General features: G+C 43.4%; 5 protein-coding genes across 9 annotated transcripts; 3 read left to right on the top strand and 2 right to left on the bottom strand.

Moving 5' to 3' along the window:
- The first annotated feature begins 14,220 nt into the window (after positions 1–14,220).
- Positions 14,221–18,808, top strand: fkbp3 (FKBP prolyl isomerase 3). The gene is made up of 7 exons (XM_080536197.1): positions 14,221–14,341; positions 14,749–14,850; positions 14,959–15,054; positions 15,246–15,381; positions 15,572–15,639; positions 18,061–18,158; positions 18,281–18,808. The coding sequence occupies exons 1-7, from the start codon at positions 14,237–14,239 to the stop codon at positions 18,333–18,335; spliced, it is 660 nt and encodes a 219-aa protein (XP_080392323.1). The 5' UTR covers positions 14,221–14,236; the 3' UTR covers positions 18,336–18,808.
- A 708-nt stretch (positions 18,809–19,516) lies between these two features.
- faua (FAU ubiquitin like and ribosomal protein S30 fusion a) lies at positions 19,517–21,453 on the bottom strand. The gene is made up of 5 exons (XM_080545693.1): positions 21,378–21,453; positions 20,663–20,744; positions 20,297–20,441; positions 20,070–20,125; positions 19,517–19,769 (listed from the first exon to the last, which is right to left on the bottom strand). The coding sequence occupies exons 2-5, from the start codon at positions 20,735–20,737 to the stop codon at positions 19,644–19,646; spliced, it is 402 nt and encodes a 133-aa protein (XP_080401819.1). The 5' UTR covers positions 20,738–20,744; positions 21,378–21,453; the 3' UTR covers positions 19,517–19,643.
- Positions 21,454–21,990: 537 nt separating this feature from the next.
- prpf39 (PRP39 pre-mRNA processing factor 39 homolog (yeast)) lies at positions 21,991–37,552 on the bottom strand. The gene is made up of 14 exons (XM_080537950.1): positions 37,434–37,552; positions 35,607–36,262; positions 35,224–35,349; positions 34,772–34,890; positions 34,308–34,475; positions 33,669–33,888; positions 33,117–33,224; positions 32,762–32,926; positions 32,139–32,265; positions 23,646–23,914; positions 23,192–23,376; positions 23,018–23,092; positions 22,748–22,862; positions 21,991–22,542 (listed from the first exon to the last, which is right to left on the bottom strand). Exons 1-14 carry the CDS (start codon positions 37,444–37,446, stop codon positions 22,450–22,452), a joined length of 2,439 nt encoding a protein of 812 aa, XP_080394076.1. The 5' UTR covers positions 37,447–37,552; the 3' UTR covers positions 21,991–22,449.
- Positions 37,553–39,495: 1,943 nt separating this feature from the next.
- arf6a (ADP-ribosylation factor 6a) lies at positions 39,496–42,424 on the top strand. 3 transcript variants are annotated; one of them, XM_080548726.1, is made up of 3 exons: positions 39,496–39,619; positions 39,783–40,068; positions 40,554–42,424. In XM_080548726.1, exon 3 carries the CDS (start codon positions 40,583–40,585, stop codon positions 41,108–41,110), a length of 528 nt encoding a protein of 175 aa, XP_080404852.1. In that variant the 5' UTR covers positions 39,496–39,619; positions 39,783–40,068; positions 40,554–40,582; the 3' UTR covers positions 41,111–42,424. The 3 variants fall into 3 exon arrangements, with proteins under 3 accessions (XP_080404852.1, XP_080404853.1, XP_080404851.1); XM_080548727.1 differs by having other exon boundaries at positions 40,494–42,424; XM_080548725.1 differs by having other exon boundaries at positions 39,783–42,424.
- A 13,435-nt stretch (positions 42,425–55,859) lies between these two features.
- Positions 55,860–71,033, top strand: LOC308164781 (E3 ubiquitin-protein ligase pellino homolog 2; the record flags this gene model as incomplete). 3 transcript variants are annotated; one of them, XM_080538808.1, is made up of 7 exons in its annotated part: positions 55,860–55,936; positions 59,872–60,001; positions 60,093–60,194; positions 60,613–60,810; positions 61,314–61,499; positions 69,411–69,616; positions 69,943–71,033. In XM_080538808.1, the coding sequence occupies 7 exons, from the start codon at positions 55,860–55,862 to the stop codon at positions 70,331–70,333; spliced, it is 1,290 nt and encodes a 429-aa protein (XP_080394934.1). In that variant the 3' UTR covers positions 70,334–71,033. The 3 variants fall into 3 exon arrangements, with proteins under 3 accessions (XP_080394934.1, XP_080394935.1, XP_080394933.1); XM_080538809.1 differs by having other exon boundaries at positions 59,872–60,007; XM_080538807.1 differs by having other exon boundaries at positions 59,872–60,015; positions 60,065–60,194.
- Positions 71,034–71,193: the final 160 nt, after the last annotated feature.

Raw genomic sequence — 71,193 nt, 5'->3', positions numbered from 1 at the left:
CGCCGGCCCGCTCATTGGGAGCAATTTGGCGTTCAGTGTCTTGCCCAAGGTCAAGGACATCTCGTCATGTGGCGAGCCGAGGTTCAAACCGCCGATCTGCAGACTTTGCGATCATTAGACGCCGGCACTACCTCCTGCGCAACAGCCGCCCCCTGCCAAACATGACAGTCACTGTGTGCACATTTGATGAGAAAAGAGGTTGAATATACCTTGATTGGCCAGAACAAGCCTGGGTAATTATACAGTTGGTTGAATTAGAAATCATAGTTAGCTGACACACAAAACATCTAATACTGCTATAAGCAGGGAAAGGCTCTTGCTCATCTTATGATGGTTTTATAGACCTAAATGAACTGTAGCAGGTTTTGAAAATGTCTTAATGAGAATCGGAATAGTGCCTCTCTAAGAAACGTTACATTTGTTATTCTTCTTCAGAGACTTCAAGGCCCTTAGACAGAAGTGCTACGTTGAATAGAAGTTGGTATTACAGTTTTTCTCTATCGCTTTAACACATTTTCTGAAAGCATGACTAATTTTCTCTTAAGTCTTAACACAAATCCAAAAACTCACACACAAAACCCTAAACTCTCGCAAAAGCAAACACTGCATTCAAAATAATGTTATGTCTTCTCAAAATGACATTTTGTCATCAAATAACACACACACACACACCATTAAATGAATAGACACTTCTAAGAACCAATTACAGTTTTTTCTCTATCGCTTTAACACTAACATCTGAACCTCTAACACAATCGCCAAAACCTGAAACTGGTGTATTTTATCTCACACCAATTCTTCACAACAACAAACACATTTCTTGCTTATTACTCATTTTGCAGCTTTAAACCACACATTTAACAAAACACTAAATACAATTCTCTACATTTGGCACAATCTTCCTTGATAAAATCTCTTGTGTTCACATGGAAAACACTACCATTCAGAATGCTTAACTCAAACCACCAATCACACAATCACACTCCTCATATGGGCAAACACGTATAGCTTTTCAATTAGCAATCATAGCTTTAGCAATAAAAGGGCCAAAGGTGAGCTCTCATGAAATATATCAGAAGTATATCAGGGTTGGATTCGTCATGCCATGCGATACTTTCCCCTCTGCTTGGCCAGGGAGAACATTGTCTGTGATGTCGGCGAGATGTTGTGGCCTTTGTGTGTAGGGTATATGCAGAAGGCTTATTTTCTTTTTTCTATTGTTTGTTCTATGAGAAAAACTGTAACACGTTTTCTCAAAGCGGAGCTCATTTTCTCTTAACTCTTAACACAAATCCAAAAACTCACATACAAAACCCTAAACTCCACAAATCTCTTGCAAACACTGCATTCAAAATAATGTTATGTCTTCTTCTGAAATGTTGTCGTCAAATGACAGACACACCATCAAATGAATAGACACTTGTGGAACACAGTACTATTATACAATCATCAGTAGACCTTTTGTATTTTCAGTGTTACACTACATGCGTACAGTAGCCTGTTATAAACTGTTATGTTTTCATACTCAAATATAAAACACACAAATACAAGAATAGGACGGGGTTTTTTATTCTGAAATACTGCACACATCTGAGCAATGACAGTTGGATTTGTAAAGTGTTCTTCATACAGAACAAACAATAGAAAAAAGAAAATAAGCTTTCTGCATATACTCTACAAAGACCACAAGACCTCGTCGACATCACAGGCAATGTTCTCCTTGGACAAGCAGAGGGGAAAGTATCACCTGGCATGACAAATCCAGCCTTGATATACTTCAGATATATTTCAACACATCAGAGCTCACCTTTGCCCCTTTTATTGCTAAAGCTATGATTGCTAATTTACAGGGAACTATGTGTGAAAGGGACTTTGGTTGTCCTCTTGCTCTTGCTCGTCGTCCTCCTCCTCTTCTGACTCTCACACCTCGCTCTACCTTTCTCTGCAAAGTTGGCATCCATTGTTCTCCAAAGCAGGAGAGCTCACCTTTTATTGCTAAAGCTATGATTTCTAAATCAAAAGCAATAGGTGTTGGTCCATATGAGGAGTGTGCCTGTGTGATTGGATTGGTGGTTTGAGTTTAACATTCTGAATGGTAGTGTTTTTCATGTGAACACAAGATTTTATCAAGGAAGATTGTGCCAAATGTACAATGTTAACTGTGTGTTTTAGAATTGGAAAATGAGTGAAAAGCAAGAAATGTGTTTGTCATTGTGAAGAATTGGTGTGAGATAAGATACACAAGTTTCAGGTTTTGGTCATTGTGTCTCAAGTTCCGATGTTAGAGTATAAGCGATTGAGAAAAACTGTAACGGGCCCAAAGTGTGCAAAAAAAACATTCCCCACACCATTACACCACCTGAATGAATGAGAAGGTTTACAGGTGTTCCTAATAAAGTGTTCGGTGAGTGTATGACCGTATATATATCGAAACATGGTTAGCCCTTGTACTGATTCCTAATTGCTGTATTGAGGAATACACCGGAATCTTGACATCATCGAATACACTGATGAAAGGATTCTTAGTCCTTGGTGCACCTACACTCGAGTGAATGATGTTTTGTTTGAAGAACAAGAGATTGAAAGAAAGTGCGAATTGTGAACTGATTATTGAGCAACACACACATATCTAATTGATATCATTGACTGTACACCTGTGAAAGCATGACCAGTTCTTGAACTGCCTATACACGATTGTCTGGCTTTGAAAGATGTCTAACATCAGATCAGTATCAGATCACCAGCGGAGGGCGGCAAGCATCATCAAGGATACCTCGCACCCCAACCACAGTCTGTTTGTCCCCCTACCCCCTAGACTCAGGAAGTACAGGATCCTCAGGACCCGTACAAGGAGGCTACAGAACAGCTTAATTCACAGAGCTATCACTCTGATAAACAATCCCCCCCTCCACATACATGCTGACATGCGTACTTTGACAATGACTCTCAGTATCCCCCCACCCCCCCTGTGGCACTGTGAACAACGACTGCTGGTTGCACATCCCTGCTCAATGTGATCACTCTTTAACCTTTGCACTACTGATGTTTACAATACTACCTTTGCATATACTGTATATTGCACATTGCACATACCTCTTTGAAATACGTAGTCTCTTTTTTTACATCTGCACATTACATAATGTACATAAGCTACCTTAACTGTACATGGGTACAGTATAACTGTATATAACTGTATATACCTCTAAACTACTCTACATGCCTACTGTATCTATCACTATCATTGGCATGTTTTCTATGTCATGTTCTTATATCACTATTTGCTCTTCTGGTTACTTAGATGCTGAACTGCATTTCGTTGTCCAGTACTCTGCAATGACAATAAAGTTTAATCTAATCTAGTCACTCAAAAGAGAGATTGCTCATCAAGGCTTGTACACAGGTTCAGCATTCTAATGCTGAGAATGTGCTTTAACCTCAGATTCTCATAGATTCTCATTATCCTGTACAATAATGTACTGTACAGCCTACCCTCTCAAGATCCAGTGGACCAGGGAACTTTATGATATCATTTGTCTTCTCAAAGGTAAATATGGTCATTTTGGCCAAGCACCACTGAAGCACCCCAGTCAACCTCGTTTAGTAAGAACATCCATCTGGAGTGTGATTTATTATATCTTCATAGTTACATGAAGCCGAGCCCTGATCAGCAATGTGTGCATATTGCCCTCATGTGGCTGTATTTAGTAACTGCATCTTACTGACAAATCATTACTGACCACGGATGGAATAATGGAGAATCAGATCAGATTCAGAATCAGGTAGCGTAATTAAGTAAACATAAGTAACCCTACATTGATAAAGTAATAAAGTGATGTTTTACAGTGGCTTTAATAGTGCAAAAATGCTATGCAAAGTACGACATACAGTACACTATAAATACACTACAGTACGGTAGTAAATTAGTCCAATAGTATACAGTAATCTAGTAGTGTTTTTGTAACGGATTGTTTTCTACGGGATGGGGTTGTTGGCCCCACGCCCAACCCCCAACCTGGAGGACCAGGTTAGAGTTAGAGTGGACTAACATGGAAACAGCTGGAAAGCAAAGCACAGGACAGAGGACCCTGGCGAACTGTTGTCGACGGCCTATGCTCCTCCAAAAGGAGCGATAGGCGTAAGTAAGTAAGTAATCTAGTAGTGTGCAGTAGTTATAATACTGTATATGTTCATTTTGTAGTGTGTGTGGGGTTGGTTAGGGGGTGGCGGTCTTTTGTTTTCTTCCAGTGTATTTCTCCAGGTTCCCCCTGATTGCTTGGGGGAAATAGCTGTTTGACAGCCTCTGGGTTTTAGCCTCTGGGTTTTAGTGTCATGGATGGATGGAAGCTCACATCCTCTGATCTTCTCAGCTGTTCGCACTACCCTTTGTAGCATTTTGCGGTTTGGGGCAGTACCCGTACCAGGCAGTGATGCATCCCGTCAGGATGCTCTTGGTTAGGCCTCTGAAGAAGGCCCCTAGGACCTTACAGTGTGAATGTATGGTTTAATAGACCCTGTTGCTTACCAGGACCAGGGTTGGTGACCACTGCTAAAATAACCCCTGTATGTCTCTAGGTCAGGAGCATAGCTGATGAACACTAACCAGAGCTTGGTATTACCTAAAAGTATTTAGATTACTTTCTAGGCTCACTAAAGGTTTGTCATTTCATAATGTGTGTAGTTGATATGTGTTTAGAAATTCTTAGTTACCATTGTAACTACTACCAACTACCATGTAGTTACCATTTATAAGACAGTATTTCAAATGCATAATGTAGGATTAGGGATAGTGGTGGTCTAGTGGATAGTGAGTTCGACTTGTGATCGGAAGGTTGTGAGTTCAAATCCCGCCTGAAACCACACCACTACTAGTGTGCCCTTGAGTAAGGCACTTAGCCCTCAGTTACTCCGGGAGGAATGTCCCTGTAATTCGTAATTGTAAGTCGCTTTGGATTAAAAGCGTCTGCTAAATTGCAAAATTAATTAATTAATTAAGGATTAACTTGACGCATTTAGGAGTAGTTTTCCATTCACTCAGTCGACAGACACAACATTCATTTAGCATTTGAAATAACCTCAGCGGTCAAGTATGAGGTACATGCCGATGGTCTGAATTGTCTATTACCCCTGTATCTCTCCAGGAGGGCACCCCTGCTGTTTCCTCATATACGCTTGAAGGCATGTGAGCAGTCTTGTTTCCTGTGGCTCTGGGGGGGACTCCCTGTGCTGTAGGAACTGCTATGGTTCATTACCTCTCACACACTGCAAAGTAAAAGCCTCTGTACTACCTCTCTCCCACTCAGGCTGTGCACTGTGTGTAACTGAGAGCCTGCTTCCTCTGGGGGGGGTTGTGGAGGGCATGAGTGTGTTGAGAGTGCGCTTTTCACTCATGACTCAGAAGAAGTGTTCCTCACCCTTGGTCCTGGAGAGCTGTGGTGTGACCAGACTTTTTTCCCCCCAGCTGAGCTCTAACCATAGCTCCATTCCTCTAACTCCAGCCTTAATGTGAACAGAAGTTTAGACTGACTTTGTGTAACTGTTGATAGGTTCTTTAATTTAAAAAATTATGCTCACTATGCCCATTCCAAATGGAGAGAGGTCAATAAATGATGTCTCAATCTGTAAACTCCCTAGGGCCAAGTTGTCTTTGGTTCTTAAACTCAATGAGATCTCTGTTCCCGAAGAAAAAGGATCATGACCACAACCACATGACAGTTTAACGTCAAGAGCCAAACTGAGTACTAAATGCCTATTTATTAAGGACACAATGGAATAAGAAAAAAAGAAAACATATTTTCATTTGACGGTATTGATTTCATTATGGAGCCTCTCTGAGTCTCCTGGGACAACCTGCCTCTGTTCCTCCCTGACTCGTATATGAGCTTCTAGGCCACAGCTGTTTGGTCCACATCAAGCTCCACATGTTTACACAATACTTCTTAAGAGAAACATTGCATAACAACAAGACAACCTGCCTCTCTCTCTCTCTCTCTCTCTCTCTCTCTCTCTCTCTCTCTCTCTCTCTCTCTCTCTCTCTCTCTCTCTCTCTCTCTCTCTCTCTCTCTCTCTCTCTCTGAGTAGAGTAGTCCCACTACATTCTGGTTAATGATATTGGGGATTTTCAAAATGTTTGGTGTCTGGGACAGCTGTACGCCTAATGAGGTGGGGTTGAATGCTTGTACTTTAAACATGTCAGTGGGGTTGAGGTTAATAGCGCACTGGTCTTGGTGTGTGTATTGAGATGGTCTGTTGTTTAGGGGAGTTCTTTTGTGTTGTGTTTTTGTGCTGCTCTTGTGCATTCAGTGATGATGCCAAACCTATACAGTGGCCTTGGAGATAAGAGAACCAGTCTGGTACCCAGGCCCTGGTACACTGTGTGTCCCTCTACCCCTCCAGAGCTGAATTAGAAATATTACGAGACCTTGGAGATTTATACTAAAGAGGTAATTAGACCTCTCTTCTCCCCCTGGGAGCTTCTCACCAAGTGCCATCCTGGTTGCCTGGCAACCGAGGGTTGTAAGGACAAATTCTCCTGACCCATTTTACACTGTGAGGTAGTCACTAAGTGCTGATCAAGGTTATTTCCTCATTACCAGAAGAAGAGGGGCCCAGTTAACAGTTGAGGCACAGGTGCAAGTTCTCCGTAGCCTGGTTGCTAGATCAGTTTTTGCTGTTGCCAACCATATTGTTAATGGTATGAATGAGTGCCTGATATCAAGAGGGCTGCTTTCATCTAACAGAGCACAATGCCTTCAAGAAGAGGGTCCATAGTGTGGGTGACGGACATATCCCCTTTGGTCCAGCTGTGAATGATGGTAGAGGTGGGGAGAAACAAATCTGTGAGTTCAGTGACTTTACCGAACAGAGAACAAACCTTCACGAAAGCCTGATCATTTCTATTTTTTATTTGCTCTTTTGCACATTTCTCTTCACAATTGGGGTCTTAATCCAACACTGAAACTCCAGCAACTTGAACTTTCGTTGGTGGATATCGATGGCAGATAGTGCCATGGTGTTAGTTACTCTACCTCCGGGTACCTCAAGTTAGGATTTTGTCTAAATGCACAAGGGACACGTGCGCTGCTAATTTGGGATGAGTTGCAGTCGATGTAATCCAGTTTTAATGAACCACTGAGATGTCTACTCAGGGTAATAAACCATATCTAACCAAATGGATTTGTTACCTTGACAACTTGTAAATGACACCTTATCGCTTCCACTAAATTGCCTGTAGGTGCTGATCTATGAAGCTTAGTGTTTCTCCCCTAATCTTATGGTTAATCGGGATGTGAGGAAGGTGAACTGACCTTTACATGTACATATGGGGCAGCTGTGGTGCAGGAGGTAGAGCCGGTGTCTAATGATCGCAAGGTCGGCAAATTGGTGGTTCGAACCCCGACTGGCCACATGTCGAGGTGTCCTTGGGCAAGACACTGAACCCCAAATTATTCCCAATGAGCGGACCAGTGCCTTGCATGGTAGCTTGCTGCCATTGGTGTGTGAATGGGTGAATGAGAGCCCAATGAAAGCGCTTTGGAATAAGGCGCTATATAAATCAGTCCATTTACCATTTATATGGGCAACCTTTTCCAGGAGCCATCTCCACATTTCATGCTTTTAAAGCTGTTGAAGTTGCAGGCCTACATAAGAGGTTTTTTAATGGAGTCAAGGAGGCCCTCAAGGCCCTCAATACATGCAAATACATTCAGGAATAAGGTGAAATGGATCATCATAATCGTTAAATAATAATCTTGCTATGGGTAAACATATTCCTGCAACCCAAATATGATGGCAGTATTTGAATTTATATTGGGGAGTGATATTTTCCACTGGCATTTTCTAAATCATTTATCAGCAATTATGCCTATCACAACAGCACTATTACTCTTGCTATTTGTTGTTTATTGTTTTCAATGTGCATAGCTATGTACATTTTTGTGGTGACACATTTAATGTATTTACACAACTGTTTAAAGACACATATTTCAATTCAATTGAATAGGAAAGTGTGTCCAAACGTTTGACTGGTACTGTACAATCAGATGACTTCTGGGCTTTGGACACGCCCACAATTGTATCTGTCCTTCAATGTGACTGCACTATAGTAAATACCATAGAGGCAAAGCGATCTATGGAGGAAGAGGAACAAGACTGACTCTTGAATTATTGGCAGGATGTTGGCAGAGGACATCAATCATCAATTGAAGTGCTCCGAGGCCAATGGCCAATGTCAATAAGCCCCTTTGTATTGGCTGATTTTACAAGCAACATACTGGCTACAGTAAATCAGTAAAAGTGTGTGTGTGTGTGTGTGTGTGTGTGTGTGTGTGTGTGTGTGTGTGTGTGTGTGTGTGTGTGTGTGTGTGTGTGTGTGTGTGTGTGCGTGTGTGTGTGTGTGTGTGTGTGTGTGTGTGTGTGCGCATGTGTGCGTGCGTGCGTGTGTGTGTAAGAGAGAGAGAGAGAGAGAGAGAGAGAGAGAGAGAGAGAAAGAGAGAGGAGGGGGGGGGGTGAGAAAGGGTGAGAGAGAAAGGTCTAGAAAAGCGAAACACTGTCAAAAAGGTTTATTACATCCCTGAACTTTGTTTACAAAAGTAAGGAATCATGACAAATCCTTTGTGGGACCGAACATGATCACAATTCTAGGTTGACCGTGGGAACTGGTAAACCACAGCAACAAACCTTTTCTAACCCATCTAGATAGATAGACTTTATTTGTCATTGTTACAGTACAGGTACCAAACAACGAAATTTAGGAGGGGAGGCTCCCCTGGTGTTTAAGAAAGGAAAAAGAAACACATTTTGGAAAAAGCATAGATGCATAAAATCACAAGAAGATAAAGAGCTGGTTTACATCAATAGAGGCTATGTACACAATCCACTGTACTATACTGCACAGATAGTCAACTAGGGTTGTCATATTGCACAAGAAAGTATTTTTTTCACATTTTTTTTAAAGTGTCACAGTTTGCAGGCTTGAAAATGTACATGTTTGTGCCTCAGCACTAGCTGCCATTACAATCCGTCCGGACTTGTCCTGGGCCCAGAACTTAGGCCTTTTCTGTGTTCAGGGCCTTGACGGCCCTGTGGTAGAAGCAGTTCTTCAGTCTGTTTGTCTTAGCGGCCGGGGTCCTGTACCTCCTGTTCGAGGGCAGCTTGACAAAGTGTTCGTGCCCAGGGTGGGTCGGGTCCTTGGAGATCTTGGAGGCCCTCCTGAGACAGCGTGTTTCGTACAGCTTCTCCAGAGAGGGGAGGGTGGCGCCGGTGATCCCCTGTGCTGTTCTCACGACTCTCTGTAGATCGTTTCTCTCCGCTGCCGTGCAGCTGTGGTACCAGTTGGAGATGCCGAAGGTGAGGATGCTCTCCACTGCGCCGTGGTAGAAGGCCACCAGCATCTCCTGCTTGCTGTGTTGTTTCTTGAGGCATCTCAGGGTGTATAGCCGCTGTTGTGCCCTCTTGATGGTGCCTTTAGTGTTGTCCTTCCAGGCCAGGTCATCCCGTATGATGTGTCCCAGGAAACGGAGGTTTGAGACCATCTCTACGCTCTCTCCGTCGATGAGCAGGGGCAGGATCTCGGACTTTTTCCTCCTGTAGTCTACGATGAGTTCCTGGGTCTTTGACTTGTTTAGCAGCAGGTTGTTTACCTTGCACAGCTTGCTCAATTGCTCTACCTCATCCCTGTACGCCGCCTCGTCCCCCCCCGAGATACATCCCACCACGGTGGTGTCGTCTGCAAACTTTACGATGTAGTTGCTGGGGTGGATGGGGGTGAAGTCGTGGGTGTAGAGGTTGTAGAGGATGGGGCTTAGCACGCAGCCCTGGGGTGACCCAGTGCTGAGGCTGAGGGCTGTGGAGGTGTGGGGGCCCACCCGCACCCTCTGGGGGCGGTTGGTCAGGAAGTCCTTGATCCACGCACATATAGAGTGTGATAGACCCAGGTCTAGTAGTTTGGTCACTAGCCTGTCTGGAAGGATGGTGTTAAAGGCGGAGCTGAAGTCCACGAAGAGCAGTCTCGCGTATCTGCCCTCTCTACAGACATGGCTCAGCCCACCCAACAGCTCATGTGGCGGCTGTGGCTCAGGAGGTAGAGCTGGCGTCTAATGATCACAAGGTCGGCGGATCGATCCCTGGCTCCTCCTGTCCATGTGTCTAGGTGTCCTCGGGCAAGACACTGAACCCCAAATTTCTCCCAACGAGTGGGTGTGAATGTGTGTTTGAATGGGTCAATGAGAGGCCATTGTAAAGCGCTTTGGAATAAGGCGCTATATAAGTGCATCCATTCATAACAGATGCTGAGAGCACACCTGATCGAAAAAAAGCCCCCTTGATTTACCCTTGTCACGCGCAAAGAGAAGGTAGGCTTTCTCCCACTGTGCTCCCTGTCTCCCATCATCTATTAAAAGCATGTCATTAGGCAGCCAATGAGTTCAGTTTTAGTTTTAGAATTGGCTAGGGACAATCATCAGTCAATAGTATTGCAAGCATTGCACTTCATCTCTCTCTCTCTCTCTCTCTCTCTCTCTCTCTCTCTCTCTCTCTCTCTCTCTCTCTCTCTCTCTCTCTCTCTCTCTCTCTCTCTCCTCCTTCTGTCACTGTAAAAGATGGCAACCTAATCCAGTCACACAGATTTCAACAGGCAGTGTTCATTATGTATCCTTTGAAATGTGCATATTGACGTTAGAGATACTGATACTGATATTTTCAGTATCCAGTCTTTTTTCAGGAACACGACTCCTCGCATACTCTCCCCCCTCCTCCACTCATCTCCTACTGAAAACGCATTGGAGGAGAAGATCTAATTCCTCTCCCTACATTGGAGGAGAAGATCTAGTTACATCCCTGGAGAGAGAAATTATCTGCACACTTGAAAACACTAGCTCTTAACACTAAGTGTCAGGCCAGGAATCTTAGTGTCATAATTGACCCAGATCTAAATTTTGAAACTCATATTAATAACACTATTAAAACATCCTTCTACCATCTAAGAAACATCACTAAGGTACAATCATTTCTCTCCCAGGCAGACACTGAAAAATTAATGCATGCGTTTGTTACTAGTAGGCTAGATTACTGTAATGCTCTCCTGACAGGTCTCCCCCAAAAAATGATAAATAGACTACAAATGGTTCAAAATGCTGCTGCTCGTGTCCTTACTAGGACCAAACGGAGAGCGCACATCACACCTGTCTTGAGATCACTACACTGGCTCCCTGTCAGTCATAGAATAGACATTAAGATCCTTTTACTAGTTTATAAATCACTTCACTGTGATGCACCCAATTACATGGTGGACATGCTCATAAGATACACACCAGCTAGACCCCTACGGTCTAGTGGCACGGAACTTTTAATAGTGCCAGAGGCTAGGACAAAGAGATTTGGAGGATCAGCTTTTAGCATATATGCTCCTAGATTGTGGAACACCCTACCTGAGGGCCTGAGGTTGTCTAAAACTCAGGACATTTTTAAGCGTGACCTCAAAACCTACTTATTCAATGTCGCCTTTTGATACTAAGGGAGACATTGGACATTATAGAACTAGGATCACTAGGCCATTACACCATACTCGTGTTTTGAGATTTGTGTTGACAGGAAAATGGACCCGGGTGCTGATGAGGCACTGTCAGCTCCAAATAGCACCTAGAGCAGTACTGGAACCGGTACAAGGGTGTACCAGGACCACCATCAGGTTGTATTGCTGTCATCTTTATTGTCTCTATTGTGTTGTTGCATCATAACTGTGCTTAAGTTTCTCTTTTGGCAGGACCTGTGACCATACTGGATGCAGAACGATGCAAATACAACACTAAATTTATGGACAGTGTGTACGCCGATAATATGCAAGGAATTTTTCCTGGATACATGGTGTACAGGTTTTTGCCCTTGCTTGCTTGCTTGCTTTGTGCCGGTGGTCCTTGGCCTCCCCTGGGGGACCGCTGGGTACTGGTAAGCAAACTGGCTAGTAGTCGCTCTATTGGTAGAGGGCTGCAAGGGAATTTTTCCTGGCTACATAGTATACAGGTTTTTTACTTTTGCCTGCTCGCGGCTCTGTCAGTATTGATTGATTGATTGACTGATTGACTGAACATTTTCATTGTGTGAAGCGCATTGAGTTGCATCTTGTAAGAAATGCGCTATATTTAGCTATTGATTTAGTTCCTGTCCCTACATATTTTCCGCCAATGCTTTTTGAGGACAAAGTGAGTTCCTAACTAGTAAGTTAGTTCCTATGTATGTTCCTAACTATTGAGAAAAGGCTTCTATCTCTCTCTCTCTCTCTCTCTGTGTCCACTTATCCACTGATCTGCCTATATGCATTTCCTCAGTGTGGCAGTGTATCTCCAGACCTGTTTGTGAGCAACTCCTTCATTGTAGCAGGATACACCAGCCCTGGTATCGCCCACACAACAAGCTCTGGTTCCCTTAATGGATGTGTGAAATATTCTGTTATCTTTGTAGCACTACATTTTGAACATGCACACACACACACACACACACACACACACACACACACACACACGCACACACACGCACACATGCACACACACACACACACACACACACACACACACACACACACACACACACACACACACACTCACACACACACATACCTACAAACATGCTGCTGCTTTAAGAATCTCATCAATCAGAGCAAACCAACATTTAAAAAGCCAAATACATGCTGCAGTATTCCATGATATTTGATCAGGGCCATGTTCTCAAGCCAACACAATTTTACCTTTCAATTTAAAAAAAAAAAAAGTTATATCAAAAGAGCTCTGTGTTTTAGCCCAACTTTGTTGGCAAGGCAACAATGTAGCATTGTTGAATTCAGAAAGTAGGGCAGCCCACAGTCAGTCAATGTTTTTGAGGGATCCTGTCAAGGGTTACAATCATCTATTGAGTGAGTCATATTCACTTGTGCCCTTTTGTGTTTGTGGAGAAATTATATTAAATATATATTATCAAACAATATGATTATAAATGTTGAATTTCCAGGTTTCTTTTTTTGTAAATTCACTCAGTAGAACTCAGTGTTGTCACTGGAGAACAGCAAAGGCTGGATTTTAGAACCCAACATTGGTTGAGTGAGGAGATTCGCTTTCTTTACTGAGGCTTCAGAAACATATCCGGTCAAAACACAAAAACGTAATAGCTCTATTTATTTTGAGTGTTTTTCACAAAATGGTTGAACATGGTGTTTAGTGTAGGAGGCTTAATCTCCATCTGGGAAACTTGGCCTTTATGTCTGAGAGCATTTAAATACAGCCACATGAACTGACGTAATGACTGCTTTGTGCCATCTCCATTGTGTATACTACTGATAGTAATGTCTGTTTGTTTTCACTCCTGTTTTCATTGGATTTCATCTGTGTTTTATTTATTATAGTGCTAAACCGTGAAGTGTTTGTAAAGCTCATGTCTTGTGCTCTGTTAAATGTTTTGTCTGCTATTATTTCATTCAGTGACTGAGATATGGACTAGCTCAAAAGTTATCAATTAAAAATGTATATTTTCTTTATTGATAACTATGAATAAAACAAGCTATATCCTGTTTGTATGCTATGCTGCTCCGTGTGTGCATGCACAGAGAATATGTCCAAGAGGTATGTCCAATCCAGCAGCTGTTGCCTCTCCAAATAGGTACTTTAGACATCTGAGCTCCGGCAGAAAAAGATACACAGCACTGTAGGCTACATATATTTACCACATCAACATGGGTAATTCCTGCAACAATATAACATGCAGACAAGAGCATAGTAATGAGTAGTAACTATGAATGTGTGTGATACATTCATAGTTTTTCTCCACATTCGACCACTAGATGGTAGCAGAAGCAGAGATGTGATTGTTGAGCTATGCTGCATCAGATTGTGGTACAGTGTTGTAAACAAAAAAAACAAATCATTAGACTACAAATTGTTATTTAAATAGACACATAAACTGGTTTAGACACATGCCTACATCACTGGCTTGTTCCCGAATTTAGATCTGAATGAATTTATCTCTAGTAAACACAATATCCTTCCTTTATTTATTATAATTCGTTATTCTATAATACAGTAATAGTGTCTTTATTTTATTATGTTCATTTAAAAAATGATGATGATGATGATAATAATAATTATTATTATTATTATAATTAAAAAGCAGTGTCTGAAGAATGTTGCTGTTACCCGAGAAAACCTCTGCCTCTCTGGTAGCACAAAGGTGAAAGTTCAGCCGAACGTCTGGTAAAATGGCGGATGAACCAACCAGAGAGTGGAGCGATGAACAGCTCAAAAGTGATGAGATACCCAAAAAAGACGTTATTAAGTTCATCCAGGACAACGGAGCCCATTCGGTATGTTTAATTCTTAATCTGTGCATGCATTGGCGTGTCGACGCTCATTGAAACGCCATTGCACACTTAGTTACGTACAGGACGCATGGTGTCAATTTGCACCGCATTGGCGGAGCATCGCCAATTTAGCTAGCAAGCTAGGATGTGTCCATTCAGCAGGCATCTGCATCACTATGCCTAAATAAAGCCGCTTGTGCTTTCAGTCTTGAAAGACTGTGAGATGCATTGTTTCAAGATATTTATTGTCGTAAACTAGATGGGCATTTGGTTGCCAGATTTTGGAAACATGTACACTATATAATCACTTATTATTTGTTCTACTATGATGTGCAGCGCACTAAATAACGCATAGGTGCTGTAGTGAATGATGTCATCGTCGTCTGTCGTCTGATCTTTCTCTCTTCCAGTTCCTTGCCGAGCACAAGCTGATGGGAAATATCAAGAATGTTGCTAAAACAGCAAAGAAAGAACAATTGATAATCGCCTACAACGACCTGTTTGAGAGCAAGGTTATGAACTTCTTTGAATAATGCTACTTGTATGGCATGACTGATTATGATTGAATGTCTTCTTTTTTCCCCATAAGATAACGAAGTGTATTTTGTTGTGATGAACAGAGGTTTAAAGGCACAGAACCCATTGAAGAAGTAACAGAGCAGATTAAAACTGTGAAGATCGAGGAGAAGAAAGAACTTGTGGAAATCGTGGATGAGGTAGGCATACAATCCTAACTTTTATCAGCTGCACACAGAAATGGGATCCATATCATTGCAGATGCTACTTCAATGGGACAGGGCTATGAAATGTTGAATTTGCATGCATTACTGTTACATCCAGTGTAATTTACTGGTTGTCGGATTAATCATCCTGAGAAATTACACTTATCGCACCATCCAATTCCCAGGGTCCTCCCAAATTCTTCAAGGCTGTGCTGAAGAAAGGAGACAAGACTAACTTCCCAAAGAAGGGCGACAATGTGAGCTGTTGGTACACTGGATCACTGGCAGATGGCACTGTCTTCGACACCAACATTCCAACAAGTATGCCTTCCTTCCCGTTCATCTCTCTCACTTCCATGTGTCAGATAGCTGAAACTGGGAGAGTAATTTAAGTAATTCAAAACATCAAATCATGGGATTTTAGTTCAAGGTTTACAGAAAACACATCAATGTGTGCAATGACTGTTATTAAATAAAAAACAACCCTTTTCCTCTGTCTTCTCCGGTTCAGCGGCCAGGAAGAAGAAGCAGACCAAACCACTGATCTTCAAGGTTGGCCTGGGCCGAGTCATCAGAGGAGTAAGTGTTCTCTCCACCTCAGTACTTCCTGTCTGCCGTTGCTGTGTAGTGCAAGCTTATTACTGTAGTTCTATACAGTGGGGAAATTTAGACCAGACATTGGTATTAACTCAATAAAATTACGCAGCTAAATAAATTGTAACACTCCAATCCATAAAAAGAATATGTGCAATAAAGGGGAATGACACAGGGAAGAAGTATTGAACACGCTAACTGAAATGTATTTAATACTTGGTAGAGAAGCCTTTGTTTCTGACAGCTTCAAGATGCGTCCTGTACGAAAAAACTAATCTCTCAGTGTTCAGGTGGGTGATGTTCCTTCCACCTGCAGATAATGGCCCCAATGGTGCTTATAGGAACATTTAGGAGTTGAGAAATCTGTCAGTAACCAGTGCCATTGCTATGCTGCTCAACAATTATGTTGCGAAGGTCTTGGAAGAGCTTTCTGCCTATATCCATCATGAGATGTTTCTTGCAGGAAAGCTTAGTGACAAATTATTTGTTAACTTGCATTCAGAGGTGGGAAACCCTTTTTCAAAGAGTGGAAGTGCTTACCACTAACATGCACTAACCAAGCAGATTTTAATTATCACAGGTAGGATAACTCATTAAAGCCATTTCAGATCAAAGATCCGTGACGGGTCGGTTTTAGAACGTTGCAGACAAAAACTAGGCAACCACTTGCAACCGACGTTCTAAAACTGGGTAATTCAAACCAAAGATCCGCGATGAGACGCGCACAGACGACCGTTTCCATAACAACGACGCAAGTTGTGTTTACCCGGACGAGACATTCCAATGCACTAATGGTGATGGTAATTAGCTTCAGACTACACACTGAATCATAGGCACAGTGAATGTGTGTAGAGGCTACAGTACTAACAGTTAATGAGCTTCGTAGCCATCTGTTCACAACAAGCAGGAGAAAACACACACACAGACATGACCCTCGTATATCAATGTAAATCACATATTACATTATACCAATCTGACTAGCTATAATTCCAGATTAAGCTTGACGCCAATGAATAGGCTTTTGGGTGAGCTATTAGCTAGTTAGCTAGCTAGCTAAACTGATTACTGATAACACATATCAATGAACAGTGAAGACGCCAAGCTAGGAAGCAGAGGATATGGAGCTTTCTTATGGAGCTGTCTTTGGCTACTGCAGCAGCAGAGACAGGGTGCCTACGCCAATTTGTGTGAGGAATTGGAAACCTGGAATATACCGGCGTTTACCAATTTCGCTCACCTATTTCCTGAGCAATTTCATCGTCTGGAGGAGTTGGTGATCCAAAAACAAAACACCAACTGCATTTTAGGTGGAGAAAATGCTCCACTCATCTGTGCCGTTTCCTGATTGGCTCAAGAGAAATAGCAACATTCACTTAACAACATATTCTTAAATGATGCAGTAGGAGAGGGAAGAGGCACCTGGTTGCAGCAGTGAATCACTGGGCTCTTTAAAGCAGACAAATAAACATGTTTTATGCCACTTTTAACTAAATAATAAAGTGAAACCTTACTTTAAACATGGTATGAAAAAATTAGCTACATTATCAGAAGTTGTCAAGCTGCCTTTTTCGTGCCTCCCGTCAACACACCAGGGTGATGTCGCGGCAAATGTGTGGCCATGCTCGTACGACTTTCTCGTTGCACAACGCTTAAACACCTTAACTTTTTTATTGACCACACTTCCAATGACACTGTCCGTCATTGTTATAATTGACAGAGAAGCCAAAGTGCTCCCATACATGAGATTTAAATGACGAGGGAGGCATTTCAAGTTCTTCTCTGTCGCCAACATTAGCAGCACTCGCCATGATACACTTGGGCTGCGTTCGTAAATTTGCTCTGAGAGCGCCGGAGAGCACACTGGGTCCGACGTCATAAAGGGACCAAGTAATTTGATTGGACAATAGGCGTTCCATGAATGCTGATCAGATTCCAGAGCGAATTTACGAACGCAGCCTTGTTGTTCAGCTTTTTTTTTTTTCATTATCAACCTATCATTGCGCTTTAGAGTAAAACAAAGCACGCAACTGTCGCGTCTATCTTTTCATGGCAACTCTACATTGTGATTTACAAGGGATATTAACTAATATTAAGTAATATTATTACTTGGTTACATTGATCCGCGGTACACATGCGTGCCGAACCGTGGGGGGCGATCCGTACGGATCATCCGTTACACCCCTAGTTAACACTAAATATATGAATAACTGTCTGGTCTAAATTTCATGTGAATAGCTGCAATGGAAATATGTTGAAATAAAAAAATTGTGGTTGTGTTGAATAATTACTTCCCCCACCTGTAAATGTACCTGTATGTTAATTAACAGCCCCATGGATTGAGGGATTTTCACTTGGAAAAGTGTGTGTGTGTCCACAGCTTCATTAAGCATGCGTGTGTTTCCACAGTGGGATGAGGGCATCCTAACGATGAGCAAAGGCGAGACCGCAAGACTGGAGATCGAACCAGAATGGGCATATGGAAAGAAGGGGCTTCCTGACTCCAAGTATCCTTTATTGAACTTGAACTGTGAAAATCGTTTCAGTATGCGTTTGTCATGAAAAAGGGGAACTAACAGTTGTTCATACAATTTCCTCTCTGTTCTTCCCTTAACCAACCCACTTCCAGAATCCCCCCGAATGCGAAGCTGTTCTTTGAGGTTGAGCTGGTGGCCGTTGATTAATGGCAGAAAACCCCCTCAGCATGCACTAACCCCAGAGGATGGGAAAACACAGAAGTCACAAGATGGCCATGCTTGAAAAGATACTCAAAGTGGCTGTTTCATTCAAGTTCATGAGCAAGTACATTAGCCACAGTATTTGGTCTTAATTTAGTGTTATTGTTTGCCAGTCTGTTTCTTCTTTAGCCATCACCTTTGTCATTGTCTTGTAATTTTTGGCCTGTTGGCTAAACCAGAAACATATTGACAAACCAGGCTAGGACAAAGTCATATTTGTGTGTAGGAAGGTGCTGTCTTTCTGTCATTTCCAGCATGGCCAGATGACAGTGACAATATGGCAACAGTGTACAGACGAGGCGCCTTGACAAGTTACTAGCACCACAGAGCGCCTCTTTCAGGATGTTTTATTCCTGCATTTTGTTTTGTTCTTTTGCATGTATATTGTAAAGATAAATAAACCAACTTTGGAAACTAAAGTGAAATGTGGGACTGAGAATTGTTCATGTTGTGAAACTGACATCTACAAGTGAAGGTGTAGGACACTGAATGACAGTGTATGACTGAGCAAATGACACTGGTGTGGGTACAAAACATGAGAACACAGGGATATTCCTCAAAATATATTCTGATATTACTTTCTACTTAGTTGATTCACCAAGATAGTATCTTAAGTACATATTCTGCTCAGTTAGATATTTAGTATAATATTTTATTTGGACAATATTTAGGGCCCCATTAATTCTGAAAACAAGTCTTAGATACACCGTTAGACATTAATTCAACACATGTGAGAATTCTCCCCTCAAAGGTTGCATTGCATTTAAGTAATTATATTATCCTATTTGATGTACCACTTTTTATTTGTAATACAACTGCCTTTTAGAGAATAATGTATCACAGTACTGTAATATAACATCTAGTAATATAATAGAAAGGGAACAGTAAACTGATCAAATCTAGTCAACGTAAGTGGAACATTTTTAATTTTATGTTGAGTGAAATAATGTTCCAATTGTCCACCTACATTATAACTTCATATACCACATCACCAGTAGCATAATTTATTCGTGGTTGGGTGGTTGCAATTCCCACCACTCTTCTCCATTACAAAACTAGAATTTTACTAATTAACATTGTGTTCACAACACCCTGACCCAAACCCCAAACAATCAGTATTCATATAAACCAGACAACAGATCTTTTCGTTTGGTCCAAGCCAATTTCTTTTTTATTTTGTACAGGAGAACCTTTAACTTGGTCAAAACTAAAGGGATGTGATGGCATGAATTCCCCCGAGGATTGAAAGGGTTCTTAGGAGTTAGCGTTGGGGCCCTTCTTCTTTCCGAAGGTGGGCACCACGTTCACAAAGCGTCTGTTGTATTGGATGCGACGCTTTGCACGACCGGTCTTCTTCTTCTTCTTCTCCTGCTTGTCGACCTGGAGAGGGGGAACATAGAGACCGACAATCATTTCCTTGCCCTGAGTGTCATTTCATTGTGGTTTGCATAGAATTTAGCAAACACTCACTTGCACCATAGTATTTAGTGATGGAAGAGGCATTCACAGGCATTGTTTGACCCCTCCACAGCACCAAAATCATGACCACTATGAACAATATCAAATTCACTACTAGTATGTGTGTGGGTGTACACACAATAAATTGTCACAAACAAATGTACCAATGGTGTAATGGTGCCGGTGTGAAACTTGGAAACGGAATCAATAATCTCTACTGACCTTGGGTGTCTGTCCCCTCACTTTTCCGGCACGGGCCAGGGAGCCATGGACCTTACCTGGTTGAGAGAAGCGGAAGAGGGAGAACGGGTGGTCAACAAGCTGCAATGGCACAAAGCCAGAGCTGTATAATGTGTATGTGCAATGTCTTTTATACAGTTGCAAAGTAAATTGCGGGACAACAGCTTCTCTCAATTGGATCACCATGTAAAACAATTGTGTTTACTGACCTCCCAGAAGCCTGCCAGCCACCTCCAAGGTGCAGTGCTCGGAGATGCCACAGTCGGCCAGGAAGGAAGCATCCTCCAGAGGGGAGCCGGCCAGCAACAGCACCTGGTCCTCAACTAGGAGACCCTCCAGAGTCTGGACATGGGCCTATAACACACCACAGCAGAAACACGCTCATTAGTTTGCTTCATGGAAAGTGATACAGTATTGTCAGTATCCTCATATCAAAATGTACAATACTAACCTAGGTAATTCAGCTACTAAAGAATGTTACTCCTTTCAGACACCACAGAAAGTGTTGTACTGCTGAGGACTTGGTGTCCAATTAAAGTGACGTACACCTCATTAGACATTGGGATTGTATTTACCTTGATGTCTAGGACAGTCTCCTGTCCAGTCACCTCAAGGGTGTGTGTGTTCTGGGCACGCAAGAAGAGCTGCATCTTGATGCTATAAAACAGGAGATGGTGTTACTTCACATTGCAGCAGTGGGGTTTAATTTGTAATATGAATCCAGATAGATATTTGAATCGTCCCTATAAGAGGCCTCAGTGACTTGTATTTCAATTAGCCGTAATACTTTGCCAAACTTGGTAAGAGTTCAATGATTCAACAGAAATAAGCAATCTAGTAACCAATACAGATCAGAACAGTCGTAATACTTCGGTGGATGGAGAGTGAAGTCCATGGCAATACTGTGAGTTGCGTAGTTTAGTTAGCTAGTGTTATTTACCTAACCCCACTCGAAACAGACAACACTACTAAGATGTTGATCCACTCTATACAAGTTTCATAATATCCCCGCCGTATTTTAAGATATAGATATTGTCAATGCCCAAACAAAACTGTCCAGATGCATAACGTTGGCTAGTTAGCAGTAGCTAGCGTTGGATAGCAAATAGCTAGCTAGACACATGGGACACGCGGTTCGTAAAGATGAATAAATGCACTCAGTATTTGGATACCCTGTCAACAATTGTTCATTACTATTAATCAATTACTTAGTGCAAATATTCCGAACTGATAAAGTCTCAGTAAAAGCTATTATATGTGGCATTTTAGTTTAATTTACACAGGCCATACCTCGTTTGATGCTAGTCGTTCAACACTAGGCAAAAAAGGACTGTTGCGACGTCGAAAGTGCGCATGTGCGGTCTTAAGACAGGAAGAACTACGCAACAGCTTTGGGCACTTCCTCCCAGAGCTTTTGGAGCTTCATTATTATTTTTCTCTGCTCCCTCTTTGAAAACGGCTGTAATTTATTATGCAAGGGCATTACGAGGCACTGCACAAATTCAGGACCATAGGACCTTACATAATGAGTATCCAAATGTTTCAGAGTTTGTCTCCAATTCAGGTCATGCTGATATGTTTGCTCTAACCCATTCCTAAGAACACAATCATGAAATCTGCCTGACTGCGAGAGCATGGTGAACTACACATTTTACAGATATAAGCCATTTACAAACTCCCAAGTAATCTCTGGCAAAACGGACCTAGTTGCATCAGTGAGATTCTCAATGGCTAGGTGCATGGACAGAACTGCATTATTGAGGTGAAGCAGATAAAGTAAAATGGCTGACATCCCTGATTTAATATTGCTACACTTCACTGATGTGGTAAATATGAAGTGTGACTACTTGTAAACGAGTTAACAGTTGATTCAGGTTTTGATAAAAGACAAACACAATTTAGGATATCAATCTCTTTATTATGAAATTAGGTCAAAATAAAAAAAAGAAAATCTTCATTTCTGTTTGTGTCCTAGGAAACAAAACAACCGTGAAATCTTAAAAAGCTCACATTTAAGAAACCAGAGACAGGGGCTGGGAGCACAGCTATATCACTGCCTCCATACAAATCTAAATATGTATCAAACATAAGTTTCCCACCAGAGAGACCAAAACTAAGTAATTCAATCTAAAATGTAAAACTTATTTTTGCGCCTTTTTCACAGAGGGGACAAACTCATCTGAAAGAACACACATGCGAAAAGAACACAAAAAGCAGCCAGTCAATGGTGGTGGAGATGAACGAGGCTTGGATGAATGGCCTAAAAACTGACATCAATCAAATAAGAGGAGGGTCTAGGAGCAGTTGGCCTGGGTAGAAAGGATGCTTCCTCTGTGAATCCCTTTCTTCAAGTGAAGACTCATCATGTGGGGGGAGGTGGGTAGTATTGGTTATACTGCTGGGCATACTGGTTGTACTGGCCCCAGGAGTTCTGCCCCCAGTTGTTGTATTGTTGCTGAAAAAAGAGGAAAATGTTAGTAAACTGACAACAGTAATTGCTCTTATTTTAAACATTAAAGAAAGAAGAGATGCATCATAAGAACCTAAAGTGGTTTACTATCCCCATAGCTGCACGGGCGTACTGAATTTGACAGGTGAAAACAGATCCCTGGTCAGACACCCCTGGTCCAGTTCCAGTGCATAGAGCCAGCAACACTAACCTGGTACCAGTTGTAGTTGTAGGCCGAGTTGTTGCCCTGCGTGTCTGGTATCATGTGCCCTGCGCCTGTTGAGTTGTCATCTGTACGCTGTCTCTTTGACTCTGGTTCTTGGGTGCTGCAGGAAGGCATACAAAAGGTTTACGTCAAAGAAGGGCATCCAAATTGCCAATGTGTTAAACAATTGTTGTACTAAACAATGCAAACTAAACATCTTAAATTTTCTGTCGCCAACCCTCCAGATCTGCAGATGACATGCAACTCCAGGCTTACCCATTCTCTGCTTTCCTCTTTGTCGACTCATTTTCTTTCTGGAGCTTCTCGTGTTCATCATATGCAGTCACTAGCCTGTGAAAAGCAAAAGGATACATGGTAAAGATATGGCATAATGGGGATAAGTAGGGAATGCAGGCCATATGGTGTTCATTCACTGACAGGTGCACTTACACGTTGATGTCACTGCCAAAGTCCTCGAGGAACTCAACCTTGCGCTGAGAGAAGGTGAGGCGAGAGTCAAGGGGTAGCTGGCTGCTCAGGGCTCGGTCAAAGCAGGCCAAGATGTCCGCCTCGTTCTGCTGCACGTCCCCACTGTACTCCAGTTCCAGCAGATTCAAATAGAGCTTCGGACTCGTCTGTAGAGACACACACACACACACACAACACATTACCACCACACTTACACATACAATAACAATTAACCCAAATGTGTTTTGATGTATGAGGAAAAAGTCCCTAGGGTACACACAAATCTCCCACTACACAGAGCCTTAACTTAACTCTTACATTCTACAATGCAATACACTACCTCAGACTGCCATAACAAAACCTGCGTTGAAATTCACAATTTTCTGATCCTGAAGTTCTACTCTCCACCATTTAGTGACGTGACCGTTGGTCTCACCTGGTCTTTCTCGATGGCATCCAGCAGCACCTTCCTGGCCTTGCTGAGGCTCCTCTGCACCTTCAGAAGCTGTCTGGCCAGCTTCACAGCATAGAACGACGTCTCGCTGGTGTTCTTCCCTCCCTCCATGGCCTCTCTCAGCAGGGTCTCTGCCTCCTCCAGGTTACCGTGCCGACGCTCCAGGCTGACCCGTCGCAGCCGCACCATGGCAAGAGCAGGGACCGCCTCCTCCAGCCCTTTCAGGACGCCTCGCGCCTCCTCTACGTTCCCTGAGAGAAATTCATATCAAGACGGTCAGTGCCACTTCAGCTGGTGAATATACTTAGGCCCAATCCCTTTCCTACCCCTACGGCTCGTTTTGGAGTGCCACTCACTTTGGAGCCAAGGCCTCGGAACAGAGCCACAAGGCGTAGTGGTTGTAATCTTCCCCTATGAAATGGGACAACCCTTCCAGGATACGTCATCAGAAGTGTTGTAGAAAAGTATTGACGCTCGCGATTCATTCACAACTTAAGTTTCATCCTATCAATCGATCAAACACGTCATCAAATAAAAAAGAACAATGCTTCATTATCAGGCCAGTTCATGACAGAATAAATAGTCTAGCAGGAAGGGCCCTCAGATTTTGAGATACCCCTACCCGAGGTAGAGCAAATGACAACAATGATTTTTCTTATCTTTAGGGTCTCCCATTAATGAAATTGATTGTTGTCAAATTTTATTTTTGGGGAAAAGATGTTTTTTTGGTTGTTCTTTAGAGCTACCCCAATCCCTGAAAAAGAGCCAAATTAGACCAGGCCGAATATGGGGAAGGTGACAAAAAAGCCCATAACTTGAGAATGATCACTCCTTTCCTCTTCAGATTTGCTGAGGTATGAACCAGGTGGTTGTCCTACATCACCAAATAGTCAGACAACTATTTACCTAAATAAATACTGAATTATAGTCCTGTAAACTTAGCTTTAGTTTAGACGGAAATTGTACTTTTTGGTGACAGGAACATAGGACTCTATCACTTTTCTCTCATTTATCAGAAAAACAGAAATCCCTGAAAAATATATCATTACTGAATTGTCTAGGGTGCTATTGAACAATAACCAGTAGTTGTATGGAAATATCTCATACAGTTCTATTGCAAATGAGATTTCTTTAGATATAGGCCTACCTCTTCTCTGATACAGTCAAATTCCGAATGGGGGATAAGTGGCATAATAGCCTATAAGTTAAGAATGCTCACTCTGATGGTCATCATATTTGGAGAGGGAAATACCAGGTGGCTGAACTACATCACCAAATAGTCAGAATAAGAGTAACCCAATAAAATAAAGTTTATTAGTTCTAAATTGCAAGCCTCTAAAACATAGGTGTAAATAGTACAGGTTTTATTAAAACTGGAACCTTAATTCAAAGTACAGTATAGAAATAATTTTGAAGCTTGACAGTGTAACACTCTCTGCCACTCTGGTTTGAGTGACAGCTGCATGTTTCAAAACTGTGTAGCCAACTGGGCAGCAGCAGCCATAACAATCTCCATCTCAGAGGGAGAGGGGCTGTGGATTGACAGTTCTGTTCAGATTATCACCAATCTAATAATGACAGATAACAGGTAACACATATGTCCAACTATGATATTAACTCTGACACCAAATAGTCAGAATAAGAGTAACCCAATCAATCCATTTTCCATTTTCTTTTTTCCATATAGGAGTAGCGCAAATTCTCTTGCGACTGGCAAAGACTCTTCCAAGCTGGCAGAGAGTCCAAAATGGGCCAGATCTTTGAGCTCGCTGAGATGGGTCTTGAGTTTGTTGAATGCTGTTGTCTTTCCTATTCTGTACAAACTACTTGTTGTGTCACAGCCAGTGAGTGCATGACATGCTGGTAGACAGTTAGACATGTCTTTTCCAATCTTCTCAGATATGGTGTTGATGGGGACATAGCTCTCTCTCATTCCATGGCCTGTATGCATGTACACCAGAGATGAACCAAACATTTCTTTGCTTGCATAGTATATGAGCAGTACTTCCACATCTGTGTCATCAGACCTCACAATGATGCGGGAATATGACTCTGCAAGATGTATGGCATGGAGCACCATCCTTGTGTCTGCCTCCTCCTGATCACTGTACAGTGATGTCAAACTGCTGACTCCTGCTGTGCAGATGCTCTTCACCTCCTCCCCTTTGTCAAATCCACCTGCCAAGATGATGGAGTCATCTGAGTGTAGTCTCTATGGGGCTGCAGTGACAATGTAGTTGCTCACAAACATGCACAGTGCAGTCTTGTTTCCACTACTCCTCAAGTACTTCCTGTAGTTTGGGACATTTGTGTTGCCAGTGATAACATGTGTAGGCCTTCCATCACTTGCACCTCTCCTTTGCCTCTCCAGGTCTTTGATTGACTGTGGGCCGTCATACCTGTCAAATACCATGACCACACATTGCATTTCATCCTGCCAGCAGCCCGGAACCATGGTATTGCTTCAGACATGCAGTTGAGATGAAGGTCAAAGTTAGCTTCACGCTCTGATCCTAGCATTCTGAGTAAGAGATCAGCCCCTTTGAGGAAATTCAGCCAGTACTTAAAAGTTGCTGATTGTTTAACTCCCCTCTCTGAAAACTGTTGTATTCTTCTCCTCAGTTCAGGAAGGTCTGTCTCCACTTCACTTAAGAACTGTCTGGCAGAGACCTGGTCGTCGCCATGAAAGGCATGCTGCACATCTCGCAGGAGGTGTTCTTGTTCAGCAGACAATGGACTTTGGCCTTTTTTGTTCAGCCAGGAGACCAGTGCCATCCAGAAGAGCCTGAACAGAGCCTCTGAAACAACCTTGATGCTCCTCACACCTCTTGTCAGTTGTTTCCCCTGAAGCATCTGCCGAGCTGTTGCGTCAGCATAGACTCCAGACTTGGTTATCATGTCAAAGAGGCCCCCGTCTGCATACACCTTCCCAATGCTTGCCAGAAAGGCCATGGTGACGTGCATTCCTCCAATTCTCATGGTGATCTTGCCATCCAAAGCTTCAGGTTTGCTCCACAGAATTTGCTGTGCTTTGCTGTAGATGGCAAGGTCAGCAGTTACAAGTATATGCCTCTGTCCCAGTTCTTGAGCAAGCTGTGTGAGCTGCAAAAGAGCTGTATAGATTGTAGATAGGTCTGATGGTGAAGCTCTTATGAAGGGCATATATTGTACTGTTGTTAATGGGATGTCTGACGTGGATACATAGGCATTGAATGCAGACCATCCTGGGATTCTCTGGTCTTCTTCTTTCATGATACAGCTCACCTTCCAAAGTAAGTCTTGGCCTTCTGCTGCCTGAGCTTTTGTGCTGTCTGATTTGAGGACCTGTGGTAGAACTGCTGGTGGTTCAGATCGCCTACCTGGCTTGATGTATCTGAAATTCAAGAACAAGTCATTAGGCATCTTTTGTCATATAATTCAATCTTTAACAAAAATGCCCTTACAAACAACAACACTCCAGATTCCTTAGATTATGATGTGTGACCTCACAAATAATGTGTAACTTGAATATTGGACAAATGCTAGTCTGACTTACACAAGTGTAATGTGAAACTTGAAGCCTCCAGTGCACATTACACATTTTACATTTTAATATTGGATTATATTGCATTAACATACAGTATATCAGAGCCATTTCAATCAAGTATTGCATGTGTCTGGCAGATAGTTGGTCTATAATATTTACCTCTGAACCTCTTCATTATCCAAATCACAGCTGTCCAGGGCATGGAGAGATCTCTCTGGGATTCTCAGGATGGGGTTGTGTGCTGTGGCAACATCACCTCTTCTGTATACAACAATTGCCATAGAATCTGTTGTATTTTTGCCATCCAGCGTCTCTTCATTCTGGTCAAAGTTGTCAATGGCTGCATCAATTATCCCATGTTCTGTGGTTCTTGTCAGTCCGTTTGGAATGTAAACACCTTTGCTTCTCTGTAATTGATCTGCTGCTACTGATGTGAGAAATTGACGCACTTCATCATACGACACACAATGACCCATCATGTGTAGCTTGTTGATAAGGGCCTTGCTGCCAAACTCATGATGGATCATAATCCCAAGTCCTAGTGTGATAGGTGTACGCCTGCTGCAGCACTGTGCAATTAGATCATGGCAAAAGGTTATAACACTTGTGTTATTCTTCAGAGCTGGGTCCTCATCACAGGTCTGCACATTTTTAAATGCACCTGCATTGATACACCAGTTCACAAAATCATACAGAGTGTTTGGCACATATTCACTGCACTGGAGAAGGGAAAGCTTGTCACTGCTTATGTAGAATTGAGGCTCATGCTCAACCTTTTCCATAGTTTTCCTCAATATACCTGCAGCCTGGTGGAGGATTTGAGTGTCAGTGAGGGTCTCTGTTCTCTGTGGAGGCATTGTCTCCCTGTCTTCTGTTATGTTTTCTCTGAGGAGAGAAGCTTCTCTCATTGCATGGCCAACAGTCATGGCACCAGAACAGATCAGATCAGATTTTCCAGGACGTTCAATGAAGATGAGTTTATCCCCATAATGCTGGTTCATCTTTTCTTTGAGTTTCCAGGATTTATACATTGTTGGTTCTGTAGCTGTACTCAGTTTTCCTTTATAGCTCTCAGTTACAGCACTCAGTGTTGTGACAGTCATATGCTTTGAAAAAACTGTCTTAGTTAATTCTTCAGTTAGCTCAATGAAAGCTCTTTCATGTTCATTTAACTTCTTTTCTGTTAAATGTTTGTTTCTAGCTGCTAGAATGTTCCTTTCTGAAAGATAGTGTCCTAGGCAACTTCTGTGATACTTTGCATCATAGGCAAAAAGATCTTCATAGGTCAGTATACGGTGATGTATTATTTCATCAAACCTCTCTGAGGCTGCGTTGAGGACCTTTGACCTTGTACTTTCACCTGTACCGGTACAAATAGGGGTCAGGCCTTCTCTCTTTGTGACTTTCTGGCTGCAATTGAAACATTGGCTGCAAATGAAACACTGGCTACGGATGTCAAATCTAGTGTCTCTGGACAGTCTAAGTCTTTTACTGATCCTGGGGTGGTTCTTGATCACTGGTTGTAGGCGTATAGTTATGTGTGCTTGAATAACTGGCCCGACATGACCTGTGATATGAAACCTTGACCTTGAAGGACAGTATGTCATCTGAGTGGGGCGATAGTCTCTTATGAACTTCATCATCTTGTCCTTGAGCAACGTTCAGTATGGTTCTGAGTCCTTGTAAGCTGGGCTCTGCTAGCCTCTGCCTAGATCAGAATGCCTGCACTATGGTTTAAAAGCTCACAAATCTAACAACATATTCAACAACATATTAATATCATAGTTGGACATATGTGTTACCTGTTATCTGTCATTAGATTGGTGATAATCTGAACAGAACTGTCAATCCACAGCCCCTCTCCCTCTGAGATGGAGATTGTTATGGCTGCTGCTGCCCAGTTGGCTACACAGTTTTGAAACATGCAGCTGTCACTCAAACCAGAGTGGCAGAGAGTGTTCCACTGTCAAGCTTCAAAATTATTTCTATACTGTACTTTGAATTAAGGTTCCAGTTTTAATAAAACCTGTACTATTTATACCTATGTTTTAGAGGCTTGCAATTTAGAACTAATAAACTTTATTTTATTGGGTTACTCTTATTCTGACTATTTGGTGATGTAGTTCAGCCACCTGGTATTTCCCTCTCCAAATATGATGACCATCAGAGTGAGCATTCTTAACTTATAGGCTATTATGCCACTTATCCCCCATTCGGAATTTGACTGTATCAGAGAAGAGGTAGGCCTATGTCTAAAGAAATCTCATTTGCAATAGAACTGTATGAGATATTTCCATACAACTACTGGTTATTGTTCAATAGCACCCTAGACAATTCAGTAATGATATATGTTTCAGGGATTTCTGTTTTTCTGATAAATGAGAGAAAAGTGATGGAGTCCTATGTTCCTGTCACCAAAAAGTACAATTTCCGTCTAAACTAAAGCTAAGTTTACAGGACTATAATTCAGTATTTATTTAGGTAAATAGTTGTCTGACTATTTGGTGATGTAGGACAACCACCTGGTTCATACCTCAGCAAATCTGAAGAGGAAAGGAGTGATCATTCTCAAGTTATGGGCTTTTTTGTCACCTTCCCCATATTCGGCCTGGTCTAATTTGGCTCTTTTTCAGGGATTGGGGTAGCTCTAAAGAACAACCCAAAAAACATCTTTTCCCCAAAAATAAAATTTGACAACAATCAATTTCATTAATGGGAGACCCTAAAGATAAGAAAAATCATTGTTGTCATTTGCTCTACCTCGGGTAGGGGTATCTCGAAAACTAAAGCCTTTTTTGAGGACTTGCTGCTAGACTAAAAGGTGTTCTGTAGGCTAGCAACCTGTGCTCATACCCCGCCAGTCTGCACTGATATAGGACAACAGTGCAACAACTTCGCGGCTGATCTTAAGTTAAATTTCAGGCGTCATATGCCATGAAAGGGGGTAAATACGACATGGAAATAAAATGCACGACTATCATGCTCAAATCAGCCTTAAAGTGAAAACATGCAACTTTAGATAGATAATGTCAGACATCTACGCAGATTTATTTTTTATGGCGTTCAGAAATCCAATGTGACAGGAATGCTGGAGAAACAGTGCCACGGCATTAGTCAGCTGCGTGATAAAACCCATCACTGCTATCATGCACAGAGTCTGGTGTCGCTCACATCCAGTCTCCCGCTCACTGCTCTCCACACCCATCAATAATACCAACTGCTCGGATAAGATTGTGTGTTTTGGTTTAAGTGTCACAGCTATAGCGACATATGCCATCAAAGGGGGAAAATGCGAAACTATCATGCATAAATTAACCTAGCAATAGATAGCTTACTTCACAATAAATATGTCTACCATCATCCTCTGTCAAACGCCACAGGTAAGAATTTCTTTCTAAATAAACAGGATTGTATATCATGTTCTGGAGCGGAAATGTGAATCACGTTCCGATGGCATGGTGTATTTCTATGGGAAGGCTGTTGCCTGGATGCTTCCATTGGACTGCCCAGGCGTCATTTGTTGCAGAGGGACAGGGTGACTATTACCCTGTGACAAACACTATTATATTGTCCTCTACTGCTGAGCACTAAAACCCTTGGATCTTAAACTTGGCTGAATCACGCTGGACTTTGGAACGGTGTATTTCTATGTTGGGACTTGTAAGCATAGGCATAGCACATCGGCATAATTGTTTTGTTATGCTTGTTATAAAGAAAAGGTTTATAATACATTGAAATGACATTAAACTAAGATAATAAGACGGTTATCATAATTTTTCAAATCTTTATTAACAAAGAAAAAGTAATTACATTTGTGACTGTCTTCCACATTGGCTAGAGCAAAATCACATTTCTGTAGATGATTCGCAAGGCATCCTGGAAGGTAGTGCCATGGCTCCAATGAGAGTCTGGTCATAAAAAAATCTCCAAACGGAGGTGTGAATAGCCCTACGGCTCAGCCCTACACTACATGAAAACAAGAATGGGGACAACCCTACCCTTAACATGAAGACGCAAAACCGAGCTGTAGGGGTGAAAATTGAACTGTAGGGGTGAAAATTGAGCCGTAGGGGTGAATTGGGATTGGGCCCTAGACTGAGCTGGTCTGTAAGGAGTACAAGAACCCCTTTTTGATCTTGTTTATTCTAATAAGGACATTGTATGGTGGATATACCTTTGGGGGGATACAATATACATTGTAATGGTTTAATTATGTTAATATTGTATATATTGAAAACACCTTTGAGGCTCAAGAACTGGAGGGAGTAGTCTGTCTGAGCAAATCAGCACAAGTAATCATTCTACACCTGAGACAATGGAGACCAGTTCATAAGTAATCATTCTACACCTGAGACAATGGAGACCAGTTCATAAGTAATCATTCTACACCTGAGAAAATGGATACCAGTTTCTGCCACTCAAGTGCTGGCATTTGCATTGTCTTAAGGACCTGATCACCTCTTTTGTGTGCCCTGGTTCTGTCTGGAACACCCATAAACTGGAAACAATGTAACCCATCCACCTTTTGTGATCACTCTGCACAGAGGATCCTGGGAAGGATTGGGAGGCCGTGCCAACCTGTATAAATGTGAGCCTCTGAGAAGTGCTCAGGAGCTCTCTTCATGTACTGACGTCGGCTCTGCATTGTACTTACTATAATAAAGGGTCTTTCTCTGTGATGATCTACAGCTCCGGTTTCCTGAATTGTTTTATTGAAGCTTGCAGCTTCAACCCTCAACGAGATCTCGTGGCCAGATCTTGCGCAACTGGAGTCAATTCTTAATCTAAACATTGATATTTTTTACAATGCAACATGTTAGAGCTTTCCTTGAAACATTTATAGCATTAGTTCTGAGAATCTCTTTTGTATTCTATTGTTTGTAACTAAATAATCGAAATCGAATCGTTTTGGGATACCCAGCCCTACTTGTATGCAAGTTGTCACTCACCCTGCTGCTCCTCGAAAGCTGCCCACAGCAGGTGAATGGTAGGCTTCTTGGTAAGGTGGATCGTACATGCCTTCTTGTAAATGTGCCTCATACCGTCGATGCTGTAGCTCTCTAGATATTTCGCATACTTGAGAAAGAAAAGAGAGAAAGGGGATTGGAAGGGGGGAGCGGGGGTAGAGAGCAGGACAGAAGAGAGAAAGAAGATAGGAAGGGGGGGGGGGGTAGAGAGCAGGACGGGAGAGAGGGGCGAGGGAAAGACAACCTTTTTAAAACACCCATTTGTGGAACTCGCAACCAGTGAATTTCTTCATTGACAAGATCGTTTTTAGAAATGTTCGTTGTAAACCCATCAGCACCTTCATGGAACCAATAAGATAAGTTTCTGTAAGGTAGTGGGAGACGGAGAAGATGCAACGTAGTAGTTGGCAAATGCTGGAGTCAAATCTTGTGTGGCAAGCTGGCCATCCCCTAATACAACAAATACAGTCACATATCAACGTTACACGCAAAGAGAGAGTGCAGGGCGATTTACTGTGAGGATGTGATATCATCGTTTATGGGGAAGTGCGGGGGTTCATTGGTGGAAAGGGGGGGTGAAAGGTCACGGTTAAAGGTCAGGTTACCTTGGTCCAGAACTCCTCGTAGAGGGCACAGGCAACGAGGCAACGCTCGAACAAAACGACCACACGTTCGGGAGTCCCATTCTCCATCTCGAAGTCCAGGTACTCCTTCCAGTTGGTCAGCTGGGTCTTCTCCAGAGCTTTGACATGGAAGTACGGACGCTTTATCTGTGGGGAAACAGTATGTTCAAACAGGGTAGACACAAATTACAATTTCAACAATTGCTTTTTTTTTTTTTTTTTTTAACACAATCCATGATCTGTATACCAGTATGTCTGTCTATGCAGAATACAGTCCAATTCATTCAGTGAGATTTTGCATATTCTAGAGATCGTGTTTGTGTGTGTGTGCACTCACCCCTTCTTCAAAGGTCCAGCGCTTGCTGACTTCATGCTCGTTGTGGTTGAACACTTCCTGCCGAGCCTCGATCACCTTGTGGCGCATGTTCTCAATCTCCGTCATTCTCTACACAGAACACAAGACACAATCAACATTAACCCCTTCATGTACCGTGAAGTCAAACTCGTATCACATTCTCTACTTTATGTGCATACTGCATTTCCAGCTGCCAAGGATTTACATCACCATAAGCTTGCCAGTGACAAGAAGCCTGTGGAGGGAGGGGCACGTATGTATGCGCCCTGCATATCAGCGTGTGGCCAGCCCTGGCGCTGGTGCTGGGGGTCACTCGGCCACGGTTGATCCTGACCCAGTTATAGCCGAGTCCCCTGACTGGATGCCAACTTGAATCCCCCAGGCATTCATTGGCTTGGCTGCTGACGGAAAGACACCTCTTCAAACCTGCACAGATTTGTCTCTTTCTCTCCATGGAAGAAAACGCGAGGGCTTCCTAAAGTAGACCCCAGCATGTTTGTAAGCCACCCTTGAGGGGAAGAGCTCGAGTCATACCTTTGCAGGATCTGGTAGGTCCTCTGTTCCCGGGGGGAGGTCCTCTGCGGGCATCTCGGCGGGCTTTTCGGCAGGCGACTCTCCGTCCGTCTCTCCGTCCGTTTCTCCGTCCACCTCTTTATTGGGTATGTCCGCTTTGGCTAGCTCCACCCTCAGCTGGACAAACTCCTCCTCAGCCAGGAAGTGTTTGGGGTTGTTGTTCTGCACATGGTCTTTGAACCTATGGCGATGAGGAACAGTCAACACCTTCCTGACACACAGAAGCAGGTCAAATATAGGCAGCCAACATATAACCTGCCAGTTCTGTGAACAGGACTTGCTCCACAATCAAGTCAAATCATTACTACAGGGAAATGTGCCACCAGCAGAGATCATCGGTGTTTTTATTTTAACAACTGGAAAAACATGGTTGATAAGAGACCATATAATCTGGACTGGGAAAGGGGACAAGCCGAGCTTGACAGTCAGGGTCACGTTCTTTGTCTGAGCGACAATCTATTTCACCTCTGAAAGTGCTGGGAGTAGGGTTAGGGTTAGGGTAGCACCTCTGAAAGTGCTGGGAGTAGGGTTAGGGTTAGGGTTAGGGTAGCACCTCTGAAAGTGCTGGGGTTAGGGTTAGGGTTAGGGTTAGGGTAGCACCTCTGAAAGTGCTGGGAGTAGAGCTGGGTGGGGATGCCCAGGACGCGGTCGTAGATGGCCGTGACATTGGCCAGTTTCTCCAGTTCCGTCTCCCAGTTAACGTAGGCCTCCCACAGCCGGTCCGAGCGGAAGTCTGTGCCCGCCGCAACCACAGCATGTTCGTATGCACTGTGTGAGAGAACACATACTTAATGAGAGAACATGTACCACCAGTGTGCTATTCTCTAGGAAGCTGCACTCAAAACAAAGGGTGCAACAATATGTTTTTTTTAGACATGTGCCTCCCTCTCCATCAGCTGCACTGTGTGAAGCATTTGACTGTTGAATGCAAACACCTGGTAGGAAGGCATCCATCGATCATATTGTTGACACATCAGTGCGTGAGATGAGACTAGGTCAGGAGGGGACTCTACTGAGCCGCTACGAGAGAGATGAATGGCGGGAATACGGGAGCTTTCACTCACGCTCGTATGCGTCCCTCTGTCTCTGGGTCGGTGGTGTCTGCATTCTCTTTGATGAAGGCCATATAGTGCAGCCACAGGTCAACACTGAGGGGAATGGCCTGCACGCCCCGTCTGTACACCTGAGGACAGAACACAAACACCACTGTTAATGGCTGCCGCAGCATGGAGCCACACAGTAGCTATAGGAAAATAAACCTGGTTTTGTTCCAGGTATCTACAGACAGATCAGTCCACCCTGGAACACACTGACACTGACAGGGGACAAAATACGTTTGTTGATGTGTGATTTGATTGGAATGGATAACACGGTAACTGGTAAAAATGTAAAGCCCTTTTTTCCCCATGTGGTTTCATGTGGTCTAAGTGCATTGATACAAAAAAATGCATGGGATTACCATTATCAAGTCACTATATTATGAACAAGTCATGGTTCGGTTTACACACACTCTTACCTCATCAGCTATATGTGCATTGCCATGCTTCTTCTCTGTGTCTGCGTATTTCTTCCAGTAGCCGTAGCAGTAGGGGTAGCGCAGGAAAAACGCATCAAACGCCTTCCTTACAGCAGGAAGGTGATTCTGAGAAAACAGCAGCAAACATTTAGAACCCGCTTTCTGACCAAATCCCCTATTCAATGTGCATTAAAAGGGATGGTTAAGACTATTTTCATGTTGAGGTGAAATACTATCTTACTGCGAGTTGTCCTCAAAGGCCCTAGGCCCTAGACTAACAGTCTCTCTTTAGACAGGATCCAGCAGTTATCATTTAAATGACATGGCAAAATCTCCTACTAGCCTATGAGGACAACTGCCTTTTTGACAGCTTCTTAACTCACCTCTTGCTCCACATACTGCAGCAGGTAGACCCAACCATTGAAGTCTTCGGGGTTCTCCTCGCACCCTTTAACAAGCTTATCAAACTCAGGAGGGAACGGAGGCTCAGATGGGACAGTTGGTTCCGCCTGTTCTGGTGTCTCTTTGGATCCAACCTCCAGCTCCATGTTAGAAGGGCTTCCGTCCTCAGCTACCTGTGTTGGCTCAGGCTGGGCTTCACCTTGTCCTTCAGGCTCTGAGCTCTTCTCCTGGCTCCACTTCATAGACACAGTGGCCTCCACTGCTTCCGGTTCTGATGGCTCCATTGGAATCTGCTCCACATGTTCGGTGGGCTCTTGCTGCTCCGCCTGAAAGAGCTGAGTGCTGGCTAGCTGGTACTGCTCCACTGCCTTTTCCACTGATCCCAGGTCAGTGGGATTCAGCTGCTGGTGTGGCTGGTGCTGCTCCAATTCCTCCTGAAACTGATCTGAGTCGTCTGGCAGGAGAGTTGTCAGGGCTTCTGGGGGCACCTGGTCCATGGCCCAGTCGGCAGCATTAGTCAGGACTGGGAGGTCAGGGAGGAAACCTTCACCAGCACCCTCCATGGCAGGGGAACCCCCACTCTCTGAGGAGTCTGAGTCGAGCATTCCCGTCATGGGCTCGTCTGAGAGGTGCAGGTCTGCATTGGATGAGAGATTATATTGGTATATTGGATATTATAGTGGTTTGAACATTTACGACGATCAAACTGGCAACACATTCAGATTGCATGGAAACCCTTAAAGAAATGCAGGGAGGCAGAAACAAAAATGTAAAATCGGGGTGAAAGACAATAGGGTTCCTGATTTAATCTCCGAAGGATTACAGGAAAAGGGGTGGCCTAATCATTAGCCACGTTTATGGGAAACAGTATTGACATAACTACCGCAATTGTAGAACTTTGGCATTGGCATGCCATGGTTCATATAGGTAATGAGTGAAAACATACTTATTTACCAACATATCGTCATCGGATTAATTGATAAAATAAGTAAAAACCAATCGAACTGGATCTATCAACTAGTAGTTGTGGAGAAACATAACACTATTTCTCCCTACCCTACTAACAACCATTTAAAAGTCCTCCTCAGCTGTTCAAAACTAAATACAAATGATTCAAATAGTTATGGAACATGAGTTCAACATCTAGCTGCAGCTGCTGTGTAAATAGCTACTTCCTCTATTAGCAACATAGCTTCATTCAATACAACTCTGCTTCGCCACGCAGCCTGTGTAATAACGCCACGGTCTTCGTATAAGTTTACTAGCAAACGTGCTAGAGTAGAGCTAACTAAGTTAACCACGCTGTCGTGTATTAATCCATGAAGTGAAGTTCCAGTTGCATTGCCATTAGCTACAGCGAAAACAAAACACACGGCAAGTGATACGGCAAACGTACACTAGTGTGAAGAAGTTAGCTCACGCTGCCTAGCTAGCTACCGCTGAGCGGGGGGTTGACTGGTTGGTTGGGCTATAAATTAACATTAGCTAAAAAAAACTAACTGTCCGCGAAAACATTGAAGTCGTTAGAAATAAGTAGAATGAAAACGTGTATCCTTAATTAACCGTTAGCTGACAGACTTTCCACGGCAATGTCACCACAGCGTAGTAACGTACGCAAAGCTAGCCGCTTCAACCTTGCTTGCCTGCTTGATTTGGGCCTAGTCCGGTTAGCCTAGCGGCATGCTAACTGCTCAACTCCACACCTCACACACACACGTCTGTTTTCCCGGTAATAGCAAGCAAGTGGAATAGAAAGTTCACAGTATAAACACAATTCTCGAAGAAAGTACGTTGTTGCAGAATCTTACCAGTGTCTTCCATGAAATTCAGATTAGACTGATTGTATCTTAACTACTTTCAAGTTATCTAACCAACAACATGTAGACGCGTTCCTATTCTCATTCTCCACGGTAACTTCGAGGCTTCAGAAGGGCAGACCAGACAAACAGGAAGTGCGCACGCGTGGTACAGTTCTAGGAGGGGGGCGGGTCCACTGCTTCAGGGTACCCAAGAAATCTTACACTATTATTACCTATGCTATTACCAACTAGAAACATAGTATTGTGCAACAACGTAGCCTATTTATTACAGGGACAGGGACTTCATTCACAGATTATGAGAAAGCTGCATTTCATCCTCTCTTGATTGCTTTTCAGATCAGGTCGAAGGAGTAGATGTAATAGCACATCTTTATGAGATTGAGATATAAAGTGCTCCCTACACTGCTGTGTTGACGCCATACTTTTTACAATTCACAAACATACTGTATACATGATGGGAATTCAGATCTGGTGGCCACAAATCTATACGATTGAGGATTCAACGGAGTCTAAAAAGATAACTAAATAAACAAAACCAATGTTCACTTACTGGACAATTTCTACTGCACAGGCAACAGGTAAACTTGTCATTTGGTGCAAGCGAGTTTCTACTGTTATCACAACACAAGGTTGAAGATACAGAAGAAGAAGATGATGTTATTATATTACTATTATTATAATCAAGCAAACATGGGTAATTTGAATGGGTTCCTAGGCTTTGTGATGTTTTTCATTTCATGTTTAGCCTACCTTTTCTTTGAATGAATGAATGAATGAATGAATGAATGAATGGTCTTTATTGTCATTGATATAGTACAGGTACCATACAACGAAATTTGGGAGGGGGGGCTCCCCTGGTGCTAGGGGGGGAAAAAAACTAAAAACAAGAAGGGAAAAGAGCTGGTTTACATAAATAAAGGCTATGTACACTATCCACTAACTATACTATACAAATAAAACACTGTGCTGTACTCTATGCTATGCTATACCTATATGTACAAGGTTTGAATGTACAAGGTTAAAACAGGTTCTTTGGTTGTCCCTCTGAAGAACCATTTTTGGTTTCATGAGAATCCCTTTACAAACCAAAGGAGAGTAGTAGTCTTTTTTTTAAGAGTGTATGGGGACACAATAATAAACATTGTATTATTTAGACAGATCAACAACAAAAAGTAGGCTTCAAGAGGCAACCTTTCAACGCTCCGTTATAGTAGGCCTTGGCTTTATAATAATAATAATTAATAATAATAATAATAATAATGCATTTATTTTCTATAGCGCTTTTCTCGGTAGCTACTCAAATACACTACATTCCATGGAGAGAACAAGAATAGATAGATACATAGAAAGTAAAACAAAAGCACAGTCAGTAAAAATAACAATAACATAGTTAAAGATTAAAAGCGAGTTTAAAAAGGTGGGTTTTGAGGGATCGTTTGAAGGAGGAGTGCCTCGTTGTTATAAGCATTAATATATAATGCATAATAGATAATAAATAATAAAGCATAATAAAGCATTATAAGGAGTCTCTTCTCTCCTCGTCATTGGTGGTGTAAATATGTTATTGAATTTAAGTATTATGTCTGCCTGGTTAATTATGCTTTTTCAAAATACAAATAAAAATGTTGCCTCTATTAGATTCAACTTGGGACAATTCTATAGGGATGGCCATTGTGCATTATTGCTACATTACTTGCGGCATTATTTGAATTCACACACAACATCCAGTGAACAATCACAACGTCATAATGAGCCGCTTTATCACAGAAAATGACGTATGGAGATCGGTTTTGTAGATTTATAAAACATAGACACTACACAGGGAGATTAGCCGTGCTCTATTGTAATAGATCACCATTACGCAGAGAATAGCGCGAAATAATATCCAACATTACGCGGGTTTACTTTAGTTACTTTAGTGAGATCAAACGCAGAACCACACGGAGAGCCTAAATGGCGTCCATTTCAACTATCATACGATCGCTTTGCTGTTGAGTCTCTCGGCGTGCGCATGCCAAATGGCGTAGTGCATGAGCAATCGAGAGGAAGTGGCGGGTGATCTGGGTCCGCACCTTTTCCGGTAACACAGCACCGCTGTGACTGAACGGCTGAGCGAGAGAGGGGCAAGAGCGGGGAGAATCAACCTGGGGACCGGGGGGTTGCCGCAGTTGCAGGTACCGATCACATTTTACGATGTGACGTGTTTTGTACAAGGTTTGAATGTTCATGCGCGTAATTTTTTATCCCAGAACTGTATGCAACGGACAGACGGGTAGCCGATTAAAGTTGTGCTCTATCTGACACCCCTCCCTTTTCTGAACCGCTCTTGTGTTACAGGGAGAGAAGAGAGAGGAAGAACGGAAAGTCGGATGAATCAATGACCTTTTGAGCATTCTAGTCCTGGCTGTCCCGGAGCAGATACGAGTGGGATGATCTAATTCGTCGCTGTAACAATGAAATCTCGAAAAGAGCCGTGCCTTTGAATACGCCGATTGGAATAAGGACACCCGGCAGGCAGACAAGGAGGAAGTCGGAACTACCACGGGCTTTTGAAAGGGCCTAATTTCTTAAGCGAAACTATTATCATTTTTGGAATCCAGTGTACAATACAGAAAACACCTGGGTAAGCATCGAGACCAATGTGGAATTAGAGGACATGGTTGCGCAAATCTTTTTAAAATCTAATGGACAATCATGAATAGGTCGGAGTGCTGTGGATTTTGAAAATATTTTCACACCCCACTCCAATACATCTTAATGTTTAATTATCAAGTATATTCCACTTTGAATCTCTGTCATATTGCTCCCAGTTTTGGTTAATGACAGTTAATTTAACGGAATATTGCATCTTATCTTTTAGCGGATCGTTTTCTTTTTCCTATTCTAGACATAATTGTGTCTGTAAAAAACTTTTGTAACTGTCACCTTCTTAAAAAATTGATGGGCCTACTTGTGTCACGCTACCACTGATATACCACTTGCACTGTCACGTGGATGTCAGGTGTCAGACTTGTCTATATCAGCATTTAACACAATAACCTGTTACAGGTCATTTTTGAAACAACTACTTTGTCCTATAGAAACTAGTGAAGTCTTTTTTTTCCTAAGGAACTGGATATTTATGCAAAGCCAACAAGATGGGGAAAATGCTCTCAAAGATCTTTGGCAACAAGGAGATGAGAATATTGATGCTTGGACTTGATGCGGCCGGTAAGACCACCATCCTGTACAAGCTCAAGCTTGGACAGTCAGTCACCACCATCCCCACCGTCGGATTCAACGTCGAGACGGTAACTTACAAGAATGTGAAGTTCAACGTGTGGGACGTGGGAGGACAGGACAAGATCCGGCCACTTTGGAGGCACTACTACACAGGCACCCAAGGCCTCATCTTCGTGGTGGACTGCGCCGACAGGGACCGGATAGACGAGGCTCGGCAGGAGCTCCACCGGATCATTAACGACCGAGAGATGAGGGATGCGATCATCCTGATCTTCGCCAACAAACAAGACCTCCCCGACGCCATGAAGCCGCACGAGATCCAGGAGAAGTTGGGTCTGACCCGGATCAGAGATAGGAATTGGTATGTCCAGCCCTCATGTGCTACCACAGGTGATGGACTATACGAGGGCCTGACCTGGCTCACCTCGAATTACAAATCTTAATGTTACTTCATGGTCAGCCTGGACTGTTCAGTAGGCTAGTCCTACATCATGCAAATGAAAAAAAATTGAGAACAAGGAATAAAAAATACAAGCTGAGTCAATTATCGAATAATATTCGACTTCTCAAATGAGTATATATCAAGGAGAGGTTTGATTATATCCCCCTTTTTCTTTTGATAATGATGACTTCCCTATAACCCAACTTTTCTTTAAACAAAAAGACAATTGTTTTGGCTGGCTTTCTTTTTTCATTTGCTTATGGCTCTGTAGTACTTCACTCACAATCTAGGCTATCTAATCATGTCTCAATACTTCATAAAATATTATTTTCAGAAGCTCTGAAGATGCAAATTCTATTTTTGTTCTCCTTTTATATTAGTTCTGTAGGGAGATGGTGGGACTGCGGGTTAGGGTGTGCTTTTTTTTCCTTTTCCCAGTTATAGATCCAGCCCATATTTCGTACAGTATTCTCATGACCCAACTTCCACCTAAAGGATGGGAAAGGCCAATGCCCTTTCAGGACATTACTCATTCATTTCTGTACAGGAAACAAAGGGCAGCAGCATGGTTCATCAAACTGCCACCATGGTTTTCAAGAATGTGTATTACGGACATGCTGTCAGGACTTCATAATGAACTGTGTTCACCGTTGATTGTACAACATTGAGATGATTGAGGAAATGTATTAGTAAGTACTTAATCCCTACAGTGATTCCATCCATGATATCTACTAGGGAGGTCACTTTGAAAGACACTATATGGATGCTGGATATATGGACACTGTGATGTGGATCTCTTTTTTTGGTTTGTTTTAGGGTCAGAATCTGTTACCACTGATCTTCTTGCCTCTTCTTACTTCCAAGAGCTTCCATTACAACTGAGTATTTGTAGTTTTGGCACTCTTCTGAGGAGCCCAAGTTACAGGTGCCGAACAGACAGACAGACAGACAGACAGACAGACAGCATGGCAGGAAGTACCTTAACAGCTGAGTCTGCACTCTGGGTTAGGGGGACAAGGGGGTGGGGAAACATGAAATACTAGGGCCCCTTGACTAAAGTGCACACTTGACTCTTTCTGACTGACTTTTGGACCCCAGCAAGTGTTAACTATAAGCCCCCCACCTCTTTCATGGTGCTTGAGTGACTGAGGCCTCCATCTCTTTGAGAACATTCACATCAGCTGTATCACTCATGTCATGCAGTCAGACAAGCCTACTTTCTATTCATAAGTTATAGATCAAATGCTTTGATTTATTTTTTTGTTCTATTTGCTATGCTGAAATAATAATAAAAAAAAGAAAAGATATATCCAGATCAACGTGGAGGTGGAGCTGTCTCAATACACTTGTTTTGCCTACAATACTTCACTCATGTCAAAAGGCAACATGCATGTCTGTCTAAAGGAGTTTGAACATTTGTAAAAGAGGAAGTGAGATTTGGGCGTTATATGCGCTGTAGCAAAAAGGTGTAGTGTGAACTATGAAGTTTTGCCCTGTTTCCGTTCTGCTCTTGCATGTGTGAGTCACTGGATGTGAATAAGTAATGAGCTCTCTGGTTTCGGAGTAGTGATTGTTTGGTAGGCCTATTTACCCCAAGGTCTCCCACATTGCTTAATCCATTAGAACAATGTACAGTTCTCCAGTTCGTTGAGCTTTTTGATGGATAAGTAAGTAAATCATTTTGAGAATGTGTAAAAGGCCTGATATAACAAACTAAATTTCCTTGTCTTAAAAAACGTTGAGTTTAGTGAAGTGAATCTCAAAGCTGGAGTTGGTTTCAAGTAGTGTTTATCATTTGAACCCAGTTCTACTGATGATTTGTGTTTCATGGCCACAAATTAGGAACAATTGAAAAACATCAGACAGAACTGACTGATACCTGCCAGTGTAGCTGCCTCGGCTGACATGGGCCACTCAAACAAGGCTCTATCTTCAAGAACAAACAACCACTCTGTCCAAAGTGTATGTAAATTGACCTTTACAACTGTGTGCTAGTCCACATAAACCAAGCAATGCCCTCAGTCAAATACACATGGTTCATTGCATAGAATATCTTCAAGTTAATCTTAAATTACTATTTATTGGGATGCAATTATTATACTTTACTAACGCATGCATGCTTAAGTATGATACTATAGCAATGGCAAATCTATAAGCAAGTGGGTTACATTTAGGTTTGCACAAATGAGAACTAGCTTGGCTCTGGATGAGGGAGTGATGTCATTCTTTGTGCTCATGTGACCATTAGGGATAGCGTGTCACACACAAAAGGCCCAGACGAGCCTGGCAGCTCGCCCTGGTTAGAAGTTGCCCATAGGCACAGATCACGGATCAGCTTACCGTCCCACAAACCATTAGAGAAGGAAATGCAAAACTGACCTTAGATCAGATGCTAGTGGCAACTTTATTCTATGCCTACCAGCTCTGACAGCATAAATTAAGGGGTTGGAAGTGACAGCCATTGAAATCACGAAATGCTCGAAGGAGAAATGCACATCACTGTAATTGTTGTTCCAGGTGTGCCTTCTTGTCCCAGAGAGTGGAACGACTTACATTTAGTGTGACCTCCCCCCCCCGCCCCCCATCTCTGCTGATGAAATGGCGACTGTTTGCTAATGTGGTGTTTGTTCTGCGGCTGTTGATCTGGAGTTTGACCTGTCGCTGTGCTGAAAGGAGATTCATGTGACTGCCTGTCGACTAGGAGGACAGGCAATTCAACTTCAATTCTGGAAGTCAAACGTCAAGTCAACCTGGATTCACCACCTGCCTGTCTGATCAACTGTCTGTCCATTTTATGCTTGAAATTGAAAACCCTTGCCCTCATCCTGCCTTCACTGTATAGTAAATGTTTGAATAGGCTGTGACTATTTGACTGTCATGCAAACACTGCAGAGCTCCAGGGCTGTGTCTCCATAATCAGCTCGCCTACCTTTGTTTCCTGCCCACCGATGTGGGTGAAGATGAAAAGTTTTAAGCAACGACATGAAATTGATCAGGTTCATTTTAGCTATCAAGAGGAGATAAAGGAAAAGTGAAACGTGGAGAGGGGACAATACTTTGCCATTGAGACACAGCCCTAGTGTCAGAGGCCCTCTTACAGCTGTCACTGCGCTCAACAGATGCAGCCTAGTAGACAACACAGCCTGCATCAGCTGCTGTCAGTCTCACCTGTGGCCACGGGTTATGCTCTTTGTTTTTCAGCCATGAGAACTTTCACAGCCTTTAGGTTCTTTTCCAATAGGTAGTACGTAAATGGGTTTCAGTATATATACCTGTACAGTTTCTGCCAAGGGAACACATTCAATCAGTATTTAAGTCTTTGTACTTTCATATGAATATAAGGCTATGTACCTGTTAGTGAGTATTGATTTTAGTGTTGACTTACATTTCTGAGTGAATACATAATGACAATGCTGTTAAAAGCACCTTGGGCTACTTTGCCATTTGGCTAACCCTATATTTGTGAATAACTATTTTCCTTCTTTCTGTAGTAATTTCCTGGTGAAAGTAACTGGGAAGTCACAGTTGGTCTGATTGAATGAGGAGCTGGGTAGACCTGTTTCATTCCACCTGTAGGGTGGATTTAACCTCAAGTTAGTCCATTGTGTACTGCAGGATGGGGGTGGACCAATCTATTGTGTTCATTTGGAGGGGGTGGATTCAAACAATACTCTTTAATGGAGCATGTTGCCAGTTCCCTCTACTTTGTTTATTTTGGCGTTCCTCCTTGACTAATCTCACTACAGTTGTATAGTGGTTCAACAAAAGCAGAACTGCAACTAGGATAATTAATAATTATTTATGTAGTCTTCTTGACAGCAAACAGACGTTTTTATTCATTTATTCATTTATTTATTTATTTATTTATTTAAACATGATGGACATAAGATTTTCCAAGGTGAGCTGGCTTGCATCGATCAGTAAACAATTACAGAATTGTGAAAAGTGCTGAATTTAATTAACAGGAGCAGTGTGGTGTTCACTGAATGGCAAGCTAATGTGTTTAAGATATGCATTATTAGAATTTCCAGACTGCTCCCCCTGCTAAGAACACACAGCACTGTGTTTGAGGAGTAGTCTGGAGTCTACAGCTACACTCACACACACACACACACACACACACACACACACACACACACACACACACACACACATAAATGCTAATGACAGGGTTATAACTCCACTTCCTCCACATTAACACTGCTTTGTCGAAACACACATACACACAGTTATCTTTTCTGAATGAATGATCGCTTTTCTCAAACCCATTGGGGGGTGGCCTTGCTGTTTCCCTAGAGCTCTAGTTGGTTTCTATAGCGATGTGGAATAAGGAACTGGAATGCTTAACAGAACATTTTGAAAGAGAAGCAGCACTTGCTGAATATAATCTCGACAGATTTCATAGTCTTAAACAGCAGAACTAGATTATATGAAATGAATGTGTTTGTATACAGTTGTGTCAGCACACACATCTGCTTGGGTGTATTGTATAAATATGTACAGTACGGCATCTATTGGGTGTAACATACACTAAATGCGGAGTCTCGGTATGTTCTGCAAAACACACTTATGTGGACCACCAACACTGAGCGGAGAGGGAGAGCTGGACGTAAACTACATGTCTCAGTCTCTAGATACCCAGCTATAAACACTCATCACATAACAGATGGGGATGTCTGTGAAACAAGAAATGCTTCAGATCTCACACTTTATGATGGTGTGATAATCATGACGACATTTCATTACTACGGTGTTGCATCATAGAAATGTATTTAGTCATTTAGTCTGCCAATAACCCCCGCCGTTCTTGCTATAACACGTGTATAATAGGGGCTTTTCTACAGTCAGATGTGTGTCAAACGGTAAAAGACCGTGTCAGAAACTGTGCTCAGGCCTACGCAATGGTGACTTGCGCACATACAGACACACTGACCGATTTCAGATAGTCAGATCAATGAGTAATTATCTGCCTTCTCTGTGCCCCCCTGACATCCTGTTCAGCAACGTCCAGACATCAGATCAGACAGCATCTTAAGTCTCATCAGGCAGAGGTAAGCTACTCCTCTGAGGTCCTCTGTCTGGTCAATTCTAGACGCAGTCTAAACAGCTTTGTAAATCCACCCTGTAGTGTCCTTCCTTCAGCCTCAAGGCTATAACAAGCTATTTAGAAACTGTCACAGTCACACAGAGCTTTTCCCTCCACTTTAGTCCATATGTTAACAATTAGGAGGGAGAGAGCTTCAGGGCAGACAGTATGTGTGTGTGTGAGAGAGAGAGAGAGAGAGAGAGAGAGAGAGAGAGAGAGAGAGAGAGAGAGAGAGAGAGAGAGAGAGAGTGTGAGACTGAGACTGAGACTGAGAGAGTGATGCTGTGGCCGATGTTGTGGCCCTGTACAGCAGGAAATCGTGTTAGTTGCCAAACCTGATGAATGGCCCATCTTAAAATACCTTCTCTCCTTTCCTCCTCTCAGCTATCCCAATCTGATACACAGTAACTGGGCAAGTTATGTCCTATAGCAACACATTACACCTATACTATTGTAATTAGAGTTGTTGTACCATTCACTGGCCATGTGTGTGACAGCGGCCTAGAGGCATGGCACACAAGCCCAGATCAGTGATTATTCAAGGAAGGAAGGAAGGAAAGATACATTTTCAAACTATTAGAACAGAGCCTTAATAAGAAAGGAATGGTGGGTTGGCTGCTCCATGGTGTGACAGGAAGTGACATCTGCAGTGCTTTTCCTGTTGGGACACATGGTCAGCTTCTGAGACAGATGGGCGTATTGTGATAATAACACCTCACTTACAGTGGCAGACTGTCTCTAAGCTACTTGTCTATGTTTGGGACCAAAATAAACCCTAAAACAAACACATTAAGGGATTACTCAAGGGTTTGCCAGTTGTGTGGTCATTAATTAGCAGAGCAACTGCAATTATCCGGATTGAGGACTTTTCGCCATGTAAGCAAGAGTGTGAAACGGTGCAAACAGGCGACTCAAATCCTCCCCTCGCACACAGAGCCAATGCTGACCATGGGTTTAGCAGGCGAGGGGGATAACGGGTGAGACCATGATAGGAGGGCTTGTACTCAGAGACGGTTGATAATATAATAGCATTACTTCCTTCAATTTGTTCCCAGATATCAGTTAATCAAGGTATCTTCTTGTTATTCATATCTAACAGTTATGTTAATATATAACAGTAATTCACGTCCCTTGGCAGACAAACACTAGTATGCCCTTGGACCAACTGACAAAGAAGGTATCTGTTCTCCAAACACAGCCTCTTCAAGACTTAAGACTTCAATACGCTATGCTTTCTCAGTGTCTAAGCTGATACCACAACTTCCCTTAACAAGGAGCCTGTCTGCTATAAAAAGAAGCTGTTCAAATCTAAAAGAGTGTTGAGAGGCCCCCTGGGACCATTATAATCGGTTATGTGATAAATATTTGAAAGTGATGAGGTGGAGGCTCTCATTCCAGTGTAATTGTTAATACTGTGGAACTCTGAGGGATTGAACAGGAAGCCAATTACACTAAATGTCTCACTCCCAGTGGTCTGTTGGCATCGTCACACACACAGAGTGACCATTATTTGTTTTTAGAAACCAACACACACACACACACACACATACACACACACACGCACACTCCCCTTCCCTTATTTAATTCTCGCTGTCTTTATTTCTCGCCTACTATACACATATTATTTGTCGTATACAAACATTTTCACAGACTCATCCCTTTAAATGTTAAGGGTGCAGTGAAGATGCACACATCCTCACTGCATCCTTAAAATTCTTCCAAACAACCACAATAGACACACACGTGTTATGTACACCTGCTACACACACATAAACACACACATATATCTTTTTTTCTTCTAATGACATCCCTGAGGAAGAATCTCCTCTTTGTATAGGGCAGTCAGCAGTGTGTATGTAGGGAACAGACGACAGGTGTTCCTTAGAGCTCTATGTTTGCCCTAGTGAGTATTTTGTATTCCCTGCACTGGAAGCAGTTAGATCCTCCCAGCTGACTCAACGGAGCTGAGCTGCAGTTGTTGTCACTCAGGCCGGGATGATGATGATGACACAGAGGAGGGAGGTTTCAGATTCCAGGATGGGACAATAAGCTTGTTTTCCTGGAGACGTATTGCAACAGTGACGTAATGTTAACTGAGAGGTAGATTAAACATTTAATCACTTGGATACGCAAAACACAGAGAAGTTGAGTAAAGAAAACATGTTGTAACATGTTGTTATTGAAATCAACTTTTCTGTGTTTTGGAAACATTTTATGAAGCGTTATTGGGTAACAACATGAACTTACCTGTCAGTATGTGGCCACACCTAGAACCACTGCTGATCACTATGCATTTTGATTGGAATACATTGTGTAAATGGATTTGAATCAGCATGTGTATCTCATCAATGAAGTTCACTGAATACATTTAGTCTTTACGGATATGCCTTCCTGACAGAAGAGAAACATTTGCATGAATGATCACAGAGATTCTCAGAGATGATTGTAGTCATGTGAGACAAATTGTGGCCAGGTTCCTGTTTCTTATGGGGTCAAAGGTTGTTTCTGTGACTCCACCCAACCCTGGAGTGAAACTGTTCCTCTTCAGAACAGTCACCAAGCTGTTTCCTGTTCTCTCCCATCCTCCCCCTCTTACTCATCTCCTTATCCGTTATCCATCTCTTTCACTAGAATGTTTTTGTCTATGTTCGTTATTTGTTTGAATAATGTATGTGTGTGTCTGTGTGTGTGTGTGTGTGTGTGTGTGTGTGTGTGTGTGTGTGTGTATGAATGAATGGTCTTTATTGTCATTGATATAGTACAGGTACCATACAACGAAATTTGGGAGGGGGGGCTCCCCTGGTGCTAGAAAAAAAAAACTAAAAACAAGAAGGGAAAATAGTTGGTTTACATAAATAAAGGCTATGTACACTATCCACTATACTATACTATACAAATAAAACACTGTGCTGTACTCTATGCTATGCTATACATATCCTAACATTTCCTATCTCTGAACCTTATGTACCTGAGGGTTGTCATATTGCACATATTGTTATTGCACATTCATTTAAAGTGTCGCAGTTTGCAGGTTTGAAATGTTCACAGTTGTGTTTCAGTATTGCACTTGATTACAATCTAGTAGCTGCCATCAAATTGTCTAGATTGTCCAGGGCCTAGAACCTAGGTCTTTGCTGTGTTCAGGGCCTGAATGGCCCTGGGGTAGAAGCTGAGCTTCAGTCTATTTGTCCTTGCGGACATGGTCCTGAACCGCCTGCCCGAGGGCAGCCGAACAAAGTGTTCGTTCCCAGGGTGGGATGGGTCTCTGGAGATCTTGGAGGCCTTCCTGAGGCAGCGTGTGTTGTACAGCTCTTCTAGAGAGGGGAGGGGGGCGCCGGTGATCTTCTGGGCTGATCTCACGACTCTCTGTAGCGCTTTCCTCTCTGCGGCTGTGCAGCTGGAGAACCACACGCAGATGCAGTAGGTGAGGATGCTCTCTACTGTGCAGCGGCAAGCAGCTCCTGTCTGAGGTGGTATTTCCTGAGGACTCTCAGGAAGTAGAGCCGCTGTTGTGCCTTCTTGATGATGGCTGCTGTGTTGGTCTTCCAGGACAGGTCATCCTGTATGTGCACCCCCAGGAATCGGAGGGTTGAGACTCTCTCCACGCTCCCTCCATCGACGAGCAGGGGCTGGACCTCAGATTTTTTTCCTCCTGAAGTCCACGATGATTTCCTGGGTCTTTGACTGGTTCAGCAGCAGGTTGTTAATCTTGCACAGCTTGCCCAGCTGCTCCACCTCATCCCTGTACGCCGCCTCGTCCCCCCCCGAGATGCAGCCCACCACGGTGGTGTCGTCTGCAAACTTTACGATGGAGTTGCTGGGGTGGACGGGGGTGAAGTCGTAGGTGTAGAGGTTGTAGAGGATGGGGCTTAGCACGCAGCCCTGGGGGGACCCAGTGCTGAGTCTGAGGGCTGTGGAGGTGTGGGAGCCCACCCGCACCCTCTGGGGGCGGTCAGACAGGAAGTCCTTGATCCATGCACAGATAGAGTGTGATAGTCCCAGGTCTAGTAGTTTGGTCACTAGCCTGTCTGGAAGGATGGTGTTGAAGGCAGAGCTGAAGTCCACAAAGAGCAGTCTCGCGTAGCTGTTCCCACTCTCCAGGTGGGATAGAGTGGAGTGGAGAGTCGTCGCGATGGCGTCCTCTGTGGACCTGTGGGCTCTGTAGGCGAACTGGTATGGATCCAGGTTGGGCGGGAGGCATGTGACTATGTGGGCCCGGACCAGTTTCTCAAAGCACTTCATGATGATTGGTGTGAGTGCCACCGGGCGGTAGTCGTTTAGGCAGCTCACCGTGCTTTTCTTCGGGACTGGGATGATAGTTGAGGTTTTCAGGCAGGGTGGGTTGGTGGCCTGGGACAGGGACTGGTTGAAGATGTTGGTGAAAACCCCGGCCAGCTGGTCGGCGCAGTCCCTCAGCACTCGTCCCAGGACGCCATCCGGCCCTGAGGCTTTTCTGGGGTCCACCGCCTTCAGCACGCGTCTCACTTCATGCTCTGTGAGGGTGAGGCTGCTGAGAGCTGGAGAGAGTGGTGTTTGTGTTGTGGTTACCTCCGTTCGCCCCTCGTCGAACCGGGCGTAGAAGGAGTTCAGCTTTTCCGCCAGCAGGGGGTCGTCCTCCGCGGCTGTGAGCCTGTTGGCTCTGAAGTTTGTCATGTGCTGAACCCCCTGCCACACCCGCCTGGAGTCGTTGCTCAGGAAGCAACGTGTGTGTATGTGCATGTGCGTGCGTACGTGTGTTTCTGTGTGTACTGTATGTGTGCGTGTGTGTGTCTATACACAGTATGTGCATGTGTCCTATGTGCGCAACGTGTGCTTTAGTCTTTAAAAAATTATCTGCGGTTGTCGAACAACCAACCTGCCTGTGTAAACAATTAGGTTTTCCCTGCAGGGCGTCTGTTATCACTAGACGAGCCTGTTGTTCGAGATGGCCCACAGAGAAGGAGAATATGCTGAGCCATCTGCTTCATCATGGTTGTCCTATGTGGGAGACTGACTACTCATCAAATAGAGTAGGACACACAGACACACATGCACACACACACCTTTGAGGATGCCATACATAATGAATAAAGGAATTAAGTTGTATTATGATGATGAAAGTTGGAATAAATGATTGTGTTGTGTTGTATTGTGAGAGTACCCGAAAGCACTCTCTATGTCCTCAGAACCTATCCATGCTAGACTGCAGTCAGCCTTCACTAGCTACATTCATTCTAGGCCCGAAATCCTAACAGGGGAGGCAGGGTCGCTCGACTGCTAAATACCTTGGCTTTGTTTGCACTTGCCTCCGTGGTGACACAGGCGCAGCAGAAGAGTGGCATTCTTCTCTCATTTATCTCCTCACGATAGACTGATGTCAACCAGGTTTCTGTTTTTTTATTAGTCCACTTCAATTCCAGATTGTTACAGATCAAGGTGAGGACATGAGGCGAGGATGCTTCTTTTCTTACTGTCCCCAGAGTCTTGTATGAGGATGTTTTGTACATTGGTTATTGTGTGTGTACCATGTTTGCTGTGTACTCTGTGTACTGTAATGGAGGAGAGAACAGTCCCCTGCCACTCCTCCCATGGCATGCCTGAAGAAGCCACATTCATCATGGATGGAAATGCAACCAGGAAACATCTTGATGGTGCATGTGGAGCATGAGCGTGACGCAGAGCCTAAATACTTCAGCCTCGGTCCATTGCCATGATGTAATTAGTGTGTGTGTGTGTGTGTGTGTAAATGTGTGAAAATGTGTGGGCTTATGCTATGCATGAGAAGTGATGGAAAAGAGCCATGACATAATTTGTGTGTGTGTGTGTGTGTGTGTGTGTGTGTGTTTCCAAAAACAAACTATGGGCACTATTATGAAATAATCCTGCATCCAACTGCTGCATAGTGATAGTCGGAGTAATGCATTCCACATTGTCACAATAAGGCACAGAGTCAGATCTCTGATAAGCTGATCAAATGGGCTCAGTCCCAGTGTGTTCCCTACTATAAAATAGGGAAGATTAGATAATTGGTCAAACTTCACATAAATCATCTGTCATGAGGCCTACATAAAGGCATCATAATACATTGTAATGATATGGTAGATATCATAGATCATATCCAATGTAAGCCTATCTGAATACTTCATCAGGATTGGGTGGGGGGGGGGGGGGCTGGGAGGACGAGACTGCTCAGGACAACATCAAGAGTGCAGGAGGCTGATTGGGTGTTGGGGTCATAACCCCAGGAAAGTGAGAAGAGCAGAGAGGTTTCACTCTCCGCGATGGTAGACAGAACACACAGGCCGGCTCCGTGCACTGAAACTCTATAGTACTGAAGACACACACACACACACACACACTTTAGAACAGGTGGAAATAATGTGTGTGTGTGTGTGTGTGTTCGATAAAACAACAATAACACACCAGTGCACGCATCTGGTTCATCCAGTTGGCCCTCTGTGCATGTTGCACGTTGGAGATACACACTGGTTAGTATAAACTTTCCATCCACTAAGAAAACACGGTGGCCTCTCTCTGTGGTGGTTTAAGCATCCCATTCAGATGGTGTTCAACTGCTCTCAAGTGGCTCTCACTGTAGGCGTTGGAGCATGGCTGTGGTTGACTGTTGCGCAGATTTGCTAATCGTCCCATGAATATGAGGACCTGCGCCCACTTGCTATGATGTTGAGGTAATTTATAGGTCAGATAAATGTGATCTGTGCAGCACCTTGCTCAGGCCAACCCTAAAGAACAACCATATTACATTCAGGATAGCGGATCTGTAACACTTAATTTGAACAGTTCACTTAAAGGTGCAATATGTAACATTCAACCTTTCTAAATGCTTCCGAATGTTTGTTATGACTATGTTTAATCATTAGCAATCAGAAATATTTGTGTAATAATCAAAAAAAGTGTTTTCTAAAATGAAGTGTCCTACCCGACACTCGGTTTGTATACAAACATGTTGTTACTAGCCAGGAGGGTATTCCATCAACGTTGCTAAAGGAACATTGATGGAATACCCCCCAGGTGTTCTAGGGGAGTGGACCGATAGTCACCTTTCTGTCTCTGGAGGCTGCTTCTTTGAATTGTGTATGCATGCAGAAGCAGAACAGCTAATGTCAGACACTGTAAGTCCAATTTTTGAAGGGGGGGGGGGGGGGGGGGGGGCTGTTATATTATTATTAGGGAGGATGTTGTTGTTTGGAACTTAGAAATGAATGTCACCACAGTGGCCAGCGGTGGCAGATTCCCAACAGATGCCCAGCTCCTTTAACCAGAATAGACATCTTTATGATCTAGACTTGTATTGTATGTATTGTATTTGTTGTACTGTATTACATTTCTACCTGCAAAGCTTTAAATGTTTCAGTCTGAATTAGCCTCAGGTGATGCCTCGGAGGCAGTCCCTGACCTTGTGGAGGGTAAACAGATTCCCTTACAAGCTCACCAGTGCTGGGTTCAGTCCAAAACCTGCAGCTCAGGGCTCACTTTGTGCATGCATCATATCACAGCTTGTTGCAGTGATTAAACCTTCCCCAACATGTAACAAACCAAGAGTCAAATCCAGGATTTCTGTATGACTCAAGATCACAAAACTGAGATAAAGGTAAGGCAAGATTATTCATTATGTGAATGTTGCTTAATCAACCACCACATTGAAACTTATGTTCAGTTGGACTTTCCCCCCCAGTGGACAGCATTATTGGCTCTGGAAGGAAGTGAAGTGGAGAATGACTGCCAATTTGACATCGCCAAATAGCAACCGTATTTATTTCCTTATTAGTATTTGAAAACTTTGAGCTCTGAAATATACTGCTGCCCTCCTGTGGTCACAGGCAGACCTTGTCCCGCCTAGTTGAAGAGGTGACCAGTAAGTGTATTTTAATGGGACTTCTGTGTGAACCCTAACCTCCAGTAAGGTACAATACTAAAACACACACACACACACACACCTACCCTCCTCTACCTCCTGTAGACCCACAACTGCGTGGCTACGCTCGGCTCCAGCTCTGTGATTAAATTGATTGACCTGATCACAGACACCGATGAGACGGCCTACAGGAGAGAGTACAGCCAGGAGAACAACCTCTCTCTCAACTCTGACAAGACCAAGGAGCTGGTGGTGGTCTTTAGGAAGAAAGGTCGGGAACAGGACCCCATCACCATCAACGGGTCAGCTGTAGAGAGGGTCAGCAGTTTGGTGAAAAAGGCGCCTCTTTCACCTCAGGCAGCTGAAGAAGTTTGGCATGGAGTCCAAGACCCCATGGGCCTTCTACAGAGGCACAACGAGAGCATTCTGATGAGGGGACGGCTGTTGCGCAGGAGGTAGAGCCCGGCGTCTAATGATCGCAAGGTTGGCAGGTCGGCGATTCGAGCCCCGGCTGGCCACATGTCGAGGTGTCCTTAGGCAAGACACTGAACCCCAAATTGCTCCAAATGAGCGGGCCGGTGCCTTGCATGGTAGCTTGCCGCCACCATTGATGTGTGAGTGTGTGTGTGAATGGGTGAATGAGAGGCTATTGTAAAGCACTTTGGAATAAGGTGCTATATAAGTCAGTCCATTTACCATTTATGGAGGCATCACTGTCACCTTTTTAGCTTTTATTATGCCTATTGCCTTATTGTCTTGTGCTGCAATGAAGCCTAAAAATGTTACTCTCTTACACTTGTGTAATGTGATGTAACAATAACACTGGAACCTGGAAACACACACACACACACATACACACACACACACACACACACACACACACACACACAGCCTACTACACTATTAATACCACTAATAATAGTACTACTACTACCACACATTTCCTACAATTATTCATACATTCCATAGGTCATTTCATTTCCTTTCACATCTTACCTTTACCTCACACCGTCACTGAAACATTATTTCTGTCACACTCACAGAGACACTTAAGCCCATCAGTGACCCACATTCAAATAGCTACAACATCAAAAAAAAAAATCCCCCATGAGAAGCAAGCTATTACGTCAGATTCTATAATGACCGGTGAGACCAGACAGACATAAATCAATTCTTCTCGCTCACTTAAACATCTTTAACAAAAATCTGTAAAAGGGAATGTTGAGTGGACTAAAGAGGTTATATGAGAACTACAAAGTGGAGTCCTCCATCATTCTAAATCGCTTTTTTATTTTTACATAATAGTCAGAAGCGAGCTTCGCATCAAGACCTCAGTACTCTGAATAGTTGTAGGGAAGTCGGTTGTCTCATCATCTTTTCATATTAGGACGAAATTGATTTGTTTTAAAAACGATATCGCTCACACAATATTTCACGTGTAATTAGAAAATAAGTTGTATAAGAGGGGTCGTATAACTGTTGTGTTAAGTCTATGATTTGGGTTTCATTCCCTTGTTCTCCCCTCTGAAAGATGGTATAACCGACTCCCTGCCGCGAGCTGTTTTTGTCCCCTCCGCTACAGAACCGATCTGTGTCGCGCGGGCCTTCAATCGCTAGCCTTGCAACAATCTCTACAGAATGCTTCTCCACGGAATCAAAACAATAAAACGAAGAACAAGAACTCTCACCTATATCCAAACCTGAATAGTCTAATATTCTAATAACTTCCTCGTAGTTTGAAGATTGTATTCATTGTTTTGATCTCACTAGTCTACTACTGTTCTTGAACGCATTTGGAAGAGAAGTCTAATGAATTCGCCGACCCAGGACGAAGACGATGTGCCCGTTAAAGACCCGGTCAAATACGGCGAGCTGGTGATCCTGGGGTGAGTAGAGAACACTGGCGAACATCAACGTGTCGTAGTAAAGCCACTTATTACTACATTACAACAGAAATATAAAAGATGACGTGTGAGTCGATGGAGTTCCGTTGGTTTTGTCCTAGGCTTATGCTTTGATTTTAGACGAACCGTACCTTTTGTATCTATATTTCACTTAATATCTTATGATACAGTATATTTCTTTGGGGAGTTAAGTTGGAAAAGCGGACACTGCTTTGCTTGAGGTATAAAGGCGACAGTAACTTTGTTACACGGATGAACTGATACACTGGCGACATCATGATCATGAACAAAATAGTGTTACTTTATAACAGCCAAACCTACGATTGTATTGATCTGCGTATATTAAAGTAACAATCTGTCTCGTATGATGTGTCCACTCTAAAATTACTATCATGTAGCCTTTTTTCTTCAATGGACGTCTGAGTGGGTGTAAATTCAGCACTCGATTACTAAGGCTGAAAACCCTATGATGTCATACTGTTCTGGAACTATGATGATCGCAGAAAGTGGGACACGAGATAAAATAAAATATGAATAAAATAACCAAAAAAACAACAACAACATGGCTGTAACAAAGCATATCCCTTAGTTGACATATTAGTCTATTTGTGTTTTTAATTGCTAAACAGATTATGACTCATAATCTCATTTATGAGTGTTTGTTTTCTCCAAAATGCCCTGCATTTATTATCCTTTCCCACATGCTAGACAGGATGTGCGTATAAATCTACGCAGATTCAACATTTCCCGCTGTCTTTGCTGTTCCAGTGTCGAGTCATCGGGTTCACAGGGTTAAACACTCTTGTGTCCCTTCTCTTATGCTCCATCCTGCTTGGCACAGCTTCCTGTACAGGCCCAAGATACGTGACCCTTTGCCCTCTTTTCCGCTTCCTCTCGCTCCCAGTCTCCCCTCACATATTGCTGAATAGGGTCAAAGAGTGAGGCTGCAGCCAGCACCTGAATGTTGATCAGCTGTTGAGCTGCCTTTTTCCTCTTGTAGATCTACATATTCCGCTTTGCTATGAAGTGTTCCTTGAATGCATATCTGAAGGAACCTGATAGGTGTAATCAACGAGCGACGGGAAAATATGCCACGACATAGCCAAGAGACGTGCTATGTCTTCACACATTCCAGAAGTGTCCTATGAAAAGCTGAATGTTTTCTTTCACTTTTAGATAATGTTGTGCACACTGCACAGATAGACACCTTGAAAAGAAAATTCTCCATTGCCCCCTGCTTTATGAGCTGTCATTGATGTCATCTGGCCTGTGTTTTGCTATGGGGGCATCTCTCTGGTCCATTTTTAATGATCACATGCTGTGCAGTCATCTCAGGGCAGTGCATGTGATGCTCTGCATCACTGCCTGTTTACCGCTCATTACCTTAGTTAGCCTCGACTCTGTGTGGAGCCCAGCCCAGCCTAGCCCAGCCCACCTCAGCTCAGGTCACCCCTGCCCAGTAGGAGAGAGTTATCCCCCCCCCTTCTCTCTCGGACACTCTCTCTGTGCCTCTCTCTCTCTGGCTCTCACCCTCCTAAAGCTCTGCTGTTTGCTGACTCTCTGAGAGATGTGCTTCTCAGTGGCTTGCCCTCAACGAAAATAAACCCTGTGTCGGGGGGCAGAGGGAGTGAATATTTCATACTGCACACTAGGGGTGTGTGCGCACATGCGCGAAGCAGGCCAGAACTGCCCAGGCGAGTCGCACCGCCATGGGCTCTGTTATTGCCTTATCCTCTCTCCCTTTCCTCTCCCTACCCTCTGCCCTTTCTCTCTACCCTGGCTGTCTTCCACCCACTCTCCCTCTCTCTCTCTCTTCCCTCTTCCTTCTCTGGCTGTATCTCCCTGCTAACTCATGCCACCCTTTCTCTGTTTTGTCTCCCTGCCCTGCCCTGTTTTTCTGCTCTTGCTTACCCCCCCCCCCCTCTACCCTCTACCCTTTGCCCTCTCTGTCCTCCCCGTCCATCTCCCTGCCTTGTCTCCCTGCCCTGTCTGCTCTCTCTCCTGCCCTTTTCCATCTCTCCCTCTGGCCTCCAGTCTGTGTTTCTGCCTTGTCTCCCTGCTCTTTCTCCCTGCCCTCCTGGCTTGTTCTGTGGTGATGTAACATAGCAGGGTAATATAGCAGTGTGTGCCCTTCAGATCTCCTCTCCTCTGCTCTCATGCACAGGCCTGTCTGGTCAGGTCTCCTGTGATACTATGGGAACACCTCAGCCTGTCTTGTCTGGTCTAGTTGAATAGAAACGAACGGAGAAAGATGATATCGCTGGAAGACCTGCTTCAGCCAAGCAGAGTCAGGCCAGCCACCATCCACCCAGTAAAGTGATTTCATTTGAAAGCTACATAGTTAATGTCCCTCACAAAGGCTCCTTGCCCACTGGGCATCCTCTGAATAGTATTTAATAGGTACCATGCACTGGGCATCCTCTGAATAGTCTTTAATAGGTACCATGCACTGCTGATTAGCTCAAAGTTAAAACCAGCATACGGCCCTCATGTGAACTCTGAGCATAACAAGGCAATTCCACTCTTGGCTCTCAGGGAAACTGAAAATGAACCCTGAAGAGTACCCACCTGTTATGTCAGTATGTCCAAAGAGAAGACGACTCACTCGCACTCACACACAAGCACACTCACAAGTGCACCAAAAATGAGGCCATGATGCGACTTCTCAGAGTGAAGTTTCAGTTTCAAGTTTTATTGTTACGTCACATTACACAAGTGTAAGAGAGTAAGGCTTCGGTTCCTGACATTGCAGCACAAGACAATAAAGCAATTATAGGGATAATTCAAGATAGAAAAGTGACAATAGTACAGGACATAAGTAACAAATACGATTATTTACAATTAGGAGTATCATGCAATTTGTAGACAATAAGGCACTAGGCATCATCCAATAAACAAGTGTCAATAATACAGGACATAAGTGACAGTAGTAAAGTGACTGTGAGCTTAAGCTTAGGTAGTCTGTATGCATGGGATGTGCACGTGGATGATCATGAGCCTGATTGCCTGGGGTAAGTAGCTGTTGGTTAGCCTCTGAGTTTTAACCTTAAGTCTCTGGAAGAGGCTTCGCCTTTTGGACGGCATCGGTTCAAACTGACTGTGGTTGTGGTGGCTGGGATCTTTGATGATCCTCCGGAGTGGAACTGACTAGTGTTTGGTGTTTCACTTGGCCATTGTAAACAGCATTGTGTGTATTACTGAATCAAGTTGAAGTGGTGTTTCAGTTCAAAGAGTGGTCGACCCATAGGAAGTGCCACAGGCTGCATTGAATGAGGTTTCAAGTGCTGGATGAGTGAATTGGGTTAAGGGGTATAAGTGGATGAGGTTCAAGAGTTCTACATGAATCATGAATCGTCAGTGAGGCGTAGGATAAGTGTGTGTGTGTGTGTGTGGGGGCAGGGGGGGAATATCCTCTGAGATACGCTGCCAATTCTCTAGAGATGCACTGTACAGTGAACAGAAAACAAATGTTCTCATCTTCAGTTCATGTTTTCTGAGGGTCTTATGTATGATTGGCAGCATCACAGTATTTACTTTCATGATTTAAGCACACATTGTCTTTGGGACGACTGGATGTCGGCAGATGCCTGTTTTAAATGGTAAATGGACTGCACTTATATAGCGCCTTTTTTGCTGCTCCAAAGCGCTTTACAACGGCCTCTCATTCACCCATTCACAGACACATTCACACACCAATGGCGGCAAGCTGCCATGCAAGGCGCCGGCCCGCTCACTGGGAGCAATTTGGGGTTCAGTGTCTTGCCCAAGGACACTTCGACATGTGGCCAGCCGGGGCTCGAACCGCCGATCTGCCAACCTTGTGAGCGTTAGACGGGGGCTCTACCTCCTGCGCCACAGCCGGCCCATGTTTTAGTAACATGACTTACGTGTCCTGTATTTGTGTTTATGTTTCGTAGGTATAATGGTTCTCTCCCTAGCGGTGACCGCGGGCGCAGAAAGAGCCGCTTTGCTCTGTACCGGAGAACCAAGGCCAACGGTGTCAAACCCAGCACAGTGCACATCCTCAACACACCCCAGGACAGCAAGGTCTGTGTGTCTGTGTCCTATATGCTAATATGATGACAATAATTTGCCATCTTTTTGACTCAGACTCAGTTCTCTCTTGTTGTTGTTTCAGGCTGTCCACAGCAGGGGGCAGCACAGCATCTCCTTCACTCTGTCCCGGAACCAGACGGTGGTGGTGGAATACTGCCATGACAATGACACAGACATGTTCCAAGTAAGAACATAGTAGACCAAATTTGACCTAACCTCTAATAAGGGGGTGATTAGGGTGATAACATCACACACACGCACACACACACACACACACACACACACACACACACACACACACACACACACACACACACACACACACACACCAAAGGCCTCCACTGCATGACTAAGACCACATTAGTCTCCCACAACACAGAAGCATGAATATTCAGTCACCCACAAAAATAGATTTCAGGTGGCCGGCTCAGTAGAGGGACCCAGATACATTCAAAGCACAAAGAATGTTCTAGAAGTCAAAGACACATTTGTATCAAAGTGGGTTATCATCCAAGTTACGGCTTACCTTAATTGCACCTCGCTCGAAAAAAAAATGTTCCCCTCAGAATCGAAAGATGTGCTCCCCCTTGTTTCCTCTGCAGATCGGACGGTCCACGGAGAGTCCCATTGACTTTGTGGTGACCGACACGTTTGGAGGGGGCAAGGAGGGCGAGGACCCCTCCGTGGCCCCCAGCACCATCTCACGCTTCGCCTGCAGGGTGGTCTGCGAACGTAACCCCCCCTACACGGCACGCATATACGCCGCGGGCTTCGACTCCTCCAAAAACATCTTCCTAGGGGTGAGCGGACACTTCAGCACCGGGCTTAGTGGAGAAAATGTAGATATCAAAATTAGATGTCAGTACGCTACGTCAATGCACTACGTGTATGTGTACTGATAGCACACAGTTCAGGCATATGAGCATGACTATATCATGAATAAGGAATCAACATATTTTGCTTTAACCAGCTCAGTGGCCTTGCGGTTAGAGTGTCCGCCCCGAGATTGGGAGTTCGATCCCCAGGCGAGTCATACCAAAGACTATAAAAATGGTACCCGATGCCTCCCTGCTTGACACTCAACATTATGCGTTGGATTGGGCGGTAAGACCCTGCCACATACCAGCGTCATGTCCAGGGGGGTGTACTTGTACATCAAGCCGCCTCATGCTACGGAAACAGGAGATGGGCCATTAGGCTTGAGAGAACCATCGGTTCTCAAGCCTTACTTACTATATTTTCTTAGATGGAGAGAAATCTTATATGCAATAACAACCATGACTGTGGCCTCTGTGTTCGTTAGGAGAAGGCCACTAAGTGGAAGAACCCAGACGGGCACATGGACGGGCTGACCACCAACGGGGTGCTGGTGATGCACCCAGAGGGCTTCCCCGAGGACTCCAGACAGGGCCTGTGGAGAGAGATCTCCGTCTGCGGGGACGTCTACGCCCTGAGAGAGACACGCTCGGGCCCCAGCCGGGGAAAACTGGTTAGTGTTACATTGGGGGAAATAAGTATTGAACACTCATTTCCAATGAGCCTATTCAAGTGAAATTTGCACCAGACTTTGGTATTAAATCAAACAATCCAGGGGGCTTCCGGTATGGCGTCAAGGCAAACGGCTGTGTAAACGAAGAGCTCCCAGACAGGTCAACTTATTCCCCTTAACTAGTTCAATTTCTTTCACAAATTGTACTTAAAATTAATATGTAAGGGGAAATGAACCGAAAGAAAAAAGAATCATCATCCCAGAAATCTAAGAAAAGTGACAGACAAACATCTGGAAATGATAACGACAACGAAATGGACGAACACGAGACCGCGGACATCTTGCAAGCTAGCATCAACGCCATACATGCGGAGATAAAGGCTATCCGATCAGACGTGAAAACGGAATTAAACAACTTTCAAGATACCTTTGCCAAAGACCTGAGGGGAGATTTGGCAAGTTTTCGAGACGACATCAACCACAAACTAACTGAAATTGCCACTGACCTGAAGGACGGGGTGGGAAGAGTGGAAGAGACGGAGCAGCGGGTGGCGGATATGGAAGAGTGGAGTACCGAAGCTACAGAAGCGCTATGCCAAGCCTTAGACACTCAAGAAAAACTTCAAGCAAAATTGACAGACCTCGAAGCACGCTCCCGAAGAAACAACATACGCATTTACTGCGTCCCCGAGGGTGCTGAAGGAGACAACATGGAGGAGTTCATTGGTGGGTTTATCAAGGCGGAGTTGGCCCTCACCGACATTGAACTTGGCATTCAGTGCTGCCACAGGGCGCTTGCAACCAAACCACCACAAGGAGCTAACCCCCGATCCATTGTAATGTACTTTCTCCAATACAAAATAAAAGAGTTAGTGCTCCGCACCGCATGGAGGAAGAAAGAAGTTCACCTGGACGGGAAAAGAGTGTACTTCGACCAAGATTACCCTATGGAGACACAAAAAAAGAGGATGGCGTACGCTCCTATCAGAAAACTACTCAAAGAAAAGGGACTCCGCTTCCAGACTCCACCACCGGCGAAACTCCGCGTATTCTACAACGACGGCCCCCTCACCTACAACAGCGCAGCAGAGGCTATGGAAGACCTGAGGAAGAGAGGGATAATCGCGAGGGACAACGGTGATGAGGGACCGGTGAAAGGGACTCTCGATTCTAAGGAAGTAACACTGCTTAATGTTTATAGACCACCAGGACGGGACAACTCATTTATTTAAAAAATATTCAATATAATCGCCACAGAAGTCACTGGTACTCTGATCTGTGGAATGTGCAGCTGCACGCCGCCCTAGATTCATCGAACCCAACAAAAAGAATGAACCCTGAATACATGTAGCAAAGTTGCTTAAAGAGATTGGCATGTTTTATGTATGGAGGGAACTCAATCCCAATTTACTTTTTTCTCTCATCCTCACGCGGTCCATTCCAGAGTTTACTATTTTTTTATGTTTAACTCAGAGAGGCAGAGGATTATTGATTGCAGCATAGGGGTTAAAGATGTGTCGGATCACGCAGGTGTATATTTGAGACTGAATTTGGATGCCCAACCCAGGAACACAGTCTGGAGACTTAATACTAGCCTGCTGAACGACTGTCAATGTAAGGAATATATTAAAAAGGGAATAGAGGAGTACTTGGAATTCAACGCTAGTGAGGATATATCATCAACTATTTTATGGGACGCGGAGAAAGCTGTGATGAGAGGAAAACTTATAACGTGGGCTGCCAGAAATAAAAGAAATAAGCAGAAACAAGTGTCAGACTTAACAAACACATTAAAAACCCTAGAACAACGACATGTTGAGTTAAATAACCCCCAAATATTAGAACAAATACAATCATAAAGCAAAGATTAAATAAGATACTTGATGAACAAGTGGAGATTAAACTCAAATACATTAAACAGAAGTACAATGAGGTTGGGCCTAGAGCTAAAAGATTTCTGGCATGGAAATTACGTAAACAACAAAATGAAAGATCAATCTTTCAAATTAGAGATCCCAATACCAATGCAATGTGTTACTCCACAGAGGATATACAACAATGTTTTGAAAAATACTATAAGGAACTGTACTCTCAACCTGAAGCAGCAGAACCCTCAGTCATAAAACACTTCTTGGAATCCCTTGATTTACCCTCAATAGGAGTAGAACTAAATAAATTGATGACACAGGAAATTACAGAAACAGAAATAGACAATGCCATATCTAGACTAAAAACAAATAAGGTACCAGGAGGAGACGGCTTTCCAGCCGAATGGTACAAAACATTTAGAGAATTACTGATACCTACACTTAAAAAATGTTTCAACTGTGTTCTTCAGGGTGGAGAGACTCCTGTATCCTGGAAACAGGCTATAATATCTGTAATCCCAAAGGCGGGAAAGGACAAGACGGAATGCAGTTCACATAGACCTATCTCTGTCCTAAATATAGATTACAGACTATTTGCATCAATAATGGCAAAACGACTAGAAAACATACTTCCTGATTTGATTGACACAGACCAAACAGGTTTTATCAAGAACAGGCAGACGCAAGATAATGTGAGACGGGCCCTATATCTGATAGATAGCATGAGTAAAAGCAAATCAGAGTCTCTAGCCATTAGCCTAGATGCGGAAAAGGCCTTCGACTCAGTGCGATGGGAATTCTTATACCTGGTGCTACAGCGTTTTGGCTTTGATGATGCAGTTATTGGATGTCTTAAATCCTTATATTACTTACCAACTGCTCGAATTAAAATAAATGGTAGCCTATCAAAAGTAGTTAACCTCGAACGTGGCTGTCGTCAAGGATGCAATTTAAGTCCCGCCCTCTTTTCGTTATTCATAGAAGCACTTGCACAAGCCATAAGAGAAGATGTCTCCATAACAGGAATCTCAATTAAAGAAATGGAATATAAAATATCTCTGTATGCGGATGATGTACTGGTGACTCTATCCAACCCAAAATCCAGCCTGCCTAAACTCATGTCATGTCTGGTGAAGTATGGCTCATACTCGGGATACAAATTAAACGTACATAAAACCCAAACTCTTTCTTTCAATTACTCACCACAGGTAAAAAGTACAATTTTAAATGGAATGCAGCTGTTATGAAATACCTAGGGGTTAATATACCAAAGAAACTAACTAACATTTATAATGTAAACTACAACCCTCTCACGAAGGAAATTAGAACAGATTTAGACAGATGGCTACCCTTAACGCTCAGTATGTATGACCGAATAGAGACTATAAAAATGAACATTCTGCCACGGTTGTTATTCTTTTTTCAATCTTTACCAGTAGAGATCCCAAAGAAACAGTTCGATGATTGGAACCGAATGATCTCTAGGTTTGTGTGGAAAGGTCAGAAACCTAGGGTGCGATTCAACACCTTACAATTACCGAAAGAAAAGGGGGGTATGTCTCTCCCTTGCCTGGAGGAATATTATAAAGCAGCCCAACTAAGATACTTGGTATGCTGGTGTAATGATGATTACAACGCAAAATGGAAAGACATAGAACTGAGTCAACTGAATGTCCCCCTTCAATCCTTACTGGGTGATACAACTTCTAAGACTATGTACTCAGATGAATTAAGTAGTTGGACGAAGGTTGCTCTCAATATTTGGTTCAAAGAATGTAAACACTCAAAACTTGAAAGAGACGCACAGCTGCTAAGATGGGTGGCATATAATAAAGATTTTAAACCAGGACAGCTGGACCCAAGATTTAAACAATGGACCAGGAAGGGAATTACATCATATTGCCTAATTTCATCTAATACAGGCTTGAAGAGCTTTCAATATCTTATTGATAATCACACCCTAGAGAAACAAGATTTCTACAGATATTACTTCGATAAGAATATAAAGAATAATGAGGTTTCTGAAATGAGTCTAGTCAACATTTGTATTGATGCGTATAAGGGCAACACCCACAAGAAACTGGTGTCAAGAATTTATCTGAGTATACAGTCCACCAAGAATCACTCCACCTTATATGTTAGGGATAGGTGGGAGAAGGAAGCAAACATAGTCCTAACTGAGGAAGAATGGTTGAACATACAGTACAGGCCAAAAGTTTGGACACACCTTCTCATTCAATGTGTTTCCTTTATTTTCATGACTATTTACATTGAAGATTCTCACTGAAGGCATCAAAACTATGAATGAAAGTGAATGTGAATGTGGAATGATGTACGTAACAAAAAAGTGTGAAATAACTCTAAATATGTCTTATATTTTAGATTCCTCAAAGTAGCCAACCTTTGCTTTTTTGTTGTTAATAAAATAAAAATGTTGTTGTTGTTAATAAAATATATAATAATAATATTAAATATATATATAATAACATATTATTATTAACACATATTATATTTAATATTATAATTATATATGTTATTAACAACAAAAAAGCAAAGGGTGGCTACTTTGAGGAATCTAAAATATAAGACATATTTAGAGTTATTTCACACTTTATTGTTAAATACATAATTCCTATGTGTTCATTCATAGTTTTGATGCCTTCAGTGAGAATCTACAATGTACCAAATAGTCATGAAAATAAAGGAAACGCATTGAATGAGAAGGTGTGTCCAAACTTTTGGCCTGTACTGTATGTAAAATACAATCCACCACCTCTAGCTCTGGACAATGGAGAGAATTTTCATGGAAGAACATTATTAGGTTTTTTATTACCCCAAGAAGAAAATATTTACAGAATGGTACACCGGGAACCCGGGAATTGCTGGAGAGAGTGCAACAATTCAATGGCTGATTTCTATCACATGTTTTGGGAATGCCCAGCAATTCAATCCTATTGGATAGAGATCATTTCTGAAATAAATTTGATAATGGGAATGGAGATTGAATGTAGATTCGATATTGTATATTTGGGTAATATACCGACCACTCTTAGTACTCAGGATAAGTACCTCCTTAAAATATGAATGGTAGCTAGCAAAAAAGCAATAACCAAGAAATGGTTGAATAAGAATCCTCCAACAAAAGGAGAGTGGATAACAATAATACAGGGAATGTTTGAGATGGAGAGTCTCACCTTCTCCTTGAGATTATGTGTTGATAAAGTGTATTGGTCGAAATGGATACTATACAGAGGGGTGGATGCTGCTTCCTCTTCCCCCACTTAGCTCTATATGGGGGGTTTGTGTGTTATCAAACGCAAATGGTCGCAAATGTTTTTCTTTTTATAATTTATCACAACCTGTTTAATTTTACTTTATTTTATTCTATTTTCTCAATTACTCCTTCTGTGACTGAGAGATTGGATAGGGGCACACAGAGTTCCTGTACGGACAACAACCTTATTGATTCCCTCGGAGGACAAGATGGACTGAGAGTGATACTGATATTCCCTGAATCTATTATGACTAATGGACAAAGTAACCTGTGACACAAAGCAAACTATTGAAGACATATGTAAGAATGCGATACCCACAATGACCTGTCTGTTTTTTTGTTCTTTGTTATTCATGTAAAAAAAGAAAAGAAAAATAAAGTATAAAAAAAAAAATAATCAAACAATCCAGACAAAACATTGAAACATTTAAGTCCATATGTAAATAAAGTTATGTGTAATAAAGTGGAATGAAACAGGAAAAAAGTATTGAACACACTAACTGAAATTAATTAAATACTTAGTGGAGAAGCCTTTGTTTGTAATGACAGCTTCAAGGCGCTTTCTGTATGAAGTAACTAATCGCCCGCATTATTCAGGCATGATTTTGGCCCATTCCTCTACACAGATTGTCTTTAAATCTTGAAGATTGCGGGGGCCCCTCTTGTGAATCTGGGTCTTCAGATGCTTCCACAAATGTTCAATTGAGTTTAAGTCAGGTGATTGACTGGGCCATTCCACTCATCCACAACTTGAAGTAACTCGACTACTGCAACAGCATGTTTTTTCTTTTTTTAATGGTAAATGGACTGCACTTATACACCACCTTTATCCAAAGCGCTTTACAACGGCCTCTCATTCACACACACATTCACACACCAATGGCGGCAAGCTACCATGCAAGGCGCCGGCCCGCTGACTGGGAGCAATTTGGGGTTCAATGTCTTGCCCAAGGACACTTGGCCAGCCGAGGCTTGAACCGCCGATCTGCCAACCTTGCGATCATTAGACGGCGGCTCTACCCCCTGCGCCACAGCCGCCCCCAATCCTCTGCGGTTTGCCTAATAACATCCTAAACAAATTCCGATACGTCCAGAACTCTGCTGCCCGTCTGCTCACCTCCACTTGCCGCCGTGACCACATCACCCCTGTCCTCCAAAACCTACACTGGCTCCCGGTCAAATACAGGATCCAATTCAAAATCCTACTCACCACTTACAAAGCCATCAACAATCTGGCCCCCTCCTACCTTGCCGACCTCGTCCCCCTCCACACCCCCTCCCGTTGTCTCAGGTCTGACGACCAAACCATCCTCAAGAACACCAGGACCAAGCTCCGGACCTGGGGTAATAGGGCCTTTTTAGTCGCAGCCTCGTCCCTCTGGAACACCCTCCCCAACCACATCAGACAGGCCCTCAAAACCCACCTCTTCAAGCTCGCCTTCACCAGTTAGGCCCCTATACTTTCTTCTATGTACCTTTTGTTTCTTTGTTACTTGATCTTTTCAGTATGTAAAGCGTCTTTGAGTGTCTAGAAAAGCGCTATATAAGTCTAATGTATTATTATTATTATTCCAACAAGTTGATTTTCTTTCTCTGAAACCAATTGCGAGTTTCCTTTGCTGTATGCTTTGGATCGTTGTCCTGCTGGAAGGTCCACCCACGTCTCATCCTCAGCATCCTGGTGGATGGGAGCAGGTTCATCTCAAGAATCTCTCTGTATATGGTTCCATTCATTGTTCCTTCAATGATATGAAGTCTGCCAGTACCACGAGAGGAGAGTACCACCAGAGTACATGCTCCCAGTAGTTTACTGGCTTGTCCAAATGTTGTTTACCTTAAACAAGCTTCAACATTTCTTTTTTTCTGTAGTGGAGTCTTGCGGGCTGAGCGTGCACAGAGGCCATGGCGGTGGAGTGCATTGCCTACTGTCCTTTCTGTCACAGTGGTACCTGCTGTCTCCAAGTCTTTCTGGAGCTCTTTCCTACTGGTCCTTGGCTCTTTGGCTACTCTTCTAAGTATCCTTCTGACTCCCTGATCAGACATCTTGCGAGGAGCTCCTGTGCGTGGCCGGTTGATGGTGGAGTGATCTTGCTTCCATTTACGGATAATGCCCCCAATGGTGCTTACTGGAAGATTCAGAAGTTGTGAAATATGTCTGTAGCTAATTCCATTTGTTTTGTAACAATCTGGTTGCGAAGGTCTTGTGACAGCTCTTTGCTTTTACCCATAATTAGATGTTTGTTGTGTGGCACCTTGGTAACACATTTTTTTTTTATATAGCTCATCAATATATTCTAACCCAGCTGACATTAATTAGCACAGATTGGAGGTAGAGTTGCCTCATAATTAGTTATGGTTTTCAGTTGGTTCCTTGCCTTTCCTTGGAGTGGTGTACTGCTTTTTCTTTCATTCCACTTTATTACTCATAACTTTATTTACATATGGACTTTAATGTTTAGATTTTTTTCTGTTAACTTGTTTGAGTTAATACCAAAGTCTGGTGCAAATTTCACTTAAATAGGCTCATTGGAAATACATTTACTGAACAAAATATTGATGTGTTCAATACTTATTTCCCCCATTGTATATAAAGGAAGGAAGGAAGTGTGTGTGTGTGTGTGTGTGTGTGTGTGTGTGTGTGTGTGTGTGTGTGTGTGTGTGTGTGTGCGTGCGCGTGTGTTATTATATGCATGTATCAGTACTAATAGTCTTCTGTTTTGTGTGTGTGTGTGCGTGTGTGTGCGCGTGTGCGTGTGTCTTCCCCTACAGGCCGAGGGAGAGAGCAGTGCTCTGCGTGACGGGTCTTTGGTAGACCTGTGCGGTGCCACTCTGCTGTGGCGTACTGGCGAGGGCCTCCTCCGCGCTCCTACCCTCCGCCACCTGGAGGCGCTACGCCAGGAGCTGAACGCCGCCCGGCCCCAGTGCCCCGTGGGACTCAGCACCCTCGCCTTCCCCAGCCTGCCTCGCAGCCACAGGTGAGTCAACACAAACCAGTCGATTTATCCCCTGATCGTTCGATCGACGGGACGGACGACAGTTGATATTTAGTAGTTTTACCCCCCGTACTAAGCAGATTTGGGTTTGAGAAAAAACACACAACAGTTTGTTTACCACTTCGAAATTCTTCCTGGGGGGTATTCCATCAACGTTGCTAAAGGGAAATCCAGGCTTATTCTGATAAATCTCACGAGAGTTAAAAAAGCAAAGACAAAAATAAGCCTGGATTTTCCTTTAGCAACGTTGATGGAATACCCTCCTGGTGCGAACAATGTTTTATATGTGATGTATGTCGTTGTTACAGTCTGGAAGAGCGGCAGCCCTGGGTCTACCTCACCTGTGGCCACGTGCACGGACGCCACGACTGGGGCCAGCGCCCCGAGCGGCGGGAGGAGAGGGAGGGGGACGGTGGCGGCGGCTCCGTGGTCCGTAGGGAGTGCCCCCTGTGCAGGAGCGTGGGTCCCTACGTGCCCCTCTGGCTGGGCTGCGAGCCGGCGGTGTACGTGGACGCGGGCGCCCCCACACACGGCTTTGTGCCCTGCGGCCACGTCTGCTCAGAGAGGACTGCCAAGTACTGGGCCGAGACCCCGCTGCCCCACGGGACCCACGCCTTCCGGCCCACCTGCCCCTTCTGCTCGTCCGCCCTCAGCACCCCGGGCTGGACACGCCTCATCTTCCAGGGGCCTGTGGACTAGCCAGGGGCCTGTGGACTAACCAGGGGCCTGTGGTCTAGCCAGGGCCAGGAGGGGGGGTTATCCACTACTACACAACAGCCGAGCAGCATTATACCCACGCTGGAAGACCACCTAGCCCTGTTCCCCTAGCTTTACGCCCGTTCAGTGTTGGCAGATCACGAGGATCAGGGATAGGTGTAAGCAATATTATGATGGAGGCTTCACTGAACATAGGTTAGGTGGAGCAGTCACTGTATTACCTGCTCCTATCCTGTCCCTTCAGAACAACGGAATGTTTTTTTAAACTGGGCTAAATTCACTTTCAGAATTCACAAAAGCAATATACATACACCTCTAAGCAATACACTCCGAGATAAGCTAGTTTTGCTATTCAGCCACGTGTTGAATTATAGCTTGTGTCAAACATGGCTGAATGTTGTCTCCAGCTCAAGGGCTAAACCAGAGGTGTGTTTAATATCACTGGACTTTCACAGTAAACTGATTTCTTATTTCTTCAAAGCAATGGTCTTAGATCGTTCAAGTTGAATTTCATAAGTGGTTACCTTTTTCATTTCAATTCAGGCATCTGCAATGTTTCAACTGCATAATTATTCCTGAAAGTTGACCACCATTTTCACCATTTTAATTTTGCAATTTGAACACACCTCTGGTTGGTGACTGATTTAGACGGGGTCCATGTGACAATAAGTTGAGGACGTCAGAGGGCAAGACATTACATAACCTCATGAGACAGCATTTTTTCACTGAAGATGAAACTATTTTATTAAAATTGGGGAGGGAGTGGGCGGGGTAGGGGTGGGGGGCATCATTTGGATGTTCAGTGTTAAGATGCAACTATTTTTCTAACTAAGTATTGTTTT

This window comes from Nansenia antarctica (genome assembly GCF_963989245.1).
Source record: "Nansenia antarctica genome assembly, chromosome: 1".
Lineage (NCBI taxonomy): Eukaryota > Metazoa > Chordata > Actinopteri > Argentiniformes > Microstomatidae > Nansenia > Nansenia antarctica.
The sequence above is the reverse complement of the archived record's forward strand: the minus strand, read 5'-3'. Positions and strand labels throughout refer to the sequence as shown.

Coding starts and splice junctions, on each gene's coding strand:
- faua (XM_080545693.1), bottom strand. CDS start 20,737: ATGCAGCTCTTCTTGCGTGCCCAGAACACACACACCCTTGAGGTGACT. Junction 20,442..20,662: donor AGACTGTCCTAGACATCAAG/GTAAATACAATC, acceptor GGTGTGTTATAG/GCCCATGTCCAGACTCTGGA. Junction 20,126..20,296: donor GGCTGGCAGGCTTCTGGGAG/GTCAGTAAACAC, acceptor TCTCTCAACCAG/GTAAGGTCCATGGCTCCCTG.
- prpf39 (XM_080537950.1), bottom strand. Junction 34,891..35,223: donor ATGCACATATAGCTGATGAG/GTAAGAGTGTGT, acceptor TTCTGTCCTCAG/GTGTACAGACGGGGCGTGCA. Junction 33,225..33,668: donor ACCTACCAGATCCTGCAAAG/GTATGACTCGAG, acceptor TGTTCTGTGTAG/AGAATGACGGAGATTGAGAA.
- fkbp3 (XM_080536197.1), top strand. CDS start 14,237: ATGGCGGATGAACCAACCAGAGAGTGGAGCGATGAACAGCTCAAAAGT. Junction 14,851..14,958: donor ACGACCTGTTTGAGAGCAAG/GTTATGAACTTC, acceptor TGTGATGAACAG/AGGTTTAAAGGCACAGAACC. Junction 15,640..18,060: donor TGGGCCGAGTCATCAGAGGA/GTAAGTGTTCTC, acceptor GTGTTTCCACAG/TGGGATGAGGGCATCCTAAC.
- arf6a (XM_080548726.1), top strand. CDS start 40,583: ATGGGGAAAATGCTCTCAAAGATCTTTGGCAACAAGGAGATGAGAATA.